General features: G+C 40.6%; 4 protein-coding genes across 9 annotated transcripts in view; 3 read left to right on the top strand and 1 right to left on the bottom strand.

Annotated features, from left to right (window-relative positions):
* The first annotated feature begins 8,598 nt into the window (after positions 1-8,598).
* On the top strand, positions 8,599-42,552 carry stk11ip (serine/threonine kinase 11 interacting protein). 4 transcript variants are annotated; one of them, XR_014090619.1, is made up of 26 exons: positions 8,599-8,793; positions 9,049-9,116; positions 9,915-10,117; positions 10,827-10,901; positions 12,802-12,897; positions 12,970-13,077; positions 13,164-13,235; positions 13,311-13,440; positions 13,633-13,736; positions 13,812-13,901; positions 13,976-14,017; positions 14,565-14,735; positions 14,810-14,891; positions 14,970-15,407; positions 16,418-16,629; positions 17,238-17,348; positions 17,541-17,772; positions 19,212-19,369; positions 19,438-19,693; positions 24,677-24,786; positions 25,344-25,441; positions 27,692-27,891; positions 35,402-35,486; positions 36,483-36,565; positions 38,496-38,795; positions 38,940-39,048. XR_014090619.1 is itself a non-coding variant. In XM_081614804.1 (26 exons), the coding sequence occupies exons 2-26, from the start codon at positions 9,050-9,052 to the stop codon at positions 39,078-39,080; spliced, it is 3,585 nt and encodes a 1,194-aa protein (XP_081470930.1). In that variant the 5' UTR covers positions 8,600-8,793; position 9,049; the 3' UTR covers positions 39,081-42,552. The 4 variants fall into 4 exon arrangements, 3 of the variants coding, with proteins under 3 accessions (XP_081470930.1, XP_081470937.1, XP_081470934.1); XM_081614804.1 differs by having other exon boundaries at positions 8,600-8,793; positions 38,496-38,716; positions 38,940-42,552; XM_081614811.1 differs by having other exon boundaries at positions 8,601-8,793; positions 27,713-27,891; positions 38,496-38,716; positions 38,940-42,552.
* A 5,789-nt stretch (positions 42,553-48,341) lies between these two features.
* On the top strand, positions 48,342-56,515 carry LOC103473316 (gap junction gamma-1 protein-like). 3 transcript variants are annotated; one of them, XM_008423440.3, is made up of 5 exons: positions 48,342-48,674; positions 53,699-53,970; positions 54,039-54,261; positions 54,534-55,211; positions 55,435-56,515. In XM_008423440.3, exons 2-5 carry the CDS (start codon positions 53,731-53,733, stop codon positions 55,446-55,448), a joined length of 1,155 nt encoding a protein of 384 aa, XP_008421662.1. In that variant the 5' UTR covers positions 48,342-48,674; positions 53,699-53,730; the 3' UTR covers positions 55,449-56,515. The 3 variants fall into 3 exon arrangements, with proteins under 3 accessions (XP_008421662.1, XP_008421672.1, XP_008421680.1); XM_008423450.2 differs by lacking the exon at positions 48,342-48,674 and adding an exon at positions 48,681-48,866; XM_008423458.3 differs by lacking the exon at positions 48,342-48,674 and adding an exon at positions 49,224-49,682.
* A 1,205-nt stretch (positions 56,516-57,720) lies between these two features.
* On the bottom strand, positions 57,721-60,835 carry inha (inhibin subunit alpha). Its single transcript, XM_008423426.3, has 2 exons — positions 60,520-60,835; positions 57,721-59,228 (listed from the first exon to the last, which is right to left on the bottom strand). The coding sequence occupies exons 1-2, from the start codon at positions 60,818-60,820 to the stop codon at positions 58,492-58,494; spliced, it is 1,038 nt and encodes a 345-aa protein (XP_008421648.2). The 5' UTR covers positions 60,821-60,835; the 3' UTR covers positions 57,721-58,491.
* A 3,798-nt stretch (positions 60,836-64,633) lies between these two features.
* The window catches only part of LOC145554615 (striated muscle-specific serine/threonine-protein kinase-like), a 27,502-nt gene continuing 23,290 nt past the window's right edge, over positions 64,634-68,845 (top strand). The window contains exons 1-2 of the mRNA XM_081614787.1: positions 64,634-65,043; positions 66,259-66,804. Of these exons, the coding sequence (XP_081470913.1) occupies positions 66,423-66,804 (382 nt within the window). The 5' untranslated portion in view covers positions 64,634-65,043; positions 66,259-66,422. The remainder of the gene's footprint in view (positions 65,044-66,258; positions 66,805-68,845) is intronic.

Here is a 68,845-nt window from a genome sequence, read left to right as displayed (position 1 = left end):
CCCATGACTTACCAGCTTTAACAGCATGATGCTGCTACTTCCACAAAGCTTAGGGGAAACTGTAAATATGACTTTCTTTCAATTCTATTTGCCGCAGATTTGTTGGTTAAATGATACCACCTCTACTGTGTTCGTCTCATCTGGTCATTTGTTAGCTGTATTCCCTACATATTAACACACCACACATTTCAGATTTTTATTTGTAAAAAGTTGCAAATTTTCTTTCCTTTCAGTTCCTATTTTTGCTTCATGAATAGCTTGACTAGAGTAAAAATAACAATAATTGTAAAAAAGAAAATCAACAACAACAAACAAAAGTATTATACATAACAGTAAGTATCTAGTGACATTTTATTTGGTGAAAGATATGAATTTTCTGGCACTGTTGTAAATATCCTAGGATTCCTTCCTGCAAATTTTGCACTGCCACTACTGATTTGATAAAAAAAGAGGTGCAAAGTTGCTCTGGGACAGCCTGAAACTAAAACTGTGCAGCTTGCACAGTGCAGCCTGTTTGTTTCAATCAGCACTGCCTGCCTGCGCCAGCGTTGAGAATATATAAGCAAACTAACAAACTAAACAAAAAGACTGTGTCTGGAGCATTCCCTGCATGGAAAGAACCCAAGGAGGCTCAAATATCCATTCACATTCAATTAAAAGTTGCCAGCTTCCGCACACTTTTGTACAGTGACGCTACTGTGGACACCCACAGTCACTTTTCCTATTGATCGGTGGGGCCAAGCCTCAAGGTGTCGTGCCTGGCCACAAAACAAGCCCATGTTAACCCCGTCCAGTGCTGCACACTAATAGGTGTTTATCCATGGGACCCAGGAATAGCTCTGGTATGTGAAACCTAACACCACAGGTATAAATGCTGATTATTTTGTGTCATGGCTGCAGCCTGAGTTAACGTTATTTGGCCCATCTCACATCTGCAGCTCACCTTGGGGTCTTGGAGAGGGAGAAAGGTGTGAGTCAGGAGGAAGTCTAGAGGGCTGTTTGCTCAGAGAACCTCATATGTCATTTTGTGAAACCATGGATGGAAAAGATGCAGGAGAGAAGGCCTGCTGTTTTATAAGTATGAGCTGGGGGCTGAGGATTTGTGTCCAGGTTGGTCACTGGCTAATTAGACCCAACAGGCTGCGAGGTCTGCCAGTGTGTGCAGAGTAATACCCACCAAGGTCATTTACTTAAATTCCTCCCAGTGGAATTGTTGAACAAACACAAACTCTGGATAAACTCTGCATTGTTAGAGAAAGACCGAAGGATCAGTGATGAATGGGGAACAGTCATGGCATGTTTCCCTCATCCTTCATAAAGGAAGCTTTTTATATGTAAGACATCTTCAGTCTTCAAGATCACAATGTATCATTTATGCGATGGATACAAATAGTGGTAACATTTTTTAATGCTTGTCAATGGTAAGGTATAGACAAAAGGTCGTTCTATCTGTTCCCCTTCTTGGAGTGGTTGCCACTGATGGAGGAGAATCTTCTTAAGATGGATGTTTTTTGGTAGATATGTTTTTTTTTTTACGTTTTTGAATAAAATCAATGTCCAGATCTAAGAATTTAAAAAAATTACCCTTGCAATATATATATGTATATATGCTCAAACCAGTAGGTGGCAGAAAACTAAATAATAGCTACATTTAAATTCAATTAAGCTTGGCTAAAGTGCTAGCCTAAACATCTGTAGTTCACAGTTTACCCTTTTTACACATGAGCAAAGTTGACTTCTTTTCTTGTTGATTTTAGTCATTAGACATGTAGTCCACAAGACAGAACTAAAGAAAAAATTATTTTTGAAAATTATTAAATCTAGGCATCCGTCCATCCATCGATCCATTTTCTTCCGCTTATCTGGGGTCGGGTCGCGGGGGCAGCAGCTTCAGAAGGGAGGCCCAGACTTCCATCTCTCAGCCACTTCTTCCAGCTCCTCCGGGGGAACCCCAACGCGTTCCCAGGTCAGCCGAGAGACATAGTCCCTCCAGCGTGTCCTGGGTCTTCCCCGAGGCCTCCTCCCGGTGGGACATGCCCGGAACACCTCACCAGGAAGGCCGTCCAGGAGGCATCCTTACCAGATGCCCGAGCCGCCTCAACTGGCTCCTCTCGACATGGAGGAGCAGCGGTTCTACTCTGAGTCCCTCCCGGATGACCGAGCTTCTCACCCTATCTCTAAGGGAGAGCCCAGCCACCCTGCAGAGGAAACCCATTTCGGCCTCTTGTATTGGTGATCTCGTTCTTTCGGTCATGACCCAAAGCTCATGACCATAGATGAGGGTTGTTAACTTAGATCGACCGGTAAATCAAGAGCTTCGTTTTTTGACTCAGCTCTCTCTTCACCACGACGGACCGGTACAGCGCCCGCTTCACGGCAGACGCTGCCCCAATCCGCCTGTCGATCTCCCGTTCCCTTCTTCTCTCATTCGTGAACAAGATCCCCAGATACTTAAACTCCTCCACTTGAGGCAGGACGACCCCCCTGACCCGGAGAAGGCACTCTACCCTTTTCCGGCTCAAGACCATGGCCTCGGATTTGGAGGCACTGAACCTTATCCCGGCCGCTTCACACTTGGCCGCGAACCGCTCCAGCGAGAGCTGCAGATCATGGTCTGATGAAGCCAACAGGACCACATCATCCGCAAAAAGCAGAGAAGCGATGCCAAGGCCACCAAAACGGATCCCCTCAACACCTCGGCTGCGCCTAGAAATTCTGTCCATGAAGGTAATGAACAGAATCGGTGACAAAGGGCAGCCTTGGCAGAGTCCAACTCTCACCGGATATGAGCCCGACTTACTGCCAGCAATGCGGACCAGACTCTGACACCGGTCATACAGGGACCTGACAGCCTGTATCAAAGGGCCCGGTACCCCATACTCCCGGAGAAACCCCCACAAGGCTCCCCGAGGGACACAGTCGAACACCTTCTCCAAGTCCACAAAACACATGTAGACTGGTTGGGCGAACTCCCATGCACCCTCCAGGACCCTGATGAGAGTGTAGAGCTGGTCCAGTGTTCCACGACCAGCATGAAAACCACACTGCTCTTCCTGAATCCAAGGTTCGACTATCCGACGGACCCTCCTCTCCAGGACCCCTGAATAGAGTGTGACCCCCCTGTAATTGGAGCACACCCTCCGGTCCCCCTTTTTAAACAGTGGGACCACCACCCCAGTCTGCCAATCCAGGGGAACTGCCCCCGATGTCCATGCGATATTGCAGAGTTGGGTGAGCCAACACAATCCTACAACATCTCTGGATGTTGTAGGATGCCCACTCCTGCCCGGCGCCTCTCACCGTGGGCAACTCCAGAGTGGAAGTACGTCCAGCCCCTCTCAAGGAGACTGGTTCCAGAACCAGAGCCAGCATTTTTTTTTTATTATTGTTTTTAATCAAAAAAGGCTGGTTGAACTTTGTTAGGATGTAGAAACCAGGTTACTCCAATTGTCAAATATTCTTTTACAACTTTTACAACAATCCTACAACATCTCTGGATGTTGTAGGATTGTGTTGGCTGGGGCGGATCTCATCCACCCCCCGGGCCCTGCCACCGAGGAGCCTTTTTGACCACCTCGGCAACCTCGTCCCCAGAGACTGGAGAGCCCAACCCAGAGTCCCCAGGCTCATCTTTCTCAACAGAAGGCATGTTGGTGGGATTGAGGAGGTCTTCGAAGTGTTCCGCCCACCAGCCCACAACGTCCCGAGTTGAGGTCAACAGCACACCATCCGCACTATAAACAGTGTTGGTGCGGCACTGCTTCCCCCTCCTGAGACGCCGGATGGTGGACCAGAATCGCCTCAAAGCCATACGGAAGTCTTTCTCTTGGGTGAGTTTTTGCCTCAGCGACCACCCGAGCCGCATGCTGCTTCGCCCGCCGGTACCCATCAGCTGCTTCTGGAGTCCCACAGGCCAAAAAGGCCCGATAGGACTCCTTCTCCAGATTGACAGCATCCCTCACCGAAGGTGTCCACCAACAGGTTCGAGGGTTGCCGAACCTGTTGCCGAACCTGTTGCAGAACCTGCCGAACATGTACCAACAACCTTGCGGCCGCAGCTCCGTTAAGCCGCCTCGGCAATGTAGGCACGGAACATGGTCCACTCATACTCAGTGTCCCCAACCTCCCCCGGAACGTGTTCGAAGTTCTGCCGGAGATGGGAGCTAAAGCTCCGTCTCACAGAGGACTCCGCCAGACGTTCCCAGCAGACCCTCACTGCACGTTTGGGCCTGCCAGGTCTGACCAGCTTCCTCCCCCACCACCGGAGCCAACTCACCACCAGGTAGTAGTCAGTGGACAGCTACGCACCTCTCTTCACCCGAGTGTCCAAGACATACGGCTGCAGATCCGATGAAACGATGACAAAATCGATCATCGAACTGCGGCCTAGGGTGTCCTGGTGCCAAGTGCACATATGGACACCCTTATGCTTGAACATGGTGTTCGTGATGGACAATCCGTGATGAGCACAGAAGTCCAACAACAGAACACCACTCGAGTTCAGATCGGGGGGACTGTTCCTCCCAACCACACCCCTCCAGGTCTCACTGTCATTGCCCACGTGAGGGTTGAAGTCCCCCAGTAGAACAAGGGAGTCCCCAGGAGGGGTACTCTCCAGTACCCCCTGTAAGGACTCCAAGAAGGGTGGGTAATCTGAACTGTTGTTCGGCCCATAAGCACAGACAACAGTCAAAACCCGTCCCCCCACCTGTAGGCGGAGGGAGGCTACCCTCTCGTTCACCGGGGTAAACCCCAACGTACAGGCGCCGAGATGGGGGGCAACAAGTATGCCCACTCCTGCCCGGCGCCTCTCACCGTGGGCAACTCCAGAGTGGAAGTACGTCCAGCCCCTCTCAAGGAGACTTGTTCCAGAACCAGAGCCAGCATTTTTTTTTTATTATTGTTTTTAATCAAAAAAGGCTGGTTGAACTTTGTTAGGATGTAGAAACCAGGTTACTCCAATTGTCAAATATTCTTTTACAACTCGCATTTGAAACCTTCAATGCAAGTTGAAATTCACAGTACACCTAAAAAAACACAAATCTTTTTTACTTTTGCATTCACACAGGGCCTGTTGTCAAAAGTTGGAGTTCTCGTCTTTAGATTTTCTCACCGCTCTTTTTAGAAATGTCTGAGTCGCCTTAGAAACCCACAACTCTTTATTTGATGAGTATCTTCCTTGTTTTCCCATATTAATCCATCTTCAGTTGATGGCATGTTGTCAGCTAATTGCTAAATACTAACAGGGAGAACAGACTGACTCTGGTATTTGGTGTTGCCATAACATTTGTCTTTAATAGCACTACCAATGTCTTTATTAATGTTTTATTGAAATGCTACAATTATCATGTGTCTGAGAAAGATAAACCAGGTGGGATTTATGAACAATTCAAATGAGTTATAGCAGTTTTAACCGGCTGCTTTCTGTAACAGCTAGCTGTACTCCAACAGTAATGTTAGCTTATGTATTTATGAAATAGATGCTAAAACTCGATTTCAGTTGTATATTTACTTTTTTGAAGGTATTAAATTAGCATTTTTTCATTTGGTCAGCAACAGTACAGGTTAGTCTGAAGATTAAACATTTTTTATTTGAAAAGTGGACCACTGTCTATTATGGTTTCCATTGTGTGTATTAATCCATATTTGGGCATATAGAATAGGCATTTGCAAGCCTTTTTAGTGGGGGACTGCAGTATTAGCAGATTTTAGCTTACCCAAGCTTTGGTCCCTGTCATGTAAATACTAGGAGTCCACTGTGTAGAAGGTTTATATTATTATTATTTTTTTTTTTTAAAAACAAGAGTTTTTAGTTAAAACAAGAGTATTTCTAAATGACTATTTAATAAGTGCTTTATAAGAACTTATTACACCAACAACGCACTAATTAGCACATAATGAATGCTTTGCTATAAGGTAAAACAGCTATTTGACATAAATAAATTGCTTTTGACATTTCTCAGCCAAAAATATCCTCTCAGCTAAATTCCTCTGGGTGTGATCCAAACCATGGCAATTATTATTTGACTTTTTTTAGCCCTTGCCCTCTCAGCAGGCATTTCAAGGGTCAAAAATAGACTTTATTATCAGGAAAAATTGACATGGATTTGCTATGCTGCATGACATAGCAGCTTTGTTGTGCATATGAATCAATAAAATCAAATATAATACAAACATTGCTAGTTCTTATCAAATGAGCTTGGTTCCAACAAACACTCATGTGGTCAGCCTGTCAGAGACTGCCAAAGAATACATGTTGGGTTTTGTAGGCAGAGTCAAGGTTATGAATATTATTTGATTAGTGGGACATGATGAAACAAAGTTACAGACACAGCTGGACTGTCTGACTGTTTCGCGACTAAGTTGCTGTCAAAGCAAGTTTTCACATTTGCAAGCTGAACCGGCACAACCTGAGTCCCTTGAGTGACTTCATTGTGCTGCATCTCACTGAATGGAAATGTTTACCAAATTGCAGCGCATAAATCCTTACATGGAAATGTTCACTTCACAAGTCCCAAATGGAAACGCATGTGTATATACCCAAGTGTTTGTTTGCTGCCAAGCAACGGATGCATGCACAGAGCAGGAAACTTTATTTAGCTTTTTTCTTGCTGATGTTGATCACTGTGAGGTATCTGTTTTGAAACCACATTTTTACATTTCAACCAATAAAAGTGAATGAAGGCCTGTGGAAACAACTCTCTTAATGAGTTTGCTTAATGCATAAGTCTGCAGATTTGGACGGCAGACATTTGAAACATGGTGAATTCCAGATTTTATTCCCCCAATAACTATTACCCATGCTGAAAATGGTAGAGAACCCAAACTTCAATTTTTCACTCTAGGGAGGGGGGAAAAGGCCAGGAATGATCGTAAATTGTTAGAATAATTGTTTTAGCAGCAATTGATGACATCCCTCTGGAAAAAAGACCACACGTTACATTTTTGAAACCCTTAAATCAGTCATCATTAGCTTAAGTTGTTTGGATTTAAATCCTGGCATATGATTAATGATTAAGCTTCTATGCTCTTTGGATGGATGAGGACTGAGACTAAAGACAGGTATATGGTAAAGGAGAGGCTGTCCATTGTTAATAATGGTGGAGGATTTGTGATGCTGTTTGCCTGTTTCTCTTTGGGGGATTTTGTTTAAAACAATTATTCTTTCATAGGTGTTCTTTCCCCACAAAGTAAACAGTTTATTTTATTGTATTCATATTTTGGTGTGATGTTTTGCAATTAAAGATGACCACAGCCCACTGTCAGTAATTTATATAATTATTGGACAATAATTAGATACCAATGTATGTTTTTATGATGTAAACTTATTTAGCATCAACATTCAACTAGATTGTTGCTCTTCTTACATCTATACAAGACAAACCTTGGTTTACCTTTAGATTGTGTACTGAATGGCTGTAAAAAAAAGGACCATAGAGTTCTCGCTGTCGCTCCTCCCTGACACTCTGAGGGTACCACAATCCACTGACTGTTTTAAAAAAAGGTCTTAAGACATTTCTTTTTAGCAACATTTTTGGTTCAGTATCTACGGAAGAGGATTAGGGCCACTGGGGAAAAAAAATAAAACAGTTCTGACTTTAATCTCAGAATTCTGAGATTAAAGTCAAAATTCTGACTTTTTTCTCAGAACTTTTTTAAAAAAAATTTTCCAGTGGCCCTAATCCTCTTCCGTAAGTATCTTATATTGGTTTTAATCTCTTTTATTTGTTCATTTATCTAATTTTTATCCATTGCAACTGCTTGTTTTGTTTTTATTTTTGCCCTTTGAGATATAAAGACATAAAAGGGCATAATAAAAAATATATTATTGTATTATTACATTATATATTATTATAATTATATATATAGCCTATGTATATTATTATTATTATTATTATTATTATTATTATTATTATTATTATTATTATTATTATTATTATTATCTATAATAATAATAATGTAGCCTTGCTGCTTACCAAAGTGCGCCAAAGTGCGGTCAGTTTTGGAAAGCCTTTTCAAATTTGCCGGAAGAATATACTTTCATTTATGACATTAAAACTTTCATATTTATTTACCATAATTCTTTAAATCATTCAGAAGATTGTACACATTTATTTCATGCTTCATGTTCTCTGTTGACATTATCACATCGTGTCTAAGACTATTTCTGCATAGACGCTAGAGTGGCCATGACATAGATTATAAGAAGTGATCTTTATAAGAAATGTCTGTTTTTTTCTGTTTTTAAAAATATTTTTTGAACAATTACAACCATAATGCTTTGCAAAATTTGCAGAATCTGTTTTGTCGACTCAGAGTACTTTCAGATCGTCCAATATTATAATGAAGTTAATTAAATAATTAATAAACAGACATTTTTATGTACTTTTTGTTTTTTCCAAATTGTTAATTATCTTATTGAAAAGTTAAAATCATTTGTAAATAATAATCCAGAGCAAATGTGCTTTTGTCTTGGCCACGAAAACTGGCACCAAAAAACAACTTCCACAAGATTATCGCTTAAAATTGTTTAAATCGTGTTATTTAATAAATAAACGAAAATATATGGCGAGATTTTTGATACATCGGGGCCGCCGTAGAATCTGTCAGCCTCGTAGTCATGTGATGTAGGGAGAAAAATGTCAACATCACTGAGCTCTGTTTGTGAAACCAAGCATTAATCGCTGTAGCGTTGCTTTATGTGGCGTTTACGTGAAATATTATGAATTAGCGTCCACAACACTAAGTAAGAACCGGATGTTAGCTCTTTGTTTTTCCGCTGTCACTGCGCAGGTAAGCTATTTAGCTTATTTTCCGGAGAAAATAGATCAGCCGAGCTTAGACAGTGTTAGCTCCTTAAGAAGTATGAATTGTTGAACATAGAAGATTGAAGGTTACAATGTTTTAAAAAAAGAGAGGGAGACAGCGTTGTAAGTACGTATATTTACAGCTAAAACGTTATTATCAGCTAAAGGGAAACAAACAGCAGGCTTGTCCGTGTCTAGGATTTGTAGTCCTGATTTAAAATGTTTGTTTAACATTTTACAGGATGGCTGTGGCTCCCCCGGGCCAGTCCTCACTTGTGCATAGTTTGGCCACACTTCTTCGCAATAATGGTATGTTCAAATATTCAATAAAAAAAATTACAAATCAGAGATGAATATAATTTCACTTCAGCTCAAGCTACTTAAATCGACTCAATTCAGGCTATGAGTCCAATCAAAATCAGCTGTTATAAGAAACTTCCTGCCGTGACGAGCTCAGTTTAAAAGGGTTTCGAAGCTTTGTCGAAACTTTTTACTTTCTATGAGAAAGAATTCAAAGTTGGGAGCAAAACTAGCTCAGTCAGTGGCTTCGCCCAAGAAAAGGGCAGACAAACAAAAGCAAAGCAAAGAACCAGGAGGGGAAAAACAAAGACAGTTCAGACCAAAGTGCAGCAGTAGCTTCTCACCGACTAGAGAAGAGACGGCTAAACACAGCACTTGATAAGGGGTCCTTTCTGTGGAAAAGAACAAACAGAAAATAAACGTTTAACAGCTATTATAGCACCAGGACAACTTTCTATTGAAAAGCAAAACAGAGTAGACAATGTTAACAGCAACAATAAAAACACTGAGCTAAACTAAGAAGCTCTGGGTCAGGTGTACTTTCTACAGCGACGAAGAACAAGGAGAACATACTAAGTTCTTAACAGAACTAGCTGCCATCTATGACTCCATTCGGGAAAGAGACTCCACTGCAACTATAGAAGCCCTAGGACTGGGTGTACTTTCAGTCCTGAGCCCTACAGCTACAGAGATAGCTGAAGATTGATGATGCTGATCGTCGATTTCTTTACACTTTAGTCAACGCTTTTCATAGAGTTGTGATGATCTCTCTCTGTTTTCCTCATTTTAATCACTTTTCCTCTGCAGGTGACGGAGTCCTGGATGGCAGCAGCACGCTGACCCTCCCCGCCTGCACCTTGCAGCAGCTCACCAGGCTCTTTGAGCAGTATTTGTTGTCCAGGAGCCAGCAGCATGGCTTCCTGGCGCTTCCTTCCCATCCGGCCGACACGTCCTCTCTGTTACAGCTGCAGTTCCTGTTCGATGTTCTGCAGAAGACGCTCTCTCTCAAGGTGAAGCCCTGCTGCACAGTGGAGCATCTCTGAGACCACCCAGCTTCGATAAACTGTATATTTAACTTGGGCTTTGACTGGACCAGACAGGATGACTGGTGTGAATTTAAGGAGCAATATGAGTAAAAGCCCCAAATCTGCCACGCTGTGGGCCAGTTATATATTAATGGTGTTTAATGATATTTATGGGTTGAAATTAAATTTTGGAAATTTTATTGGACTTTTTAGAGTTGAAAATTTTCTTTTTATATCGTCTGCAAATTACTGTTTGCAGCTATTTGTCAGATAAAGGTGTTTTATCTCTTTTGAAGTAATGAAGTGAGTTAACCCTGACTAACATTACTTCATCTGGGTCAAAGCACAGTCTATCAATAGACATGAGTTTTGTCAGTGCTATGCTGCCCCCTGGTGTTGAGTAAAATGTGACGATTTCAAGTGTTTGCTTTATTGAAAGTATAAGAACATGAACAAGCAGATATTTTCTCAATTTTTTTCTGCAATTAAAGCAAACATTCACATCTTCTCTTGCTCATGTGGTTGAAGAAATAGTCTTAATTTTTGTCTAAATTCTGTCTCCCACATTATTAAAAAAATACCAAATTATTGCTTTGCACAGAACAGCATGTGTCCATCAACCTGCAAGAGTAAAAGTATAACATTAAGATGTAAATATTACCATGTTGCTCACATTATATTCATGTAATTGCAGCTCATCCATCCGCCTGAAGAGAGGCTGGAGTCGGCAGTGAAAATCTTCCCTTTCAAGTCTCTCAAGTGTTTAGAGGTAAAATCCAAGCATTATTTTTACACTTGTATGTAGTTCTTGCGAAAAGTTTGCACACACATAATATGAATATTAAAATCATTTTAGTCTTTCAATTAGTAGTCCATAAATATTTAAGATTGTGGTTTTGGCAGGAGCAGCATTCTTTTTCCTTGGTGTTGATTGGCTGAACTTGCAAGAGCATGTACAAGAAAGCTTCTGCTTTCTGAAAGCTTCTGAAAGAACTATGATGGTTTCTACTGTGTGTATTAATTAGGGCTGTGTAATAATATCGATTTTGCGATATCGATATTTTCTTTCCTAGAAAAAAATTGATATTCATCCGCAAGTATCTTAACATCCAACTGTCACCTGGCTCTCTCACTGCATGCTTCGCCGGGAGAGTGATTAGGTCATCAGGCTTAGAGTGATCCCTTCAGATGTTAAGAGCAGGGTACTTGGTGCACTTTATTTACTTTACAAATGCATGTAAGCTACAGTTTGTACTGTTCCAACTAAAAGAAACATGTTTTCTCACCACTTTGATTCATTTTGTCCAGCTGTCGACTTTAAGTCTGTGTCCATGTCCAACCAGAGCCAGGTATTGTGTAGTTGGTGTTTTTAATCAGTTTTCAGTTAAATTAATTCAGTCCAACTCTATAACAGTCACAAAATGTCACCAAAATCACTCTGTCCTTCTAAAATCTTTCAGAAAATCGCAAAAGTGTATTGAATTATATTGTCTGCTGAACATTGCAATATATATCGTATCGTGAGCAGAATGTCGTGTATCGTATCGTGAGATTATTGTATCACTACAGCCCTAGTATTAATGCATATTGAGGTATATTTGGTGTTTAAACTATTTAAAAAGGCAGTTATAAGTTTGTATATTAGAGTGGGTCTCAAGTATCCTCATATTTCAGCTATAAGCAGGTTGATACGGTTCCTAGCCGCTGTGAATACTTTGGGTTTACTGTATTCCTGATCCCAGACGTCGCCATCATAATATGCATAATGCATATCCCAATAACAGATCTTCTTTATACTATTCTATCCCTAGATGTGTTTTGGTTCCAAATGTCAACCCCAGAACTAAGGACAAATGTCCATTACAAAGTCAGTCTTACATGTACATGTCCTGAATAACCGCTCAGAGAGAATGAATCTGCTTCTAACCATAAGCAAACAAAAAATATCCAGATTGCAGTTTGTAACTCAGGGAGAAAGACCTTCAATTTTGGATACATGAAGTAAAAGTTGGAAGAGTTTATTAAATTACCACTTTCAGGTTTTGAAGTAGAAGAAAGGAGATTGAGCTTGAGAACATCATCCAACTGTGAGCTACGAGGGTGGCAGCATCATGTTGTGATAGTTCCCCATTGGTGATTGTTCAGCTTTACACAATAGACGGCAAGAGGAATGAACATTATGTGGAATTGTTCAAGTTAGTTTAAAGCTTCCAGACTTACAGTGACTTTCATTAAACAGCCAAATAAATCAGGGGTGCCCAAAGTCGGTCCTTGAGGGCCAGCATCCTGCACGTTTTAGTTCTCTCCCTGATGGTAGTAACAACTTTTTCAGCTTGTCAATTTTTTTCTTAGGCCTTCTAATGAGTCATCATTTGATCCAAGTGAGTTAAACCAGGGAGAGAACTAAAACATGTAGGATGCCGTCCCTCGAGGATTGACTTTGGCCACCCCTGAAATAAATTATAAAGTACCTTAAAGGCAACTTAAGTTTTAGAACCAGTTCTGTCAGGAGGAATAGAACAGAATTCCAGCAAACTGTTGTTTATAGAAGGAGGCAACTGACCCAATTTAATATGTAGTCTGATGTATAAACCCTAAGAATTTAAGTAGAACTCTTAAATTCTACTTAATTTAAGTTGTAGATGTATTTTCTCCTTGTTCTCCTCCAGCTGAAGAGAATCCCAGCACACCTCCTTGAGGGACTCCGAGGAGTTTATTCCCAGCTTGAGGTCTTCATCTGCTCAAAGAGCCTTCACTCCCTGGAGGTACATGTAGTTTGGATCCTCAGCTTCCCATGTCCGTCTCCATAGTAACTGTGTGTTTTTGCCTTTTCCCAGGAGCTGCTCTCTGTGTGTGGAGGTGACCTCAGCTCTGCGCTGACCTGGCTGGAGCTCCACACCCTGAACTTCAGCTACAACTCCATCGTCTGCCTCGACCAGTCACTAGTGAGAGCAAGCCACCCTCACGTCTCAATTCTTACTACTGTCAGCATCCTCTGTCACACTCCAACTGTTCCCACTTTTTCTCGTAGAGTTTACTAAACGTCCTGAAATCCTTGGATCTGAGCCATAACAAGATTCAAGAGTGTGGAGAATTCCTAAAGGTAGAATTTTTTTTCATTTGAGCTTTTCTCCATTACTTTTTAGAAGCTAATATATAGTTTTGTTGTATTTTTTAGCCTCTGAGTGAATTGGAACACTTAAACTTGGGATACAACTGCCTCCAGAGGGCACCAACACTCAGCCCCAGCGCCAGAGCCAAGCTGCACATGCTCATTCTCAGGAACAACGAACTGGAAACCATTAACGGTAAAGAGTGCTGGCGTTACTCGTGCAGTCTCTTATCTAGCCCTGAAACGCAGGTAGCTCTGGCCAGACTGAGAGGCTGGCTGATGAGAGGCCCCCCATTCAGGGGGGTGATGTCATAAGAGAAATAAAAATAAACCACCAGAACCAGTGTTCAGCTCTTAAGTTTTGTTTCTGTTCCCCTTTTTCATGCAGGTGTGGAGCAGTTGTCCTCGCTCCAGCATTTAGACCTGGCCTACAACCTGCTGCTGGAACACACCCAGCTCGCCCCTCTCTCCCTGCTGCACGGCCTCACCAGCGTAAGGTGCTGCTACTCTTATCCCCACAGCCTCATCTAGCCCCATGTCAGATCATGTGATAATGTGTTGTTGCAGCTAAACCTGGAGGGAAACCCGCTGTATTTCCAGAAAAGCCACCGGACCTGCACCGTGCCACACCTGTCCCCGAAGGCTGCCAGCCTCAGAGTGAGACGCTGCCTGAAACTGAACCATTTTTATTTTGCTCCCTCACAAAAACTCATTGTTGTGTCTATTTCTAGATGAGACTGGATGGAACCCCGCTGTCCTCTTCTGAATTATCAGTAAGTCTAAGTGTTTGGCTGCAGCCGCAACATGTGAGCTTCTCCCTGGGGATCAGGGAAGGATTCTGATTCTGAAGTCGGTGTTCATGTGTCAGAGACAGGCTAGGGTCAGTTCATTCTTCAATCCAATTATCTGTCCAGCCATCCATTTATCTTGGAAAGAAATATCTGTAAAAATCTGATATAATCATCATGAAGTTTCACATTTATAGTTAACCGTTGGCCAAAAAGGACTCTAGGAGCTTTGATCGGAAAAATGCATAGGTTCTGTTGAACTGCAGAGTTTCTCCGATGACATCGTGATTTTTCTTGAAAGTTCAGAGAACATGACGGAGCGTGTAAAGATTTGGAGATTTTCTCTGGAGAACAGTGGAATGAAAGACATTAGAGACGAGACAGAATAGATATGTCCAAATGAACGGAAAACAGGTGGAGTTGTGGAGGTTTTAAAGTTGGTGTGGTCAGTCATCCAGAGCAGAGGGCATTGTGTAGAAGAGAGTCAGTTAGAGTTCAGTGTGTTTATGAGCAAAGTTTCTCTGTTCTCCAGGTTCTACCCAAAGCAGGTCAGCTGATCATCCAGGTTCAGACGTCTGTGGCTCCAACCAGTGATCCACCTGAATGCAACAACCAAGAGCCGTCAAGTGGGGTGGGGGATTTGAGTGACAGCCTGACCGCTGCCGAAGTTGGGATGTCCCGGTTTAGGAAGAAGAAGTCCAGAGTAAGAGTGAATCCAGGAGCCATTTCGTAAAGAAACAAACCCAACAACGGTTGAAACTGTGTTTGGTTTTTCAGAGTAAGGTCAAAGTTCGGAGAGCCAGCATATCAGAACCAAGTGATACTGATCACGAGCCCAGACCCTTCTCCTCTGCACAGGGTTGGTAACTACCATCTTTTCAGCGGCTACTGGAGAAATATCTAACGCACTCACTGTTCTCCAATGTCTCTCCACCAGACATTGTTCTTCCTCACCAACAGGAGATTGAGCGCATGTCCAGCTTCAGAGATCAGCTGGGGGAAGACTGGCTGAGATACCAGCACCATCTAGATGGAGGGGCTCCCACCACCATTAGCAGCCCACCCATCCCTCAGACTCTAACCAACGGCGTCAGCACCTCCATAACACCCAGTCATCCTGGGCCTGCTGTGGAAGTCCCAGAGGTTCTCCCACCGCTGCTGTACCTGGAGCCAAACGATCCAGAGACGAACTCCACGCTGCAGTGGCTGAGTCCGAGCGCCGAGCAAACTGATTCCACTCTGGAGGCCAGCACCTTGGAAGGCCCAGTGGAGAAGCAGGAGGCCGCCGACTCTCAGCAGTCCAGCCCCGACTCCCAAAGGTCTGCCAGGGCGTCAAGCGGCGGGACCAACCCAGAAGAAGAAGATGAACTCGGAGGTAGGGAGAGAAACTCATCCGGAATCCCTTCCACTTTCCACTGGGGTTTGTCTCAAACTCCATTGTACTTTTTGAGACTAAGGCCCTGTTTACATGACAACAATTTCGGGTGAAAATGGAAGAGTTTTGTTGTGTTTGTAGTGTACATTTACATGAAACCACCGAATGTTTTCTCTGACAACGGCACAGATTGAAAACGGGTTCCAGAGTGCAATGTTTCTGAAATGTGCCGCTGTCCGTTGTCTTGTAAACAGAGTAAATGGATCTTTTCTGTCAGTGAATCCCTAGCTCATGCATAGTATGATGGAAAACATAGCTGCTTCCTAAAATCCTCAGAAGAAGAAGAAACTACTCACAATGCTGGTGTTACTACAATTCGTGTTTCCCCATCAGATACGGTTCCCCCAGTGTCTCTTCACCGCTCAGCACAGCCCAGGTGGCAAAATACACGTGTGCTTGTTCAGCGCTCATAACAAGCACTTGCTTGTTAAGCGCTCTTATCCAGAGAACTATGGACACAGTAAAATCTCAAACGTGTTTCAGCAAAGTTATCCTACTTTTTTCCAACTGCGCCCTAATCAGACACTTAGGGCAGGTTTTCCCCCAGTATCTGGGGGAACTGTACCTGATGGTGAAACGCGGATTGATGTGCTTTCAAGTAGAACTTTTTTTTTAAACACATGCGCACTTAGTTTCAATAAACCTAGCACCAAATAGTGGTGTGGCAAGAGCATTACACGTTTTCGATGTGTACCGTTACTGTGTAAAAAAAGATGGTAGTTAGAACGTCTTCATGTAAATGTAATAACAGAAATGAAACAAAAATTCCATTTTTGTTGGATCATTGTCGTGTAAACGGGGCCTAAAAGTCTTCGTCCAGCAGTGGCCTGTACACCTTCCCCAATGTTGGAGAACAGCATTCTTCCAGCTTTATTGTACTTTGACAGAAAATCTAATATTCAACCGCTGTGCTGTCTCTTTAAGTCTGGTTCTTTCCATCGTCTCTCCAGTTGACCTGTGTCGCCCCCTGTTGGTCGGCATCCTGCCCAACGGAGAGGAGACTGACGGTGAAGGTCAGGAGGGGAAGAGGATGGAAGTGTTTCTGCGGGTGAAGCAGGGCGTCCTGGTGGAGGTGGACCCACAGCGTGGCATGGAGACATCCCGACTGGAGTTGGTCAGCCTGGCCCGGGTCCAGACCACACAGGCCATCTGGACCCCACAGGTGAGTCCACCACCTGTCCCACTCTACTAATCCATCCTGATCCTCTGCTTCCCTCCAACACCGTGCCATCCCAGAGGTTCTCCCTCTGGGAGTTGTCTCTGTTGATGATGATCTGGGAATGTCATCCCAGATCATTGTTACTTTCTACATGTGGAGAAACATAAAAAAATAAAACAGAAGAACATTTGATTCTACATACTTTCCTGATAACCAAATGTTATGTTAAAGCTGTCGGTTTCCTTATTTTTATTTTGTTTTTTTTATTTCCTCTTTTGTCTTTTATTGCTTTCTGTAGGTCTTCTATACTTCTTCTTTCCTTGATTCTTCCTAGTTTCTTTGTTTCCTTCCTTCCTTTAGTCATTCCTTTTTTCTTTTCTTTCTATCTCCCTTCATATTTTCCTTTTCTCTTCCCTCTCTCTTCAGGGAACCCTCACCTTTAGAAATACCTGATAGTTAATATTTGTGTGTAATATTCAACGAATCAAGATATTTAACTGAAACATCCAACCTTCAGAGTGATGTCCAACCATACTCCACCATGTCTGCAAACTTCTGTTGTCTTTCCTACCCAGCCTGGTCCCAACACGGCTCTGCTTTCTCCTCTTCAGGACGCTGCGGAGCCGCTTCCTGCTGTGGAGCTTCACTTTGACTACATTGCCAAGTCCAAACAGAGGCGGTCCTACGTCCTGCTAGATGACGACCCCCATCAGGCAGCGCAGGTTAACTCTCCTTACTCACATGATCTGGATTTGTTTCTTTGACTCATGTTTATGACCACATGTTCCAGAAGAGAAAATATGAGCCATTTAAAACTTAAAAGTAGCTCAGGACTTGCGTTCCAGCATGCAGTTACTCTGTGTACAGGCTGGAGTTTTGGACCGAGTCCACCATGATGAATCATGTCTCTGCAGGTTCTGAGCGACATCCTGTCCACTGTGCTGGTGGAAAACCAGCGGCGGGACTTTAAATCCGGTTCCTCCTCCTCGCACCTGCAGTGCCTCCGCTGCAGGTCAGAGTTCAGCTCTCACCTGGCAGCTGGTGAAGAGGACGGTGGGAGTAGAGTGGGAGTGATGCTGCAGGATGGTGAGGAAGGACGGAACAGGGAGGAGCAAATTGAGGCAGATTATAACAATGGCAATTCAGGTGAGGGTTGTAGAGATCGGCTCTGGAACGTCAAGTCACACCACATGATCTGAGCAAAATCTGGACTTTGACTAGGCCCAAATTCTCTTTTATAAAGGTTGTGTGATGATTCTTTTAGCATCGTATGATCTGTCCAGCCCATTTCGATTTTAGCCAAATCCGATTTTTTTTTGTATCTTTATTTATAAATCTTGACATACAGTTTGACATGTCAGGTTCCACAGATACAAGAGGTATGAAAAAGAAGCAACAAATGAGCACAATTTGAGCGATTAGTTTGAAATCATAACCTATAGACAGTCCCTATCCTGAGGTCAAACAGGAAAAAAACAAACAAAACACATGACACTTCTATTTAAACTGGCGTAAAAGTCTTCAAGATATTAAAGTAGTTGATAAAAGGTTGCCAGGTCTGAGAAAAAACTTATCAGGAACTTGTTGTCCAAGTTCATGCTGGATCTGGACATGGCAACTGTTGCTCTTGAACGTCTCTAAATCTGTCAGAAACAGTCGGGTTTTAATGTTTCCCCACTGGCCCAGAAGCATAATGGGAAACCGTGTTGGGCTCTTCTCTCGCTTCAGCTTTCTGTCTGTTTAAATCCCTGACAGCAGGCTTTGTGGTTCCAACTAGAGATAAAGCTGGAGTTAAGGTCAGCACATGGCAGCTGACCTGTCAGCAAAGTTCCGCTCAACAAAAAGCGTTGGAGTGGAGAATCCGCAGCAAAAAAACCAGACTGCTTTATAAGACACGTCAAGAAAGAGAATGTTGATAGTATCATTAAAAATAAAGCAACAAGCAGGTGTCGTCACAGAAAGTATTGGGAAAGGTGAAAAGCAACAGCAGCTCTGTTAGTGACTCCATCTAAGAGAGACACAAGCTATGAGCTGGGAGTACTTTCTATATAACATAAAACTAAAGAGTTACAACAGTTTTTTTTGTTTGTTTTCAGAGAGTTTTTTGACCCCAGAGGCCTGTTTTTGAAAGTTCTAAGACATGAAAGTAGGTAAAGAGAGAGAGGGAAGACATGCAGAAAATTTCACCAGACCAGGAATAGTCGCGAGGACTAATGCCTCCTTATGAGGGTCGTGCTTAAACCTCCTACAGCTGTTTTTTATGAGAAGCCTTCTACTGGCTGAATTTTATGTTTCTCTTACAAAAGCTGGATTCTTACTGTTGAATAATATTTTATTCAAACTAATGGGCAAAAACACTGCAAACAAATCTACTGAACTACAACCGGTGCACCGGTTGTAGTTTTCTGGCCGATCGCTGATTATCGACCTTTAAAAAACCCGACCTGCTAGTTGTGATTTTGGCTGATACCAATTTTGTCTGAAATGTTGTTCAATATACATTGCAGTTCCACTTCTCAGTGGGACGCTGCTGGTTTTTCGTGTTTGCCATGTCTCCAACAGGTTGCTCTGCTGTGTGTGTGCAGGAGCAGTGTGTGTTTGTCCAGAGTGTGGCAGTGACCATGTGGTCCAGGTGGCCCATCAGGCGGCGCCCTGCAGCAGCACGCCCATCAGCGGCTCGCCGCGGCTCCGACATGAACTACAGCCTCTGGATTTCCCACCGAGTACCAGCAGTGCAGAGCAGGTCCCCCTCTCTAACACGCTTCTGTCCTGTTCCAGTTCCTGCTCTGATCTCAGTTTTTGTTTCTGCAGCTTGATGAAGTGCAGCATGTCGGCAGCAGCCTCCTCCTGCAGTCTGCCATCGCCTCGCCGGAGCAGAGCTTCGTCACAGCCCAGGAAACCTCCTTTTCCATCGGTGATGCCCCGGACCTCACCGCCAGCCTCTGCTGCCACCCTGACAGCCAGGGAAAGGAGGAGCTGGCAGGAAGTTACCACTACTCCGTCAGTGGCGCTACGCCCCCACAAACACAATCTCCGGCCAAACCTGCGCCTCCATCCATCCCAAAGGGTTAGCACTGATTTCACCTTTTAATCCCTGTGCAGATAAGGAACCCTGCTTTCTCCATTACGCTTCAAAAATGAAATGCTTTTGCAGGAAGTTATGGTGTTTTTTTTTTTTTTCATTTGTTAAACATGGAATCACTTTGATGTTGAAGAAAACATCTGGAATCATGAGTTAGTATGTTTCTAATGGAACAAATTCTTTAAGAAATAATCTCTGCCTGATGAACAAACGGACTTAAAAAATAATATATTTTTTATTTTTTTACTTTCATATTTTTCCTTTAAATTCAGTAATTTAAAGGAATTACTGAATTCCTTTAAATTCAGTAAATAGAACAATATTTCGTTCTCATCATTGACTCCCATTAGTTTTAGGTAATTCCATATTTGTGTTTCTTTCACATTAAGTATCTATAACACTTTTGTCTTCATCCCGTTATTCTATATTCTTTTTTCAAAACTTTCAGAATTGACTTTTAAAAAACTGTTTTATAAAATCAAAACCCATTATTTAATTTCTGAAAATAAGTTGAATAAGGATTCAGCTTATTCTGAAGCATCCATCATAACTTCAGTATATGTACTTATCAAAACTGCAGACATAAAAATTGGTATCAGCCAGAGAACTGCAATAGGCACAACTCTTAATATTTTCTCAATATCTTCTAAATATGAAGTTTTTTTTGTCCTTTCAGATTAGGTGATACCTGAACGTGAAGTGATTCTGTAACATTTTTTTCCAATATTAAGCTATTCCAAGTTCTCTTCATTAATGACTCCTAATATTTTTTGTAATATTTTCTGATTCAAGAATATTTTTTTCCGGAAAATTCTGTGACTCCAAATTTTCTTCAATATCAAATAGAGGTGTGCCGATCGATTGGCCACCGATCATAATCGGCCGATTTCCGTGAAAAAGTGTATGATCGGTGATCGCTGATCACGGTCTCTTGTTGCCGATCACACAAAACGATCACCTGCATCTCATTTCGCAGCCTGCCTGTGCAGCTGGTCTCCTCTTTTCTTCACACTGCGCAAATGCGCAGCAACAAATCCTAAGCGATGTGGAACTGTAACGCCCTGAGTGAATGGGGAAGTTTACGTGTTGCGGCGGAAAATTGAAGCACGTCATAATGCATCAACACGACGAATCTAATATGACATATAAACAATGCCATACTTGAGGAGTTTGGCTATATCGAGACTCATTGCAGTAAAAAAAACATATGGAGGATCAGACAACAGGTAAAGCAGCGCACAGCTACAAACACTCACCCGGATTAGCATGACGGTCAGAAAGCTAAACAAATAATCCGCAAAATTATTTAAGTCTTCGAGCTGCGATGTAAGACGCTGGTTCTGCTCTCGCTGTTGAACCACTGCTCCGCGCTACAGGTAGTAATATTTCACAGACGGAGCGCCGCTTCTGCTCCACCTGGTAGTGACTCTCACACCGAACCTCTGTTTAAAGCTGCAGCATCTAACCTAAAAAAATACATTTTACATACGTATTAAAACTTTCGCTGTCCTAACATGAGACAGATAATCTCTGAAAAAATAATCGATCTCCTCTGCCTCCTCCCTTTTCTGCATAATTAATCCGCTCAGTCAGAAACAGCCAATCAGAACTAGTAGTAATCAGCTAGCCGCAGTGCTATCAGGAAGTTTTTATTCAGTAACTCAGGATTGTTTATTGTAATGGAACCTGTATTTGCCTTTGAATGTTACGTTTTATACTTGAATTTTTTGGCAATGTTGAGAGGTTTTATTTTGACTCTTTGCATTATTTAGCCTCTTCAGAGCCTTCATATGTTTTCAGTCTGTTAAAGATGGTATTACCAATAGCAGTACAATTTGCACAATGCCTGTGTTTTTTTCTTGGAAAAAGGTATTAAAAACTCATTTTTGTCTAAATTAAGGAATTCATGGTTCCTTTTTCCACATAATGTAACAGGTAGTGCTTTTGATTAAAAAAAATAAACAATTATGTGATCGGTATCGGTATTGGCAGGAAAAAACCTGATCGGCACATCTCTAATATTAAATGATTCCATATTTTCCTCAACAATATATATTTTAATGATTTCATTTTTTTTACGCTATTACAGATTTTTTACTTTTAATTTACATTTTTTTGTTCCCTAGACATTACATGATTTCATATTCTGTTCTCAGTATTACTCTTTTTACAACTTTATATTTTTTCTTAAGAAACGGCAGTATGATGGTTATTTAGGTGTTTATTTGGGGATTTAGAGAACCAGAATGTCCAGCTGTAGTTCGGTTGTTTTATTGCGGCTCTCAGCGCTGTTAGAGCTGTTAAGGAAGCTGTGTAAGCTTTGCCAACTTTAATTATCCCAATAAAAAAAAGCAATTAAAGCTGTAAATTAAACGCGATAAAGCCAAAGTGCCAGACTCCTGGAGCAGTCCGTCTTATCTCGCAAAACAAACACGGTGGGAAAGGCAATTAGACTTCAGACAGAGAAGTGTCTCGACAAGAAAATGGCTTCCATGAGGAACGACACAGATGTAAAAATCCCCACATTTGTGAGTCTTGGAGAAACAAACAAAGCACGTAATCGTTGCTTTGTGGATCAAATTCCTGCGAGATGTTCCAGGCGTTTTTATTGGGGGTAAGGGGAAGCGATGCTGTTCCTCCTGAACCCTGGAGGACGGGCTCCTACCTGCTCACCTCAGCTTTTTGTTATGGATCCAAACGACACTGGAGGCAAGCGGGGCTGCATAGGAATCCTCAGAGGGTTCCTACGCATCGCACTCCCTGACATCTGTCTGCCATTTCTGGGATGAACCACATGGTAAATTCGCAATAAGACAGATTGGAGTCATTACTGAAAGTGATGGGGGAGGGATGAAAGCCGCAGAGTCCTAATGATGGCTTTCTTTATCTTTTTTTGTTTTTAATTTGTAGTGCTGTAGTACAGGCAGTACCATATAATCTGTCCTTGTGAAGCCGCAGAGTCACTCTGAAGACGACTCATCCCGCAGCCTGAATGAACTGTTTTTTGTGACTCAGAAAAGCCAGATTTTTTTCTTTTTCTTTTTCATGCTCTTTATCGAATGCAGGTTTGCTCCTCCACCTTCAGAGGAACAGTTCTCTCCAGGTTCAAAGACCTTTAAAATCTGATCTTTCTGTACTGTTTAAATCAAAGACTGCTGGTTTATTTTGGCCTCTGTGGTCCCTGCCCTGTCATTTCTGATCAGCTGGAATCATTCATCACAGCTCAGATAACTTCTGTTGCCGATTTATTGCCCTTATATGCCTCTGGCTAGTGCGGCGGCTAATCTAGCTACAGTTTCACACACAAAAAAATGAAATATGCAAGTGTTCCCACACTGCAGCCCCAAATCTCTGCCTCAACTATTAATGGAAGATATAATTTGAGGAATTGAAGGAAAAGAGGAAAAAATCTGCTCATTCATTAGTCTTCTAGTTTATTTTTGGCTAAAATACGGACCAGACAGCAGTTTTTAATAAAAATTCCATGATTTCTTCTGTATTTTTGATGGAAATTGAAGATGATTATAAAAACAGAAGGTCTATTTTTTTTGGCAAGAAGCAAAAATAATGCAACTGGATCTTAGAAAACTGAAACTATGCCTAGTTTGCTTTAGAAATAAAACATTTTGACCAGTATCACTATGGAATTGGATGTTGGGAATCTGCGTGGTTTAAATGGTGTCAACACATTCTGTGCTGCTGGAACAGATTCTTCTAAGATTTTCAACAAGGTTTAAATCTAAGTGTGCACTGATGAATTGGGCCCAATTTCCTTAATTTTGGGAGATCAGTGATCAGCCGATACTTCTATGTGAAGCCGATCTTATGTACCTCAGCCAAGGTCTAGAAATCAAAATGTCTTCTATTGCTCTGCTGTAGGAGAGCACCCATATTTAGATCAATTTTTTCAGATGTTCATTTGTGAGGTTAGAGACTGATGTGAGACAAACTGAGCTAGTTTGCAGTTTCAGGTCTAATTCATCCCAAAGGGGTTAAATTAGGTTGAGATCAGGACTCTGTGGAGGCCAGTTAAGTTTTACCAAACCAAATTCACAGAGAGCAACCCATTCCCGTCAGGTGTGATCATGTTTTGAGGGTAGCAGTGAGAGGTATTTAACACAACAGAAAATGACCAAATTTTACTACAGCTTACACCAGTCTAATTAGTTTTTTATGTCTCTCAGATAAGCCTATATTTTAGGTATGCAATTAACTTTTTGATTTGTTGGTAAAGAACAAAGCAATTGTGCATAGGAAGAAAAAAATGACTGGGCCTAGCCCAGAACCCTGTGGAATTCCATCCTTCCATTTAACCATTAATTAGAAGAATTTGACATTAATTTCATTGGTAGGAACAGCTAGCTAAAAAGTTAGTTGTGGTAAACCTAAAGCGCTAACCATAAGCATTAGCATTAGTTCAACTAATGCTAAAGCGCAAAATTTTATCGTTGACATCCACCATGTGTCAGTGACACATTATGTGCAGTATGTTGCCGTCAGCTGGACCAGATTTATTATTGCGCTCCGTCCTGTACAGTCACATTGTAGGCAGTGGTTCTTTGGAACAAACCTCTCTGTCTTGGTTTCAGTTTACAGTTGAGTTTTCCTGCTCTATTGGTGATTTTGCCTGATTATTGACCACAGTATAAGTTCACTTAGAAATAAGATAGGATAATAAATAAGTCTAAGAAAGCACACAGGACATCAGTAGATGTTAAACTTTAAACTGCACAAATGTAAAATGTCATTGAACTGAAACTTAAAAAAAGAAAGAAAATTAGTGCTCTGAAATTTAGCTGGAAAATTGAATGTAGGGTAAGCCAAGAATAAAAAGCTAAGTGAAAAAATGATATGATTAGCAGTTTAGCCAAAGTGTGCCCACCACTGATGAGTCTATTATGTGTTTATTGGGAGTAAATACAAATAAAATATCATCAGAAATGTACTTATCTCCTGTCGTGTCTGTAGATGACTTGGATTTGTTGTCCGAGGACTACGAGTCCGTGGACCATCGGCTGAAGCTTTTCTTGGATGTGGAGGTCTTTGAAGAGGAAGAGGAGCTTCACTCTTTTCTCAAGGTCTGTGAGAGAACGCACAGATGGGGAGGTTTCCTCTTTGAAAAGACGTTTGCGTGAAAAAGAAGAGTTGTAAGACATTGTCCCAAAGATTTTTAAATTCTCGCCACAGAAACCAAATTACTTCCAGACATCTGAAGCAGAAATATGGCAGCTCTGACTTTGAAAAGTCCTATTAATTGTCTTTCAAATAGCTCAAAGGTTCAATTATAAAGCATGGTGGCAATTTCCTAAAGTTCAGCTGTGGTTTGGTCTGCCAGTCAGACAGCCTCTTTAAAGCGACAAGGAACAAATCAGCAGATTTGGCCTCTAACAGCAACTGCGGTTTGCGTTATTTGGGGGAAACGGATGAGATTGTTTTTTAAACCCCCAATGAGAAAGTGGTGTCATCCGAAAATACAGATGTTAATAGTTTAGTGTTGAAATTATGGCTCAATGAGCCTTATGATGATGCTATCAGAAAAACAATATTCACCCAAGAAAACAGCTGTCACTTATTTCCTTTTTTTCTCAAATATCCAATAACATCATGTTCCTCTTTAATTTCTTTGGATCCACAGATGTCGGCTGTAAAATATGGGGAACCAGGGGAGGTTCCCTCGCTGTTGGTTGTTTCCAACAAGCGGTTATACTTTCTGGAAATGACATCAGATGTGCAGTAAGTAAAGCAAAGTTTCTGCTTTATTCTTTTTAAAACATGAAATGATTAGAGCTCTGTTATTCAAAATATGCACCCCACTGGGAATTTTCATCCTTGTTTTGCTGATTCAAATTTATATGTTTTGGAGATTTATGTTCTGTACAAAATATTCCAAACTAGTGTCTAAAAAGTCAGGAGAAACTAGTAATAACTTCTCACTAGTATGAACCATACCTTAAAACCAAAAGAATTGCAAACATGAAAGAATCTGTTGGTGGCACTGAAGCATATTTAAAAAAAACAAAACAAATGCATTCCAAAGATTTTGAAGGACATTTGCATTTCAGATAAAAACAGCTATAAGAAACACTGTAAACATCGATACAGAAAAGCATGGTGGTGGCATCATATGGTGGACATTTAGGGGATCATCATGTGAAAACTAGAAGATTGTTCAGGATTAAAGGAATAATGTCAAATATGGAAAATGTTCCAACAAAACCGAGACAAAAAATGAGATCCTCTGGAAATAAGTCCAATATAGAGCTTTGTGAATTAGATCAAACCTTTCACTAGGAATGAAACATTCTCTTCAACGGCATACCTCATATTCATGTGTGTTAGGAACCACAACCACCCAACAGTAGCTGTTGGGTGGTTGAATATGCTTAGAACTGCCTATTTTAATAGTTCAAGTACCAATATACCTTAATGTGCATTAATACCCACAGGAGAAACTATCTTAGTGCTACCACAGAAGCTAACGTTTACAATTTGTCTTATCTCTGCTCTTGCTAATGCCAGCCAATAGCGTTTTAAGTAGCATTGCATCTAGGTATTACAGCTTCCCGTGTTCATTTTCTTTCAAATATCATAAATGTGCTCTATGTAAAAAACCCAAATAGGTGTTGGAGTTGCGCTCCACAGAGAAATGTAACCATGAAAAGGCAGGGTTCACTGTATTTGTACTTTCTGAAGTTAAAAACATGCAAATACATTTTCAAAAAGCCCCAAAATCTTTGCTGCAAGCTGTTCTTTCATTAGATTGCTTTTATGTCTTCGATTTTCAGACTTTTGTCACAAAATAAAGCTATTTGACAACAACAAGAAGCATCTACCAATCAGGCATGCTCCGCCCTTTTTTGGAGGCGGTCCCACAGGATCAGAAACTCTCAAGACCAAAGCAAAACAATTCTCCTATTTGCCATCCAAGTTCTTGTGTCACTGGCTACAAATTTACAACAAACAAAACGGTCTCTGTCAACAAAAATGAACTTCCTGACCTTATCAGTTTATAGTTGAATATATTGCAAGAGATATGCACTGGAATAATGAGAAATATTATTCCAGTGAATACTTCTGTGACGGTAAGAGCACTGGAGGCGTTAGCTTTTGCCTCAAGAGTCCCTAACATTGACTAAAAGCAAAAACTATTGACATTTTTGTTATTAGTTGGGGGGGAAAAGCAGATTATACACACAATGCCACCATAGCAGGAAGTCACATATTTTTGGGCTCTGTTGCAAAGGTTGTGAAACTTTCTTTATGCCCACTAATATTTGGGTAAATATTTGATATCGATAAATTGGCTCAACTTCCTTAATATTGAGAAATCAGCTATCAGTTGATTCTTAAATGAGAAACAGATCTTATCTACCAATCTTATCTACTTCTACAGCTGTCTGAAAATTAGTAAAAACGGTTTTGGCCAAAATCGAAATCGGCAAGTTGAGTTTTCCAAATATTGGTGATTGCCCACAAAAGTGCAATTGGTGCACCCCTAATGAAAAGAGGCACATTTTTTACAGGTGGTATCAAGTATTCACATTTGTCGCTAACCTGAACCCCTGTGAGAATAAGGGATCCAAGTTTAAAGATGATTTTGTCTCATAAAGACCAAATTTATTGAAAAATGACCAATCATGCAAAAGGGGGCGCCACACTGCAGTTTACTTCAGTGACTTTCACAGGGGAGAATCTTCTCACCTTCCATTCAGGATGAACACAGCACAGTCTGGCCAGGTTTCTGGGTCACATCTTGAAAACACGCTGATCTCAAACTGTCTCTCTCCTGTCTTTTCTTTTCCTCTGCATCATAACAATAAGAAATTAATCCCTTAGATTTAAACACTTGTTCTGATGCTTTTTCATGATTTTCTCAGAATTACCCTTCCGTGTTCTTTAACAACAAATTCACACCTTAAAGTGTCAGATATTACATAAGGCTCTTTAATCTGCTCATCGGTTTGTTTTTTGCCCTTTCTGAAGCGTGGTGTTTCCTCCCAGCAGAGGCCCGCTCACCGATTGGCTGCAGAAGAAGGACAGCTACCCAATAGTGGAGCTTGGCTACCTGGAGGTGGGCCTGGGCTCCCAGAGCATCCACATGGAGTTTGCAGATGGAGGCGTGGCCTATACTCTCCTCGTCAGGGACAGCGTGCGCTGCAAGCGCTTCTTTGGTCTCCTAACAGGTAAAAGCAAACGCTAATTCCAGAACCTGTGTTCTGGTTAGGATGGAATGCTGCCATCAGGTGTTGGAACAGCTTGTTCCCGCTGCAGAAACCTAACCTGCTCCGATGGCAGACTACCGCTGCAACATATGTGCTTTATGACGCAGACTTCTGCCCCCAACCCCTCGGGAGCAGTGGCTTCACGCAGACTGAGCACATCCTGCCCAGACCAGATTGTCTGGAGAGGGAGGAAAACTTTTTATTAGACAGTTGGGGGGAAGGACTCAGGCTTGGAATGTCTGTGGAAATATGGAAAATTAATGTGAAGGTTGGGAACAAAACAGGAAATCTCTGGAATGTATGAAAAACTAATCTGATGTTTCTGAACGAAACAAACATTGAAAACACAAATATACCATGGGTTTCAAAAGTATACACACCCTTGAATGTCAGCATTCTTCTAGAATCTTTTTCACCTTAAATGTAAAAAAAATAAAATAAGTTCTGTCCAAGAATGAAAAACATTTCTAAGAAAAAATGTGTCACCAAATGTAAAACTCATGTTAAATAGGAGTCAGTAAACTTAAGTTGAGTTGCACAGGTTAGAGGTCACTTTCAGGTCAACCACATCAGTATTGATACAATCTTATACAGTATTTTTACCAACTTGATTGCTCTCCTTGAAAAGTTGCTGTATAGAGTACAAAAACTTGCAAAACATATTTTACACATTCTTTCTAAAAAATGTAAAATGCATTTGGGGGGGGGAAATCTCTTTAATAATTATGATTACATTACCCTGAAACTTAATATATCAAAGATGCAAAAAATGAAGAAAACCAATTACAGTAATTACATTTTTTTTAAATCTACATTTTTTGGCAACCTTTTTTTTACATTCAAGTGAACAATGTATTTAAATTAAACCTTTTTAATTAAATACAATTCAAAAAACTGAATGTTAATCTTTTTATATTAATGCACTGAAAAGTGATTTAATTCCAGGTAAACATCAAGCAGTCACTTTATTAGGCTATTTAAGTGGTTTTATGTATTGATAAATATGGGGGTGTTGAAATATATTCTTCACCAGAAACTAAATAATTAGGGGAACATTGTAATATGTCTTAATTTGTATTGTTGATTTCTATTGGGCTACTTTAATCAATGTTGGACATACTTCTCCTAATCATCTAATCTGTTATTTTGTGATAATTTTTCACTTAGCACTTTAGCTTTGGAAATCTCTAGTGCACTTAGCTTCCCCTAAGATAAATTCTAAACCACTAACTTACTTGGCTGTTTTATAATATTTTAGTTGAATGAAGTTCAACATCTGTATTGTAGCTTTGCCTAATGAATTCTTCAAGTAGTTAGTCGTTTATGTTCAGGGTCTTATTTTGAAGTGGGTGAAGACGATTTACACAGCAATTCAGTTTTCTCTTGTATTCTAAAGGATTACTTCCTGAAGCGCAGGTAAGTATGCAATAACAAACCTGACCCTGTTGAAGGCGATAAACTATGTTGTAACCATGATGAATCACTGGGACATGGTGGGTATCAACATGGTTACAGTATATTTTGCGCTTTAGCATTACCTTCTACTAAATACCATGTTGGTATCGCAGTTTAGTGTTGGCACAACTAATGTTCATGATTAGTGCTTTTGGGTAAGTGCAACTTTTCAGTTTGCGGTTCCCACCTCTCATTTTAAAACAGCGCACTTGATTCTACATCAGGCTATAACTCAGAAATAACAACCACTGTAGCTTTTTTAGTCCAGCTGTTGCTATCAGTTTATGGCATTGTTTTCAGTGCAGGGGTCTGTCTGTTTGAAAGCTTTTTAATATGCTGCCTCTCTGCCCGAGCAGAGACCAGAAGTCTCTGTCACTGAGGTTGATTACTAGCAGGCTGAACGTGATGAATCTCACTGAGGAGGTAGAGCATGGCTTAAATGAAGGGAACATTAAGTCTGCAAGCCTATCCAGTTTTGCTTCCCACTTCCAACAATACTAACTTTTCTTTTCTTCCCCTCCCTCTTTGTGTAAGCTCCCTCTCTGCTGTGAGAGTCTAAATCCATAAACAGCTCATTTAGTTTCTTGTATTTCATTGTGGCTGAAAATGCTTCCAGATTGCCTTCAACAAGACCACAGAGGCTCTTGTTGAATTCTTGGTTAAAAAAAAAAATCCCTAAGAGATTCACAAAAAAATCAGATGTTTCCGATTCAAACGTCAGCTATATGTTGGTTTCTGAGATAGCCGAGTTGTTACAGCAACGACTCTCTTTCAGCCAAACGGACCCAAAATACAGCTGGTGAAAGATTTTGCCAGAGGAAGTACAGAAATGCTTAACCAAAACAAGCCCCCGTCCTGTCGCCTAAATCAGCGGGCAGAGTTTGAAACCGCAACTGGAATGACGGTGGACTCGCTGGCTAGAGAGGACGGAAAGGATGTGGTTGCAACCAGGACGGCTTTCTGGATCTGGCAGCTCTGACGCAGCTTCAGCTGAAACCTGAGAGATAACACGTGGCAGATGGGAGCCATTGCCCAAAGAGCGGTTCATTATCGTTTATTTTTCTCTCATTTGAGACAGTTTATTGCTTTTCAGTTGAGTTTGTCTTGAGAGATTTGATGGATTTGTCCCATCAAAAATGGGCTTTTGGAGACCAGCTGACGTACAGAGTGGTGGTGTGATGTTTACTTTCATGTGAAAACCATCAGGGGTGTTGGTGTTGATGCTGGAGGCAGCGAGGGAGTCTGCAGCATGACGCTCACCAGAGCCCCATCCAGACTCCAGTTGTTGCCAGCTTGCTTCTAAACACTTTGTCCGCCTGTCGCCTTTGCTTATGCGTGATCCAAGTCTTGGATGGCACCTCGCTGTCACTGAACATGTTATTTAATCTTCTAGTCGGTCCATCACTCGCTGCTTCATGTCAGCAGTGTGGGAGACTCTTCCAAGTTAGAATTTTTTCAGTAAAATACTTTACTTTATTGGTTAGTTTTATGTTTTTTTTGTTTGTTTATCTAACCTACCAAGCTACCATATTTGGTTCAAGGTGAATACTTACTATGGAGCATCTGTTTCTAGGGCCCATCACAGGGGGTTCGTTTATGACTGAAGTGTTGCTGGAGTTACTAACCACTCATACCTGTCATAGTGAACTAATTACTGAACCTGGGATACTTTCTACGCACTCTTTATCTGCATGTCCTAGTCTTTTATGTAGGATTAAACATCTTACTAGATGAGTTTTTGGGGGTAGTTTCATTCTTAAATGACAGATTTATTACTGTGTCTGTAAAAACAGCTATCAGATAATGTTGTGAGGTAAGGGACTGGTAGTAATCAGCCTCAGTGACAATTTCTGGTTGGTTTCTATTTTTTTAAAAACCCACAAATAATTATATTTAGCCTGTCCACTGCCTTCCCTGTGAGATTCCTCTTGAAAAAAAGTTATTTCTTGCAGCAGAGTCTGGTCTTTCTCCCCTTGATTCGGATTGTTTCCTGTTAATTTTGACCTGGCCAATCAGCGAACAGAAAAAGTAGTTGTGAACGATGGCGTTGATCTTCTGCGCTGTTTTTAGAGTTGTAGTAGCTCTAGTTTTAGAAAATGCACTGGAGGAAGTGAAGTCCCTGTTCGCTAAGCTTTCAAATTTTGAATTTACATTATCAGCCTCCTCGTTTGGATCAGCTCTCCTTTTTTCTCTTCTTGATTTTCATTTTTACAATCATAAAATGTAAAAACAATAGTACGCTATACCAGACCATAAAAACACATGTAAATATGTGATATAAAATAGAACATGATATAGCATCTATGCTATATTATAATACAATATAATATTACATAATAGTACAGTATGATATAGTATTATACAACACAACAGAATTATGCAACATATTATTGTGGTACAATACAATACAGTAAGATAAATTATACTAATATACAAAAGTAGCATCTTTCTGTGATTCAATATATGGTACCTTTCAGTATAATAAAATTGATGAGTATTGGACAGTGTGCTACAGTATCATGTTGTCTGATACATTTTGACAGCATGATCAATATACTGTTTAGTATAATGTTGTATAGTACAGTATGTTGCAATGTTATACAGTATTATTCCAAACAATATGGTGCAAAGTGATACTGCATGGTACACATGACATAATTAGATGTTATGGTTACAGTTAGATGGTACAAAATGTTATGGTTTTATAAAGTACACTGCAGTACAATATAAAACAGTAATTTAATAGTATTGCAAAATACAAGCACATTTTAAGAGGCAGCTATTTGAAATTCAATTCAAGCAATACCAGAATCACCGTAGCCTTAATTTTAAGATCCAAGCCAATCAAAGAGTCAGTTTCCTGGGAATTAACTCTACCTTTCTTAACCACATTTAAATGTCCTTTTCTACTACAAAAATGACTCTTTCCTTCAGATCGTCATTGAAAGATTAAAGCAGACCATAGACGGGGAGTGGGGCCACTGCCCCTCCTTCGTGTTATACATTCCTTTTAAAATCTCATCCATTCAGCCTCTCTGCTGGAGATATCTCCTCCACCCCGTATTGTTGTCACCCTTAATCTCACACCAACATTTGACGCTTGCTTGGCGTGACCCAGCAGATCCTATTCGCCACCACATTTTTTCCCACCCACGAACTCAATGGAGCTGAAACCCTACACCTGCAACTGGAGTTGACTTTCTTGTTGGAGTTACAATAGCAGAAGGTCTGTCAGTCGGAGTGCTGCTTCTGTCTGCGGGCTTCCCCCACCCTGTGAATGATGGGGTATGACGTTCCTTGATCTGCTTTCACACTCTGGTTTCATGTTCTTTTCTCGTTCCTTCTTGCCGGGTTGGTGAATGTAAACAGCGCTGAAATGTCTCACCTTAACTCGAATGTCTCGTGAAAATTAGTAGAGGGGTGTGTGTGATGTCTCTTGTTTGAACTGCTCACTTTCCTGGCAAATCCATGAACCTTTAGATGTTTTCCAAAAGGAATGTGGGGCATTTTCTTTAAATTTCCTGTGGTTATTTAATAAATCTTTTGGTTTCTAGATACGTCCTCGGAGATCTCATACTTCAGGCCTCCCATTCTTTGGTTTTGGAATTGTTTTGGAATATTTGGTTGAGTGATGAATGCTCCATTGAGGACAAAAAAGCACACACTCCGCTTTTCCACAATATTTAGAGAAGAATGTAAGTTTGATTTAGGGCTGCAGTTCATTACAGAGGATGGAAAATGAAATGAGGTCCAGATAGTGGCTGATCGCACAACAACAAACCCGATTGGCTTCAGAAGGCTACCAAATCCGGACATCTGAGTATAGGCAGCTGAATGAGTTGGAAAGGAAAATCTGGGATTTCTTTGGAATTCTGGACAGAAAATGATGTCACAGAAATGCAAATATTATACATGTCTACTAGGGCTGTATAAATAAATCGATTCTGCGATACATATCGATATTTTCCGCCCTCGCAAAGTATCGATTTTTCATATGCGAGTATCGATCCGTTAAACCATAGGGGTACATAGCTTTATAGCTCTTTTTAACGTCTAGTTTGTTACGGCGTAGCAGTAAGACTCCGCCTCCCTTAGTCTCACTTTCAACTTGAGCTGAAAGTGCACATTATAAACTACACACCAGTTTTTAAATTGTATTAATAGGCCAAGTATAACCGGAGTTATGCTAAAATTAGTAAATCATATTTTTCCGAATGTCAAGAGAAATGTCAAAAGCGCCGCCATTCCCCGGCTTTTCCGGTTATGTGAGAGGGAATGAGCTTCCAAACGTACAAAACGAAACGAAACATTAGATTCCTGTGTTTTTGGAAATGTAAAATCTTCAATAAATAACGATGGGTTGTATTTTGTTGCTGAGAAACAAAGTAAAGTTGCGCACGTAACCGTAAAAGAGAAGCGGAACCCCCAGCCGGAAACCGCGGCGCAGTGAAGATTTCCATGATAACAATGGCTGATCGATCATTCTTATTAGCAACAGACAAAGAGTATCAGAGACTGAGAGTACTATGAGATCCTGGCAGTCTGAGAGGCAGCTACTCAGAGATCCAAGCAGGGGAATAGTGGCGCTGCGTAGCTGCAGGGAGTCGATCACTATGGGGTGAGGCGGAGCCACTACTTGAGCAGTTAGAAGAAAGCAGCTTACAGCCACGGCTAACTCCAGGAACCAAGGTAGAAAAGCCTTTTTCCCCATAGTCCAAAAGACTGCATTTGCAGCCACAATGTCCAAAAGAAAAAAACATAAATGCAATCATTTGCATATTGAGAGTCAACAGAGGTTGATAATCTCCCCACTCTGCTCCTGGATTACCGTTTAAACTTTAGAGTTTTATGTCAAATCCACATGAATTAAATGACAGAAACTAATTCTCTCACTGCATCTTTGATTCATTTTGTCCAGCGGCAGACTGTTAGACTGTCCAATCAGAGTCAGGTATTGTGTAGTTGGTGCTTTTAATCAGTTTTCAGTTAACTAAATTCAAGTCTATGGAACACAAAATGTCACTGAAATCACTGTCCTTCTAAAATCTTTCAGAAAATCATAAAAATGCACTGAATTGTATCAAATTGTATCGCTCAACAAATATCGTGATCCATATCGTATTGTGACCAGAATATCGTATATTGTATCGTATCATGAAATTATTGTATCACTACACCCCTAATGTCTGCACATCTCTGAAACAAAACTTTATGTCATGATTTTTGCACACAATAACTAGATGTACTGTATATTCGAATGTATGACCTTTGGTTGGTGACCTCTGTTGCTTTGTTTTCTCAAAATGTCAAATCCTCAGAAGCTTGTGTTTTTTAAGCATAATATGCAAACAGTAAAAGAATAGATTTAAGGATAATATTTCTTCATGGAATATTCCACTGATCCTTTGAGCCTAAAAAGCATCATAATGATGAAACATATTTTGATTAATAGAGAAGGTTGGTTGTTTGGGATGAATGGGTGGTCTGTGTAGTCTGTGTGTTGGTAGATCAGGTGTTACACTTAAATTAAGATTAATTATGGTGAATCTAAACAGGAGGTATTGCAGATACAAGTTCATAAGTTGCTTTGAGGCAGAAAGTTCTGAATGTGAATCTTGGTCTGGGGTCAAACATGGTTAGGGTTAGAGAACGCATGTTGTCGTTCTCTCTGGGTACTCCCATATCCTCCCATCCTCCAACAGGAAAGGGGGGCTAGTCTGGGCAGAGACTTCTTGACAACTACTGGTCCTGTCAGGACACCAGTAGTCTAACACTCCATAAATCTGTCCTCTGAAGAAAGCCGTTGTGACAATAAGTGAAATCTGGCACGTGGTTTTCCACAAGCCAAGTCACTGTCATGATGCTTTTCTTCAATGGGAAAATGGGAAGAAGACATCCCAGGACAAGACCAGGAGGAATGTTTTCAATTTTACATGAACTGATTAAAATAGTCATGGTCAAGAAAAGTTGACTTTTTTTCAGGACCGTAACAATTTTTTCTTGTTCTTTCCTCCAGGAATGGTCCGTGAGATGGCCCACAAATCTGATAGCAGGCTCCAGTCCATTTCCACCACGAGGCTGTCTGCCCAGCACCACCTCTGGCATGTTTCCCAGCACCGCCTGCCACACCAACGTCTCTTGACTTTTATTTGTGTCAACGCTGAAAGATGTGGTGTGAACAGTGTCGCGCACATTTGTATGCGGTCAAGCCATGAAGGTTAAGGGGAGAAGTTCCAAAGCTGCACATTTCTGACACATCTTTACTTGATTACAATCAGCTTTTTTTAGACTCCGTTTGGTGAAACAGGCTCACTAAATTAGCTGGTAAACCGCATCTTAATTGGTAACATGTGCCTCCCCTTGCAAATTGCGCAGCATTTGCGTCCCCACCCACCCCCCGAGTAGTTTGTAATCGCCACCAATAATTTTTTTACACCTTTAAATTGTGGGGTTTTTTCCCCTCTGAAGCAAAGGGTTGCAGCTTTTCTTGTCTTTCCTGTTTTTCTGAGAGAGGGAAAAAAATTGATTTTTAATCATAAAAGTATGATTTCAGGGAAGAAAAGTTCAACATCTCGTGACAATCGAAGGTTTTATTCCTGCTGACAGATTGTGTATACTCACAAAGCAGGCTTGACGGAAAGGTGTTTCATTTGATTTGAACACCCCCCTGGCCTCCCTAGAGTTTCTGACAGACGAGTTCCGGCCCCCGTCCCAAGGAGCCCATTCTAGCGGCCACGTACAAACACACAACGGATGCCGGAGATTTTTTCAGCTTCTCATCTGGTTTTAGCTCCTCGACTCGATAATCAAAAGGCGAAAAAACAAAAAAAGCCCAACCCAAGCGGCTCCTTCATGTGTTCCCGAGGCAGCAAACCACAGTCTCAAAACACACTTCCCAGTGTTTGCGCAACACACGTCCCGTCAGCCGTTATTATGTCAATTATCCCCTCTGTTCTGCAGTTAATGCGGAATTCATGCCGCACCGCTTTGGTGCTGACATCTTTTTGACGTAGCAGCACCTGCCAGCTCCTCATCTTAGAACAGGAATCTGTGGGATGTGTCTGTATATTTATGATGCCCTTCTTTTGATCTGTCAGGCCTCTGGTGTGCGAAGACATCCAGGCAGATGTGGAGGACGGACAGCTGCAGTTCTTCTACATCCTGGCTTTCGTCCGCCGAGGTGACTTTTTTTTTTTCCCCCCTTCAAACCTTTAACGATCTTCAGACAAAGCGCTCTGTCTCTGCCAGATATCTCCTCTGTTATCACTCAGGAAAATCTGCTTTCATCAGTGGCTTTTTTTTACTTTCTCTGTTTCTGAGGCCCATTTGCAAGATGTTGGTTTGTTATGGGAACAGTGAGATTTCAGGACGCACGTCAAGTGCATCGACATGCAAGGTTTGCCTCTGGGTAAACCCCGTTGAATTAACTGCAGACGAGTACACAGTTCTGGCCAGTAGTCAGGTTTACGCCCAATCATCACGGGCACACATATATACATATAAACATACATATATACATTTTAGGCTCTTAATTATTTATTTGAACTGTTCTTTTTCCACATTGCAAAAATTATATGACATAAAACTGAAATTATTGCTGATTTCAATCAAATGGAAGCAAAATTGTATGTACAGGCTGACAGTGAAGTCACACACCATTAACTTAATGTTAAAGTTTGTGTGTTTTTAATACTTTTATATTTAGTATCCATTTAAATAGTACTGAGAACTTCAAATGATGTAAAGTATATGGATGGATGGATGGATGGATGGATGGATGGATGGATGGATGGATGGATGGATGGATGGATGGATGGATGGATGGATGGATGGATGGATGGATGGATGGATGGATGGATGGATGGATGGATGGATGGATGGATGGATGGATGGATGGATGGATGGATGGATGGATGGATGGATGGATGGAGATTTGTTGGATGCAGGATGGATGGATGGATAGTTGGTAGGATGATGGATGGGTGAATGGATGGTTGGTTGGTAGAATAATAGATGAATGGTTTTGTTGGATGGTTTGATGGATGATGTGTGGGTGTGATGGATCCATCCAACCATCCAGCTGCCCACCAACACACCCCTCTCATCCCTCCATCATTCTCCCTCCTTCCAGACTCCAGTTTTTCCAGGTTCCATATTTAAATCCTGACCACTGCAGAAATTCCTACCATAAACTCATAGTGAACTTTTCTATTTAATGTTTTGAACTTGGCATCAAAACTCAGAACTCTGGAAATTTGAGAGTGGAAACGTGTGGAACTATGTCATGAAAATGCGTGGGAACCCAAAGGAACACAGAAAAAAGACCAGCTGGATGGACCCTGCGGTGATCCTTTGTAATCCTAAAATTGACTCAATAAAGAGGCTTACGAACAAAAAAAGGGTGCATTATTTTATTTCCCTCCAACTTATGGCAGACAGAGCCAAAAAATATGGAAAACAGGAGGTGATTTGTGGCCAGCCGCTGACGTGAGCCGCCGACGTGAGCCGCCTGTCAGCAAGCCCCGCTGACCTTTGCCAATAAATGAGGCAGAAATATACTGTTTAGACTCAGCGGCTTGACAGATGACTGTATTTGCATGCGTGTGGTTAGGGACCAAATGTGTCGGGGCGGTAGGGTGCACGGCAGCCCAGCGCACTCTGTCTGTCCGTGGAATTTCAGCTGGCTCCCAACAAAACCCGACCTGCCTTTTACCTCCACCTCTTCCCAGTTCTGACATGCAGCGCTAAAACTACGAGAGGAAGCGCTTAACGTCATCGACCCATAACTGTTACTTCTAAGAGATTCAGATATTCTAACTTAAATTTCTTTTGCATCTTGAGGCTCAAAATATGACAGCAAGTCGAAGGGTTGTTGGGTTTTACAGTAAGATTAATGACTCAAACCGGAGGGAAAAAAATTATAGATTTACACATTTACTTTAATAAATATGCATGACTAGATGCTCTAATTCCTACTTAAGAATAAAGCACAATTTATTAGAATTAAAAATGGTAAATTGTTCAAATTTTCCATTGGCCATTTTGCCATTTTGATTAGAAAGAAACCCTCAAAGCATCACTCCTACTTTGTTTAAAACTGTTTTCCGTAGAGGAGCTGTGGCTGCCTCAGACGGTGCTGGCCACCAGAGAAACTCTCTACCTGCTGGACGAAGATCACCAATGGAGGAAAAGCGTCTCGGCGGTGCCTGAGGACAGCCAGGAGTGCAGTGGGAGCGTCGCCATCCTGGAAACTCTTCCGATCAGCTGCATGAGCTCGGTTCTGCTGTGGGCCTCGGACCCGCTCAGGATGGACTTTAAGCTTTACGACGAGGTTAGTTCATCCTGAGAAGACGACGGCCGCCACTCAGACTTTTCCACTTGAGCAGAAAGAAACAATGAAGAGGTTGCAGGTGCATCCTCACCTTCACTCTCAATTCTTTCACTTGATGTTTTTTTTTTTTTGGTCGTCTTTCCAATTTGGTTGGTAATTTTCTTGAGTTCTGGATGTTATGAAAGCTCAAAATCTGTGTTGTGTTCTCACGTGTTTTCTGCAGACTGTGAAACAGGAGAAGACGTGGTGCGTGCGCACGGAGAGCGCTGAGCTCCTCCAGGGTCTGCTGTCCTGGGTCAGGGCACAGTGGGAAGCCATGTTTGGAGTCAAGCTGTACATGGGTCTGCAAGACGAGCCGTCGTAATGGATCCAAACAAACAAAACAACAAAAGCTGGACTTTTAGGCTTTAGTCCTGTGCAGGTTATTGAGCGAGTCTGCATCTTTTGTTTTCTCTGCACTCAGTCTGCTCCCATTACGCTTGTTGCTTCAAGCCAAGAGCTTGGAAATGATTGCACTCATTCATGTGGTACACAAGCCTGTAAAATAGCTCTGCTTGCATAATTTTTCCTCCAGGAAAAAAAAAACATCTCCAGTGAATTTTTCTACAGCTGAAATGAAGTGTGCCTTGTTTCTTTGTGAAGATGAGACGTCCTCGTTTGGCGATGCACCTAAATGCACGTCGTGTTTTCTGGATCACCTGTAGCGCTTTGCCAATGTAGGGCAGGTTCCTCCGGCTGGGATGAATGGCAGTAAAGCTTTAAATGCATCCAGCCGTCATGCGCTCAACACGAGGAACGGCTAAGGCTCTCAAGGGAAACCTTTGACCCCAATTAGGGTCTCATAGTTGGTCTAAGTTTAAATGGTCTTGTATACTGTTTAAAATGTAATCCACAGGTGTCCCAGATGTGTGAATTAAGAATTTATAGATTATCAGGAAAAATCTAACTTAGCTAAAATCTAATTTAAGTTATGTTGTTGATGCAGAATGCTCACTCTTATTTTTGTATAAATGTGTCATAAATGTGTTTGCTTGGATATAAAAAAAAGAAAAAAGTTGTCTTTGTTCGTATCGTTGCATGTCCTTGAACAATTTTGCTGAGTTCCTGCTGCAAATTTACAAAACAGACGCATTTTATTTATTGATGATCCTGCTGATGGACTCATGATGGTGAGATTGGAAAAATAAAAAGATACCCGAAGCTGAAATTTCTCAGAGGCAGACTAAGATTAAGTTCCTTTTATCCTCTTTCAACTGCAGATAAATCATCACATGTTTTACATTTTAATAGTTTTAATCTTCGTTATTTGCATGTCTGCTCTTGCTTGTTGCGGTGTCTCAAAATATTAAGGAAGCCAAATTCCAAACTGGAATTTTTGTCTTCACCTGATAAAACTTGTGAAGGTGGAGTTACTTTTTCCTAGTTGATGAAGCTAAAACGTTGAAGAGAGACCTAGACAAGGACTTATATTTAGCCATTTTCCTCATGTTTGATTCAGCCTTATTTGTTGCGTTTCCGCTAAGGTGTGGGATAAATTAGGGATAGTAAGACTACGTTACTAAGACAGCAGGCCTTGATGTGAACGATTTATGACCCCTAACTGACCCAGAGGTGATGAACAACAACATGGACATCGCACTGTCTAAAGAAGAGATAACAGCTGTCGTCTATGGATGTTTGACACTTGTCACGTGATCATAAGACGAAGAAAGTTTAGAAAACGAAAGTACAGCTAACAGCAATGGTATTTTGCAGACCACTGACTGGACCCTTTGTCTAGAAGTCTGGGTGTGTAGTTTGAGTCGTGAGATGTGATGTGCTTCAGTGACAGACTTTCTAAAGACTTTAGAAATAACAATTAGAAATAATTATAGCGCATATATTATGTCAATGATGTAAAAATCGGACAAAAGCGACATGACCATTCTGACTGCTGTAATCCAATATGCGTTACAGCATATTTGATTTAGTACATGTGGAAGTGGCACAAATCCGATTTTTTTTTGAGGGGGGGTGAAAACATCGTAATTGGGCTGTTCATACTCCCATGAAAATGTCTGACACTGGTGACTTCAGGCAAAAAATAAATTGGACTTCGATTGCATTTGCCTTCTGTGTGAATGTACAACCCCTGGCAAAAAGTATGGAATCACCAGTCTAGGATGAGCACTCATTCAGACATTTCATCCTGTAAAACAGACTCGGATCAAAAACATGATACAATAATAAGGTCATTCCAAAGTGCAACTTGTTGGCTTTCAGGAATACTCAAAGAAATGAAGAGAAAACATTGTGGAAGTCAGTGAATGATACTTTTATTGACCAAGCACAGGGAAATAAATATGGAGTCACACAATTCTGAGGAAAAAAGTGTGGAATCATGATAAACACAAACGAAAGACCATTCAAAATACATCACTAGTATTTAGTTGCACCACCTTTGGCTTTTATAACGGCTTTCAGTCTCTGAGGCATGGACTTAATGAGTGACAAACGGTATTCTGCATCAATTTGGTGCCAGCTCTCTTTGATAGCAGTTGCCAGATCAGCTTTGCAGGTTGGATCCTTCTTGTGGACCATTTTTTTTCAATCTCTACCACAGGTTTTCAATTGGGTTGGGATCTGGACTGTTTGCAGACCATGACATCGACTGAATGCGTCTTTCTTCAAGAAATGCCTTCACTGTTTTGCCCTTGTTCTTTTATGTTTAGGTGTCAATGCTGGTTTTCGTTTAGCTTTCCTGTATTGAAATCCCATGTCCTTTAGGCGATTTCTTACGGTTCAGTCACATACATTGACTCCAGCTTCCTCCCATTTATGCTTCATCTGTTTAGTTGTAATTTTTCGGCTTTCAAGACAAATGACCTTAAGTTGTTTGTCTTGACGCTTTGATTTCTTTCTTGGTCTACCAGTACACTTGGCTTTAACAACCATTCCATGCTGTTTGTATTTGGTCCATATCTGGGATACAGCTGACTGTGAACAGCCCACATCTTTAGCAACCATGCTTGAAGGGTTACCTTCTTCAAGAAGTTTCACAATCCTCTCTTTTGTTTCAAGGGACATTTCTCTTGTTGGAGCCATGGTTCTCGCCACTCCACTTTGTCCAGCAGCCCTCCAAGGTGCCATGACTGCAGGTGTTTTTAACTGCAGACTAACGGGCACATCTAATCTGGGGCAGGTGCCAATTTAGGGAAAGGAAATAGACTGGGTGTATCCTTTTTTTCTACCTCCAATTTGAGTGATTTCACGCTTTTTTCCTCAGAATTGAGTGACTCCTGTTAAGAAAATATATTTAAAATAAGCTAGTTTTGAAATTTAACATGACTTGATTGAAATAGCCTAACTATAGTTTTAAAATTTATAACTTATTCTGGCCTATTGACCTTTATTTTACCTGTAGTCAAAGCAGATTATTTGCCAAGATCTCTGATCTGCCCTTTGTCTGTCTGGAAAACAATCAGTAGGAAGTTCTAGCTCTTCACACTGATCTGTGAAAGCCATAAACCAGCAGGAGTTCAGAGAAGCTCTCCTTAGACAATGGGAGCAAATAGCTTCAGAGAGAGGGTCAGAGACAGGTCCTGGTTGGATGAGCAAAAATACGCCTTATTTGAATAAATTAAAGAAAGGGAGATAAAACTTTCCACACAGAGTAACAAATCAGATTTGCGCTTGCAATACTCCAAAGACGTCTTTGCTGTCTGTTTGTCTTTTTTGTTTTTCTCAGGTAAATTCATGTGTTGTTTGTGCTCTGAGGTTTCTGATGCTTTTGATGTGATTTTCTGGTGATAGTATGCGTCTGTCTTGAATAAATGCTGATTATTATGACGCTGTCATCTCTGTGTGGTCTCAGTCCTTGCGCGCAGCATTTTCTGAATCCGGGCATAGAGAGGATATAACGAGTCAAAAGGTTTTTAAATTTTTAGAATAACTTTTCCTCTCTTAATACTCCATATTTATTTCCCTGTGCTTGATCAATAAAAGTATTATTTGCTGACTTCCACAATGTTTTCTCTTCATTTCTTTGAGTATTCCTGAAAGCCAACAAGTTGCACTTTGAAATGACCTTATTATTGTATCATGTTTTTGATCTGAGTTTGTTTTACAGCATGAAATGTCTGAATGAGTGCTCATCCTAGACTGGTGATTCCATACTTTTTGCCAGGGGTTGTAGCAAGTTGCATGTGATGCTAAGGCTTCAAGCTTTGGATAGGAAGTTAATAAAACTGAATGTATTCAAAATTCTCTTAAATTTTCTACTAGCTGAACAACAGGAATAATTATTGTTTGAGAAAGTGACATTGAAACCTGGTTATTGCTAAAACTCAAGTCGTTCAACTCAGATCTTTTTTCAGGCACATTATCACCACCAACTGTGTATGAGTTTATATGGTTTTGTGATTTTTTTTATTTTAATTTTAATTTTTTTTGCTTTCCTCTGCTAAACAAACAAAAAAAATCCTAAACCCTAAAAGTTTTGGGTGACCTTCTACAGAGGAAACGGTGAGTAAATAAAAGATCCACAAAACGGATCCTGGTTCCTGAGGTCAAAACACAACAAAGATGTTCTCTTTGGTCATTTAGTACCAAATGTTTTTCTTTTTACCGGGTTCAGTCCAGGCTCAGCTGTTTGAAAGCCATATTTGCCCAGTCTGTCGGTGTAAATATTTCTTAGGCTGAGCATATGCTGCACACATGTTTCAGTAGACCAGGATCACCTTCAGTTCCAACCACGTGGTCGAGGACTCCTCGCTCCCACTCTCGCCGTCCCTCCACAAACCAGTGAGCAGCAACACACAAATGACTGGTCGTTACTTACCCGCGACCGGTCTGGTTTCAAAGTTCCCGGAGGTTTGATGCACACAATTAACAAGCGGCTAATTTTGCGGTTGATTTTTATCTCTACGCAGGACTGAAGGTCGTCCACAGTTGAAGAACGCCGCTCTTCCATCAGATGTGGATGTGCGCAGAAGACCAGCACATTTCACACCACAGATGTTCTTCCAGGTTTCGCAATGGTTTCTTTCACACCAGCACTTTCATTTAAAATTTCATATTTTTCCGTAATATTGGTCCATGTTATGATGTACCAAACAGGAAATGGAGGAAACTGACAGGCTGTTACTGAGATCTCTATATTGTAATTGTTGGGAACATTTTTGTGTTATAATGTTTTGATTTTAACATTTAATTTTAACATTTTAATTTTTAGACTTGAATTAGTTCCCATGGTTTTTGCAATGTTCTTCTTAGTCTCCTTCTTGAAGGCTAGCCTTTGTGCATAAATTAGCCTGTGTCCATTGTTAACTAGTCTTAGTTCGGTTTGCCTTACTTGACATTTTCTTTTCAGGACTTTTTTCTAGATTTATTATTATTATTATTATTATTATTATTATTATTATTATTATTATTATTATTGCAGAGTATTAGGACCAGACTATTGCGAGAATAAAGTTGTAAAATTAAGACAAAATGTCACTAATGAGAAAAAAGCTCTAATAGTTAGCCAGCTAAGTGAGTCCATGGTGGTTCTTGCTTCAAAATAGACACACAATTGTTTTAAAGTCCTTCTTCTGATAATAATTAGAAAAAAATTACCTTGAATTATAACTTCACAAAATGCTGGACATCCCTCATTTTACTTTTTTATTGCTGTGCGTAGCGTTTCTCATAAAATTACTACTTCATTCTCCTATTATTACTACCTTGTTCAGGTAATATTATGACTTTATTCTCAAAGTAGTACATCTTCTTTCTCAAATTATGACTATTCTCATTTTATGAGTTAATAGTAGTACAACAACTTTATTCTCGTATTATTATGACTTTGTTCTCGTAGTCATAATAATGCATTGTTGTACAGCATTCTTGTACGTAAGATTACAACTGGTAATATGATTTTATTGTCAAATTATTATTTTATTTCTATTTTGCTATGACTTCATTGTCATGCATTAATATTGCAATATTGTGACTTTATTCTTGTATAGTTATACCTACATTGTCAACATTTTTGTAATACATGGTAACATGACCTTAATCTCATAATGTTATGACTTTATTCTCGTACAACTTTTTGTCATAATATGGCTATATTAAAGTGATTTGCTTGTCCCAATACGCCGTTATAAGTTTTCCTCGGTTTCTCTTTGCCAGCATTTTCTTTTGGGCCCTTGTTGCCAGGTTTTTGAGATATTTGCTTTTTGATGTATTTAAAAATTTTTTTAACTATTTCTGGACAAAATAGTATTTTTTTTCTTTGCACCTTTGTTCTTGTGTCTCACTGTTCGACACACCAATTGAGAAGTAGACTGAGAACTCAAAGCATCACATCAGTTTGCAATCACTAAACAGTCTGCGTTGATTTATAGTGTCTTCCTAATCAACATTGCAGAGTTCGTGCAAGCTTTTGTGAAAAACATCAGACACAGCAATGATCATTTTCCTTCTTTGTTGAGAAGGTGTCTGAAGAGTGGAAATTACAGCAGTCTAAATGTGTTATTTTCCTCCCTGAAAGAGAAAAAATAGCTCTCATTGAAGGCACATAAAACCAAGTTAATGGTGAAGCATACTGTACATCATTAATTCTGCTTTATGGCTCTGATCTGGCACCATTTTGTTCTCCCACATACCCACACTAAGCCATGCATTTCACAGTTTTATTGTCTTTCTCCATGTGGTAAGTGTTTCTTTTGTGTTTTCTGCCTTTTTATTGTTTTTGATTATCTAAATAACCGTTCCCGGGCCTCCGTCATCCGCCCAGGAACAAAGTGCAAGTGAGGAAATGCTTCATGTTTTTTTTTTCTTTTGATTTGGCTGGCTCTGGTGGAATTAATGATCCTAAAAACTCAGCATTGAAAAATCCATGAGTCAGACTGATTGTATGCTCCGAATTTGTCATTCACTTTTATGTTTTTAGGAGGAAATAAGCAATCCGGGTTGATACTAAAACATTACCGCAACGTGTGTTTGCTGTAAGGAGAGGCCGCAGACTACACAGGTGGGCAAAAATCAAAAGTACCTCATATCAGTCAGTCCTGCCCTTAATGATGCAGCTAATATTCTCTCTGCAGGGGTGTAAGGAGGAATTTTTAAGCCCTTACAGAGCCTCGCACGACCCTGTCAAGATCCCACAACAAATTTGTGGGTCTGTCGACTCACAATTTCCCTTTTTTTTTCTTCCATACCTCCCAGCATACTGATCTAAAGCCAATGTCTGCAAACACAAAAGAGATGCAGGTGAATAAGTTTATGTTTCACTCGGACCTTATCACAGAACAGAAGGATTGATTGTCCAACAGGAAGCAGGGCTGCTTGGCCCGGTGCAGACATCTGGCCTGGTTTGACTCCTCGACGCCTCCTGCAAACATTTCAGGTTCTCTTTCTCAGTCTGGAGCGCTACAGCTGCGCCGTGCATGACAGCAAGAAATCTGTTGTTTTTGCTGAATGCCAGAGTCAACCAGATTGTTGGACGGTAGGGCCTCCGCGTGTAAAAGCTGCAGTCACGCAGTCCTCCGTCAGACCGGTGGGCTGCCAAGCTGTGGTCCAGGGCATAACATCAGCTCCTCCACATACAGACGGATCGAATGTTACAGTACGCAGCTCTTTTCTGTGGAAAATTTTCTTATATGATGACTTTGGTTATTAATAGAACCAACCTGGCTGACCTTGATTAAAGTTTGTCTGTAGGAATTCTTACCCACTCTGCTGTTCAATTTGGCATGTTAAAGTTCATCTGACAGGATTGGACTTAAGTCTGGACTTTGACTGGGCTGATTTCTTTATTGATCATTGTCCAACTTGATACTTTTTCACAGCCCTGTATTATGATCCATCAAGATGGATGTAGGAACTGTAAAGTTTTGATTTGTAAAACTTTAATGGGAGGTCCTGAACTCTACACTTTGTTGCTCAGCCGGCATTGCACCATCACCGTTGCCTCATACAAGTCCCTGAATGAACTATCAAAGGTTATGATATTTACGTTTTGAGTCAACTACCCGAGCAATTTGGAAGCTGCAGTTTATTGAATATATTGTGCAGGCCATTAAAGCTAGAGGACAGACTGAATATTATATACAACTTTCACTGTGTGTAACTCTTTAAAGACAGCAAGCAACTCAACAGCCTCCACAGTTGTTATAAAGTTGAATCATAAATCCAAAAGTGAACATTACAAACTTCATAAAACCTGGATTTATTGCAGGGCTATTGTAGCCTGTGGATCCCCGATGATGGCAATTAAGTGTATATATTCGGACATGTTGTAAATAATCAAGCATAACAGCAGTCTGTTCGGCCTGTGCAGTGTTTCATTGAACAATTACTGTTGAGCTCACGAAGAAAAGAACAAATAAACAATGTGACAAAGCAGACATAAAAATGATCACGGGGGGAAATGGAGGATTGTTAGTGAGAATTAGAAGTGATGTTAAAAATATGCCAAATTGCTATGAAATTAAAGGAATTTAAAAAAAAACATGAGAGACTCAAACTTCAAACATGTATTTACCAAAGTCAAAAATGAACAAATACACATAAAACCACCACAAATAAAACTTTTACAAAGAGATGGGCAGGAACAATAAATCAAGAAAAACGAATTAACTGAGACAACTGAACATCAATAAAAAAAAACAAATTACATGTAGTATTCTTTTAAGGACACTTGATATGAATAACTAAAACAAGACATCAACAATATGTCTGTATTCTCTTTTCAAACAACATGAAACAGAAATATTTGTGAAATCAATGCAACAACAAGGAATCTAATGCAGTACAACGTTGCAGGACAGAAAAATGAGATTGACATAATTACAAAATTATTCAGCAATAATGAGATGATTGCTAAAAGAAAATAAAGTTGCTGGTTGCATTTCTATAAAGAAATGCATATAGGTAAACAAGCTAAGGTGTAGTTACCTGTTTGTAGCAGTGATGCTAGGAAAATTCTTATTAGCTGTAGTGCAACATGCACTACAGCTAATAAGAATTCTAATAAGAATTTTAGCTAACTAAATCCCAACTTCTTATCTATTTACTTACAAGCTAGCATTAGGACTGCACCGCAGCTAGCAGCTATAGGAAGTCAGAAGAGGTAAAACGCTATTGGGTGACTGATTCAAGTAAAAAAAAGCATAGGAAGTTCTAAATAAAAATAATACAGCTGAAATAGCTTTTATTTTTTATTTACTTTATCATATCAATATCTTCCATCTTTAAGTTACACAGCTAGTTGCTACAGAAAAAAAGTGGCTGTTTAAAACTAAAATTAACTGTTGCTTTAAAACACAATCCATTTACTGAAATTTGCATTATGGCAAACATTTTGAAAAATAATTAATACACTGTAGTTTGTTAACAGTTTTTTTTATTTGGTCTTTTCCACATATGTTCTAATTATAATAAAAATTATATGTGTGGTTTAATTGTTAACCTTCAAAGATTTTAATTAATAAAATTGTCTTAAATGCCTGTTTGTGGTGGTTTGGAAGCAAAAATGTTTTGTCCTACAGTTTGAAGCTTCTCAAATCCTCCACTGTCCCAGATTGGAGACCTAAAATTACACGGTGACACTTGCACTGCATCTTATGAAACATGTAATGGGATTCTCATGGTCCTTTTGTCGCGAGGGCAGAACGGTAGTCAGTGTCGCGGATCTCATGTTTCACTGGAGGGGCCTCCTTCTTCTTGAATGGGGCCGAGTTAGGTGGAGGAGGGAGAAGGAGGGCAGCGAGGAGTCTCGAGGAATCAAAGATCTCCTTTTTGTCCACTCGTTCGGGACCCCGACACATGGGGTCAGCGCGGGCCGCATGCGTTCTTAGCGTAGGCTGGCTCAGACGTCAATGAGAGAGAGAAAAAGAGAGGGGGGGCGCGCAAGCGAGCGTTAATTAGAAAAACCTGGTGAGGCAATTAAGTGAGAGGAGAGAAGTCGCGCGGAGCTGGGGCGCACACGGTGAGTATTTGGCACCAACAAACTGTTTAGTTTTCTGCACTGTTCAAGTTAAAGCTCGCTGTGGCGTTTTAATGTGTAGAAAGTTACTTTTCACAGTTTGGGTTGTTTTTAGTGGAACCGTATCACGTTTTTAGGGGTTTTATTTATTTATTTTTTCTCGTGGCGAGTTCTGGGGCTGCGCGTGTCAGAGCGGTGAGTGTTTTCCAGTCTCAATGAAAAAAACTTACTGAATATTTTTCTTAGGTGGCTGCGCATCTAATTGGGGTGTATAATTACAAAAAACAGCAATATTTCTAACTAGTGGCTTAAGCTAGTCTGGTACTTATGGTTGACTTTCCTTTTTAAGAGTGATTTTTTTTTGTGTGTGTGTTTTTTTTTTGTTTGTTTCTCCCACTAAAGCTTGGCAGCACTTTGTTTTCCTCATGGAATGCCACAATTTCCAAAACATCTAAGTCTGACTCAGCAAAGCGTGTTCATGCTTCTTGGAAGTTTTCTTTTTTTTTCTCTTTTGTACTTTTCAACTATTTTTCATCGTGGCGTCTTTAAAACAGAGCAGTCACGAGGATCTTAAAAAGCTGCCTTTAGGATGAGTTTTGTGGATTTTAACCTTATGGCTGACGCCCCAGGGGGAAGGCATGATGGCCAAAGATTCCTGGGTTGCTGCTCAGACTGCATGAAAGGGATTTCAAGTGTCCTCTCTCTGCTCTGTGAACCCTAAGAATTCAAGCTTTCTGGTTTTGGTTAAGCAGGAATGTTTACTCGCCTTTTGCTTTGTCCAGATCTTTTGCCCAAATTTCTCCAGTCTACCCCCACCCTTCTTACATACCCACAATATCCTGGAGCAGAGAGACTCCTCAAGCAGAAAAGCCATTAAATCGCTGCCTACACTGGCAAATGAGCCACTCTGAGAAGTTTTGTTTGTAATGGTGGGAGGTGGCGGCGTTTGCATTTACTCTAGACTTTTAGTCCTATACATTGGTGGATGGTGAGCTGTCGCCGCTTCTGGAGGTAAGGGGCTTTTTGCTCTTTTGGATGGTAAACATTAAGTTTGAGACTTCTAAACAGACAAATATTTTTATACATCCAAAGATTCTTCAGATGCAAGATGAAACTTCCAATTGTTCCCAATGTTTTGCTTGATGGAACCGAGGTGAAAACTTCTGTTTAAGAAGGGTCATCGGCGTTGCTGAGATCCTCTGAAATCAACTTAAGTCTGAATATATTCATGCCCATGGTGTTGGACTTCTTGGACTGTTTTTAAGAGGTCGAGTAAACCTAGATTTTGAATTAGTCTTGAGGTTTTGTGAGATATCTAAACTCAAATCATTGTTCTCCTATAAACGGCTGCCTTTGGCATGTCTTTTTGTGTTTTATTGGAGGTGATTTGTGGGAAAGGTCACTGAGCTCCTGTCCTGTCGGAAGCTTCTGTTCTTTGGAAGTCTTGATGTGAGATTTAACCAACCATTAGCTTGTTCGTTTTTCATATTTTTCTCTAAATCAGAAAACTACTTTTCTGTGTAATCTACATCTCCAACTTTTTTTAGGTTCAGTAAGTTTAAATTCTTCAGGTTCTCTTGAGTCTTTTGCCTGACGGAAATAAAGTGGAAGCCTCTTGGCACTCATTTGTCACCTTTTAGCTCTTGTATTTGGCATGCTTTCCCATTTTAATTGCATGGGTCAATAGTGGTGAAAGGCTTTGGGGCTGTTCAAAACTTTTAAAAAAAGAAAAGATGCTTTTGGTCGACATATTCTCCAAATAAAAATAGGCTTAATATCTGAGGTGTTTTTTCTTAAATGGAGGTTTAAAGAGAGGAGCTGCTTTGGTTTCTGCCAGAAAGGCTTTTAAATTTTATCCCTTACTAGCTGTACGTAACCCAGCCATCCACAGAGAGTCAGATCAGGTCATTTGAGGCTAAATGCATGAACCACATGATTTAAAAAAATTTTTTTTTTTTACATTTTTAGGACAAGACATATGAAGGATATAATCATAGTCTGGGGACCAGAGCAGATGGTGCTGTGCTTGTTTCTGTCTCCAAATTTTCTTTCAAGGTCACCAAGGTGCTGTTTGGTCAAATATCTTTGCATGTTCCCACAAGCAAGAACCGGCATTTACTGGGGCTTGTTTGATTTAATGACACGATGTCTCTGCAAGTAGGAGGCTTGTAGGTCTGTGATTCAAAAGCCATAATTTCCACAGACTGTTTTCATTGCTTTAGTCTCCTTGAAGCTCCAGATATTTCCAGCTGGCACCTCGGGTTCAGACAAGTCGGTTTGGTCAATTCGTCATCTGAAGGTGGGAGTTTGTTACAGGGTGAACTTGACGAAGGAAGCCATTGTAGCTTGGCTTTTTTTGTAGTGACTCATTGAAACATGGATGTTTTTTTTTTCCCTTCTGAAAGGAAATCTTCACCCATGTTGGTGCCATTCATCTTGCATGGGAAGAGACTTTCAATGAACATTGTACAAACTTTCAAAGTTTACTTTGAGAAGTTGTCTTCCACTAAACACAAATCACTCTTTCTGTAAAGTGAAGTATGAAAGTCCAAGCTCTGTTCTGTTGTAGATCCTGGCCATGTTTAGGGTAATTTAATGACATCATTACAGGGCTGTGAGGTGGTAAATAAATTCCTGAGTGTTCATTGCTTCAGTACAATAATTCCTGCCGTCCAAAGCCACAGCAGGTCTCCTGGCTGCAGTTTACTGGTGGGCTCTTGGATTTCTTTTAGGATTAAGTTTTTTATGCCAGTTAGTAGTGAGACTGTGGGTTTACTAAACTGCTACCAGAAGTTTTTATGTCCTAACTGACAAGATAAATATGTTCAGTTTTGTAGAACTTTGAGGAAAACAAAGCACTTGGCTTAATCTCTTATCAGTCATCGTTGTTCACTCCGTGTACATTTCTCTTAAAAAAAACAAAACGTACAGACGTGTAAGCTTAAAGTTTGATGTTGTTTGGGGTATTTTATAACCCCAATTAAGGGTGTTTGAGTAATAGCATTGCTTATAAATCTAGCTGAGTAATGGTTGGGAACAAATTCTTTGCTCTGTTATTCATGTGGTCTATAAAGTGTTAGAAAATGGGGAGGGAAAACAACAATTTGTTTCCAAGTACTTCTGTTGTCCAACAAGACGATTAAAACCCCCAAATATTCAGATTTAAGTTTTATAGGCTGGCAAAACAAAGCCAGAATTCTCAGTTAAGGATCTTAAAAAATGTGTAGACAAATGGATTTTATTAGAATAATTTTCCAAGGCGTAATTTAGAAAAGCAACTTAAAACCAAAGAACTGGGTGAAAATAACTCTCTCATAAACTTCAGGGGTTTCTCAATCTGAAAACTATCTGGAAACCTTCTGAAGCCAAGTTTTAGAATCTAACAATCCAAGAATAAATCTATGGTGACTAGAATCAAAAGAACAAGGTGTTTTTTCTTCAAAAACAAAAAGAATAAACTAACGTATCAAAGCTATGTACATATTTCTAATTTTAGGTTTAGATTTGGAGTCTGGTCAGAATTTGAAATTGAGACTAAATTTGACCAACTGGATTTGGTCACTTGCAATTGAACCCCTTTTGATTCCAAGTAACTGGTGTCATAGGGCATGTGTAATGCTTAAAACCCCAATACTAATTGGCAGAATTTTTTTTTTGAGAGTTAAACTATTCAATGGCTTTAAACTTTTAAAACAAAATTCCTTGTTTTCTTTGCACAATTCATACTTTAGTCTTGGCTCTTTTTCAAAATCTAAGTGGTGAAATTTTGGTAGAGAATGCATGGGTGGGATGAGGAGTTAATTATGTAACTGAAAGGTTGTCATTGTCTTATTTACTCAAACTTCAATTATCCAATCGTACAAACTGCAGACTTGTATAACTGTGGTCACCATTTTATTCTTTAACCAGAAAGTTAAAGAAACGCTTTCAAACTGAACTCCAAATTATATTAATTGGGTTGAGAGGTCAGGGCTATAAACTGGTCATCAGGTTCTCTGTTGGAACCCTATTCTGTGGGAATAGGCATTGTCCTCTTGGAGGCCAGAATTCAGTCCTTAAGATATGAGATTGTCATATTGGGGAAATGTATCTTGTTCTTGCTTCAGTGAGTTCCTTGAATGATGAGCCTTGTGGTGTTTCCCACTGAAGGGGATGCTCCAGATCATCATCCAGCCTATCAGCAAAAGTGGCAAGTTTTACATGGCTGGAAACCACAAGTGTTTAGCTCCAATTATGGTGCAATTGTAGTAGAAATAAACAGTGGTTCCAATGTTCTGAAATTTATTTTTCAATGGCTGTTACAAATAGTCTACAATAACAAAATTTTCCTCTTTTCAATTCATAGATACGTAATCTTAATGTGAAATTGGGTACTGGCAACAAATTCACTGTAGTGGTAGCTCTACATACTGGGCTAAAGGATACTTGAGTCTTGTGGTCAGTTTCTCTACAACAGGCTGCTTTCATTAACGCTACTAAACTGCTTTATTAAGCCACTGGTGTCAGTAGTCTCACTTCCTTTGTGCTTAACAAATCTGGGACATGAAGATTGGCTGCTTAACTCTGTCTTGGAATTTCCAGTTTTATTTGAATGTGAGCAGTTTTCAGAATTTATCCAGTTCTTTTGCCAAGTAGACAAGTAGTATCAGGTCTGTTGAAATCATAGCAATCAATTATTGTAGTATAGAGGGGGCGGGGGAAGACCAATCGCATGCTTTTTACTTGGCGAGAGCCTCTGTATAAGTTCCCCTCACTTTTTTGCGTGGAAGTATATCAGGTCGGTGAACATCTGTTAGACATGTTAAATCTTGAGGTCTTGATACAAAAGGGTTGACATCAGAAGGAACAGTAGGTATTAAATGCAGAAAGCATGTTGCATTAGCTCTAAATAGGGTCGTACTCTGTTCTCTCTTGCAATGTTATACACCTAAAGAAGGAAGCAGAACCTGCACAAAGCATGCTAAACATAGTTTGTTTTGTTAAAAAAAGACCTTGATATTTACATTAAAGCATTATTTCTCCCTCAGATCCGACTTAGTGCTTTGGTTTCCTCGGCACCATGAGTTGGAGCTTCCTGACGCGTCTGCTGGATGAAATCTCCAACCACTCCACCTTTGTGGGGAAGATCTGGCTGACTGTACTGATCATTTTCCGCATCGTGCTGACAGCCGTTGGTGGGGAAACCATCTACTATGATGAACAGAGCAAATTTGTTTGCAACACCCAACAGCCTGGATGTGAGAATGTGTGCTATGACGCCTTTGCTCCGCTCTCACATGTCAGATTCTGGATCTTTCAGGTAGCCTGTCCAAAGTAGCGAGGAGTTTACTCGCTGCTTCCCCCCCTGACCTGTGCCTTTTCTTTCAGGTGATAATGATCACCACTCCCACAATCATGTACCTTGGCTTTGCCATGCACAAAATTGCTCGCATGGATGACACGGAGTACCGTCCCATTCGGAACAAGAAGAGGATACCTATAGTCAGCCGTGGAGCGGTGCGGGACTATGAAGAAGCAGAGGACAACGGAGAGGAGGATCCGATGATTGCTGAGGAGATTGAACCGGACAAGCCAGAAAAAAAAGAAAAAGGCAAGTCAAGAATGCATTTAAGGAGACTGAATACCTTCTTGATGGGAAGGAAGGTTCTGGGTAACTGGTTTGGCTGGTATAGGTGCCTTGCAATCCAAATGTTGGTTAAATTTTGATTTCCTCCTGCCAGAGGAGTCAATGTGCTCCTGGGCAACATCTTTGCAAATGTTTGAAGTTGGCTCCAGTGTAAAATCCTTGGCGTTAACTAGAAAAGCATCAAATAAATTCAGTCTATTTACCATTTCTCTGCTTTTTTTCCTGTTGCTGTGCAGAAACGAAGCATGATGGTCGACGACAAATTCTGCGTGATGGACTTATGAAAGTCTACGTATGCCAGCTGCTGTGGCGTTCTGCCTTTGAGATTGCATTCCTCTTTGGCCAGTACTTCCTCTATGGCTTTGAGGTGATCCCCTCCTACATCTGCACCCGCTCCCCATGTCCACACACGGTGGACTGCTTCGTGTCCCGACCTACTGAGAAAACCATCTTTCTCCTGGTTATGTACGTCGTGTCCTTCCTCTGCCTTTTCCTCACTGTCCTGGAAATCCTCCATTTGGGCGTCGGTGGCATCCGTGACACGTTCCGTAGACGTGCCATTCTTAATTCCCGGCGCACTCCACGTCCGCCTTCGTCCCGTTCCTTACCCACGGCCCCGCCAGGATACCATGCCACCATGAAGAAGGAGAAGCTAAAAGGAGAGCTGAGGGACTTGCCAATGGGCGACTCGGGCCGAGAGAGCTTTGGAGATGAGGGTCCATCATCGAGGGAACTAGAGCGGCTGAGGAGGCATCTGAAGATGGCGCAGCAGCATCTGGATCTTGCATACCAGGCAGATGAAGGAAGCCCCTCACGCAGCAGCAGCCCGGAGGTGAATACAGCTGTACAGACAGCTGCTGAGCAGAACCGTCTGAACTTCGCACAAGAAAAGCAAGGAGAATCAAGCGAGAAAGGTAATGATCACACGTTGAGCTGGACGAGTTGGACCAAGATCAGTTCTAAGACTGAGCACAATTGGCAAATATATCAGAATAATTGGAAGACATTTTTATGTGCATAATTTATATTGATGAAGTGAACACTGATTCAGAGAAGGTAGCTTAGAACAGCCAACTCCGAGTCCAGATTTGATGAAACTTAGTTGCTGACCGTTTCTGTTTTTGTTCCTTCTCCCAGGAATACATGCCTGAGCGTGCTTCCTGCCTCAGATGTCTTGTCCTCCCATTCCTACTGGCCTTAAATGTTGGAACGGGAGGGAAGCACACATGAGGAAAGCAGTCGTACCACTGAGGGAGACCTAAGTGTGCGTTTGTGTGTGAATGTGTTTGTGTGGATGAACGATTTGTGCCTTTCAGTATTGGTGGTCAGTGCAAAGCAAAGGAACTGCTGACAGAATCTGTGTGACAGTAAACTTGAAAGCCTGCCACATGTGGAGTTTTTCTGCTTGCCAAACCTAGACTGTGCCTTCAGTTAAGCCCTGATCTTTACACATATCCTGTTTATTTGTAGCCATGCAATAATCCTCATCCAGCTAAGACCTTAAAGCTCCAAACTCCTCTGGCTGAGCCAATAGTTTGTGCTTTTTTTTTTCTCGTTAACTGCCACTGAATGTTGAGGCTTGTTGTTATTGGATTCCTAAACGGCACAGCCTCAGGCTATGTCAATTGGACTCTGCAGTATCTTTTTTTCTCTTTGCAAGATTTTCTTAACCCATCCTGGCCAAGTCAACAGAACTGGTACATAGATGTGTTTGAAAGTCCAGTTGGCCAAAATGTATACCTGGGCAATGCTTGAATCCTTAATTAATGGGAAATGTTTTTCATCTAAACTTTCATTTTAACAGCTTTCAGCTTAACAAGTAGAATGTAGAAGAGTTACTCCAGTGTGTTCAGAGAAGATGGACATTTTTCTTTAAAGCTGCCTAACGGTCATCCTGATGAGGAAACCGCTCTGAACGGACTGGAGCCATTTAACATGTTCAGTTCAATAGATTTCTCATCTGTAGCTTTAAGACTTCAAACCTTTCCATAGCTTCATAGTTACCTTTACAATCCTTGGCTGCAGACTGATCGTTCCTGTATGATATCACTTCTCGCTGTTGCAAGAGACGACATTCCAGTTTTGAATATGGTACTCCTTCAATGATTTATACTTTGACTTTTTTCCTATTGCAAGTTTTGTAGTTTTTTTTTTGTTGTTGTTGTTGTTGTAACTGTAGAGATTATTTTGTCAGAGTAAATAAATATATTTGAGTCAACTCTCTGGTCCCATATGTCCGTATCTCTCTGAATAAAAGTCCAAATGAGTAAGTGGACCAGCTCACTTGTGTTGAGTACCGTAGTTAAGTGAACTTTGGCCGACACATTTTTTTTGACAGTTTTAATTTGAAATGAAGCAAATTATGACCTACAGTGACATCTAGTGGCAGATGGGAGGAAAGCGACACCATTCTATTTGAATCAGTCGATATCCACAACCAAACTTGAGTAGAAATCACCAATTTGAAAACGACATGTCATAAGCTATAAATGTGCCTGACAATTTTACTGTCCATGGAAACAAAGTGGAAGTTATCCCTTTAAAATGTAAACATTTGTAACCTGTGACTATACTGTTTCATTTTCAAGGATTTCTGTTGGCTATGTCTCAACTCCTCATCCTGAGCTGAAAGGAAGCAGAAAAAAATGCAGACATTGACACTGTGCTGTGAATCTGTCTAAATGCCTGCTTCTGACCTCCAGAAATGAATCAGTCCAGTTATCACCAAAATCTGAGGCCTTTCTGAAGGTCTGAGATGGCCTTCAGAAAGGCCATCTCAGACCCACGATGTAGGTCTGTGGGAGAATTATTGCAGTCACATTTTACATTAGCTTTTTAGCCTTTTGATATTACATTTTATGTATAGAATCAATATTCATGTTGGAATAGTTTTAGAAGGTTAAGTTAAATTTTAACTTTAAAAGTTGATCTTTGAAGAGAACAATCTAAATTGTTCTTCCTTGTGGTCAAAACACGTTATCTAATAAGGATGTAGTTATGAAGTTTGCTTTACTTGTGTTTTTCCTCAGAAAATTGCAGTATTGTATTAAACTTCATCCATTTGTTTTATAAATTTGATTTTTAAAATTGAGCTCAGAATGACTCGAATTTTTGACCAGGACTGTCCGTATGGACAAAACTTTAAATTATGCAGCTCTATGCTTTAACGTCCAGTCTTTAATGAGGTTCTACTCGGCTAATTATCAGATGAATCCTCTGCTATACTTAACCTGCAATTTATATAAAATACTTATCTTGCAAGATGTAATTTATGTGTAACCAGGTAGCTGTGTGTTTACGATTTTATGCATAGGTCCCTCTTTAAAAGAGATCTGGATCATACATGTTGGATGCAACATTGAGGAAAAAACTAAACATGGCATACGATTTTTTTTAACACCCATAAAAACAGAAACCTAAATATTTTGTTTATAAAGTATTTTAATATCCTGTTCTGTCCAACGACTTTCCCCTTATAAAGAGACCGGCCAGACAAACCCCCATTCAGCCTCTCCTTCCAGCTGTGTGAAGCTGACACCCCACCCACGTCAAAAAAATCCAGCAAATAGTCTGGTTAGTGCTTCGTTTGGGCAGGTTTGTGCCGTTAAAATTTTTGTTTGTGCAGCTTTCGTTTCTGAGATATTAAAAGTTCTAATTTTGGCCGATGATGTCATCAGCCGTCCCATTTAGTGAATTTTATTATAACTGTAATGATTATGCCACAACTTATACTGTAGTCCCTTTTCTACAAAAATATAGCAACCTCAATTGCATAAAAACGACACCGAAAACAAGTCTTACGTGACAGGAATGTGCTGGAAGACAACCAACGAAGAACTAAAACAGTACAGCCTACAGCAGGTGAAATTAATTGTCCCCTAATTGGGTGAATGTGATCGGCTGAATCTTAAACTCTGAAAGCACCAAATAAAGTAAAATCAGATTTAGTCATTTGTATAATACTATAATCCTTGGGTGACATTGTGGTGGCGGCGACGTAACAGCGGCAAAGCAAAAATGTTGATGTTTGGAGCAAAATGGATGCGACTGATGACGTCATCGGCAAAAATTATAACTTTTAATATCTCAAAAACCAAAGCTGCACAAACGGAGCACTAACCATTCAGACTATTTGCTGGATTTTTTTGACGTGCGTGGGGTGTCAGCTTCACACAGCTTCTCCTTCCCTCATGTTCAGAAACAGGTACACTCCTCAGGCATGATGTTGGGCAGGGTCTCGTATTTGAACGAGTATCCGCCGTCAGATGTAGTGGTGATCCTTAGGGACATCATAGTCCCCGGAACCGGAGCGCAGCAATGCGCCATGCCCAGCAGGGCGGCCGTCCGGCCCCGGGCCGAGCAGTTCCCGCGGCAGTAGAAGAAGGTGAGTACCTTGGGGTGAACAATCCAGCTGTCCCAGCCCAGCTCCTGGAAACTAATCTCCACCTGCTCCCTGCGGCAATCCCCGAGCTGGAGCCCTTCATGGGAGGGCCGCTGGAGGAGGCGGAGGGCAGCGGGGCACCAGGGGATGTTGACTGGGGCAGCTCTGGGGGAACGGACAGGCACTCTGGGCTGAACGTGGAGGTGGAGAAAAGGCGTTTTATCTGGGTTCGTCGGACTGTGCTGACCTGAGCTCTGGAGCTGAAGTAAAAAGGGGCCCTCTGCCACAGGGGCCAGTACGCTCTCATCCAGGTCATAGGTGGTCCAGCCGTCGGGGCTGAACGCTGCGGGAGCCCGGGCCGCCTGGAGTCGCCGCTGCGCCGAGGTGAGCATGAACAGCGGCGCGGCGTTCACTGCTGGGCCGGCGAAGAACCAGAAGTGAGCAGACGATACTACGGTGTCCTGGAAGTAAATGGACGGCTGGAAGCGATACGACGGTGTACTGCTGCAGTTTCCTCTCCCTTCTGCATCAGCCAGGACCCAGGAGGCATCTGTTGGAGGAACGGAGGGAAGAAATGAAATTGATAACATGCTTTTACTGACATCTGGTGGCCTGGTGTGGCATAAAAGGTCTAAATGCAAATCAGGCCTGTCTGAAAGGTTAATTCTGTCTACAAACATGGGAATATATCTGCTTTTCTGCTGAGACTTGATAGAAATTAACATAATTAACATAATTAACATAAAGTCGCTGGATACATGCAGCTGCAACACATGAACAACCTCAAAGCCTTCTGGGAAAAGGAAAAACGGATCACTAAACACCAAGTGATATGAATTTATGCCCAATGTCTATATCTGATGCACAACCATGACATCACAGAAAATCTGTAAAGTTAGCTAATATATGTATTGACGGGGGCTGTGTGGGTAGAGTAGTTGTCTCGTGATCGGAAGGTTGTATGTTTGATTCCAGCTTCCTTCTGCCACATGTTGATGTGCTCTTGGGCAAGGCATTTAACCCCAAATTGCAGACAGATGTATAAATGTGTGAGCGTTTGTGAGTGCGAATGGGTGAATGTGACTTTAGTGTAAAACGCTATCCATCCATCCATCCATCCATCCATCCATCCATCCATCCATCCATCCATCCATCCATCCATCCATCCATCCATCCATCCATTTTCTGCCGCTTATCCGGGGTTGGGTCGCGGGGACAGCAGCTTCAGAAGGGAGGCCCAGACTTCCCTCTCCCCAGCCCCTTCTTCCAGCTCCTCCGGGGGAATCCCAAGGCGTTCCCCAGCCAGCCGAGGCACATAGTCCCTCCAGCGCCTCCTCCAGCGGCCCTCCCATGAGAGCGTACTGGCCCCTGACATGTGCAGACAGATGTATAAATGTGTGAGCGTTTGTGAGTGCGAATGGGTGAATGTGACTTTAGTGTAAAACGCTATCCATCCATCCATCCATCCATCCATCCATTTTCTGCCGCTTATCCGGGGTTGGGTCGCGGGGACAGCAGCTTCAGAAGGGAGGCCCAGACTTCCCTCTCCCCAGCCCCTTCTTCCAGCTCCTCCGGGGGAATCCCAAGGCGTTCCCCAGCCAGCCGAGGCACATAGTCCCTCCAGCGTGTCCTGGGTCTTCCCCGAGGCCTCCTCCCGGTGGGATGTGCCCGGAACACCTCACCAGGGAGGCGTCCAGGAGGCATCCTTACCAGATGCCCAAGCCACCTCAACTGGCTATTTAACATTATTTTCTTCTGTGTCTTAAAACTTCTAGTGTTTAACTCTAAACTCAACATTTGAGCTGGTAAATTCATTCTAATAGAACATAAAGAATTATCACCTGGACTTGGAAACAGAATCACTTCGGATCTGTCTTGACCCGGGCTGGGTTGCTGCCTGACCCGGACCGCCCTGCTAATCCTCGGGACCCTCGCCTGAAACTGCCTTGCCTCTGGCTTCGCTCCTTCCCGATTTGCTCTCTGTGAAGCAAGTACCGGAGGCTCCAACAGGCCCAGACCTTCCAGAACCTGCTCCCTGAACCAGGACACCACCACCCCTCTGGGCAGCTTCTCCGTGCTACAGACCTGGAGCAGACCTTGGATCCAGAGAGTCCCCAGAATGAGGACAGACCAAGACACCATGTTGAATCTGTAAGACCGTCTCTGTTCACACGCTGTTGTTTGGGCTCTGCTGCTATCTGTCTGCAGGCAGGAGCTTTCTGTCGCTAAACAATAGCAAAGAGTGGCCTTGAGCGATGAGAGGTTACACTATATTTGCTTTTCAGCTGAGTTATTTTTTAGATGCCTTCATCATATTTTTACTATATAATAGTATGATTGATCACTTTTTAAAAGGTAAAAAAGAGATCCTATATAGGTATTGTACAAAGGTTTTTCATTTTATTATCAGCTTTTTGAAATTCAGATTTCTTGCAATCTGGTTCAGGAAACAATCTGCTGATAGAACATATTTTGTTTTTTGAACGTGAAATTATTATTGCATAACTTGCATCAGAATTACAAAAACTATCTGAGACAAAGTTCAAATATATGGAAATACCGGAAATAAGAGCTGTGAGTAAAAATGCCTTTTGATATGAGAATTAGCTAATGTTGCTGAACAGCGACCTTTGTGGTCATATTTGACCATACTCTTCCATATATATATACTGTATATAGACCAAAGACTAACTACCTGATAAGGTGACATGTTTTTGTTTTATACTCTACATTTACTTAATTTTGTGAGAGGGTTTTTTTTGTTTGTTTTTTTTTTGGTGACGTTTCAACCAAGCGCAAACTGTCATTGGAGGATGGGAACCAAATGAAGGTAATGCACATTTGAAGTTTTGAAATATGTTATATTACATATTGACACCCGCAACCTACTTTGTTTTGTGTAACAAAATTGCGGTAATTTTCTGATAGATTTTACAGCTTATTTTAAATGTTTGGCGGAAGGGACTGATAAATGTGAGCAGCATGCCTGTGGAACCTTTGTTTGTGGACGAGTATAGTGATGTATTCCATCCATCATATCCACGCTCAACTGGATGACAAACACTCCAGGCTGTGTTCACTGGTGCTGCACCTTTTCTGTATTTTTACAGGTTAGTGGTCAACCAAACACTCAAAAATGTTACTTCAAAATGTAGTTAAACTGTGCGAATGCTAAAAAAAAGAATCATAATAGGATTTATAAACAGTTTTTTTTACGCTAAAAAGAGTCTGTTTCAATCCGCCGCTCTCCGCAGCGTAATGCACGCTCATGGGTCCGCCGGTAGAGGTGGGTCATTTGCCCTGTGTATTATCTTGAAGGCAGGTCGTCAGGTTAAACTGTGGAACACAGGGCTCCCCAAACTTTTTCCTGTGAGGACCACTGAACTTTTCCTTTCTCTGGGGGGCGGCCGGAGTCAGTTTGTAACAGAAAAAGTGTGACGGTTGCAGGAGTGCCTAAATGTAAAAATGTATTGTTTTCCAGAAAGCATAATCAAATAACATTCTCTGGGTTCTTCAGAGAACAAAAGTCAGGAAATAAATAATAACACTATTAATGAAATAAATAATAACCAAATAACCCTCCTGGGTTCTTCACAGAAAAAAATTAAGAAAGGATTATAGTCCGTATTTTCCGGACTATAAACCGCACCGGACAAGCCACAACCCCAAAGTTATAAAAATAAAAAATAAAAAAAAAAACAGTAAACATACACATATAAGCCACAGATATCTCTGCCGCTCCATGTTTTCCACAACGATGCAGCAGCAGCAGTGGGGGGCGGACACCCAAAATCTGAGGAATAACAGGTCAATTGAATATCACATTTATTAGGGTTGAAAAAGAAAAAAGTTGCCAAGTTTAGATTTAACTGAACTGATTACGATAGTTTCCCTGGAGGCGGGCCGAATCCGGCCCGCGGGCCGTAGTTTGGGGACCACCGGTGGAACAGATTGGTTTCCCCCACACTTGCAGAAATTTGTGAAGCTATATGTTATGTGTTTTATTCAGTATGATAAATAATTGCAAAGGAATAAGTGTTAAGGAAAAGTATTTTTCCAAAGCATGTTAATTTGTCTAAGGTTAATTATTTAAAGTAAGGTTTGCAGATTATTTTATTTATTCCCAGAGTGAAAGTAAAACTCAGATTTAAGTCTTGAAGTACTTAAACATTACAATTTAGTAAATTGTTCATATTTAGTACAGGTTGAGTCTACTGTACTAATTGGAGCTCAGGGAATTGTTTGTATAAAATAAGTTTTTGTGAAATAAAGAGATGCAAACTTTATCACAAACGCTACACATTGACGTCCTTGGTGCTGCACCTTTTCTGTATTTTTACCAACTTTTTTACAAAAATTGTTGCAGTGGTACCGATCCTGGAACCCGAAACATAATACATCATCACACCAATCCCCCCCCCCCCCACCTCTCCCCCCCTCCGCTTGACAACTTCATAGAGGGGTCTGGGGGGGTGCCAAAAAGATAAAAAGATGGTTCACCCAGAGCACCAAATAGGCTAGGACTGGTTCTGAGTGGGTATGCTAATAGCTAAAATTACAGTAATTATTTGTTAAGGCCCAACAAATCTACATGGGTTTTGCCAAATAAAAAAATACATAGTACTCTAAAAACTACTAGTCCCCATAAACTCCAAAGACACATCATGTCATTGTGATTTTATTATTGTTATCAGTTATCGGGTGACTTTGGCTGTGGAAACTGAGCATAGTATAACTAACCAGAGGATATTTATTCTAAAAAAATGTCACATTGAAAACTATCGGAAATGCAATTTTTAACATAATTAAAACATTCCTTTATGTTGACATTTCATTTTGAACTTCAAGCCAACAATTATTTATTCTGTTTACCCACCAGATGGTGCTATTTGTTCCTGTTCAGAGTGTGCAATATTTCTCACAGTTTACTTTTCTGTAAAGGTTCTTTACTATTGCAATAATTGTGTAATGCTAAATAAAGCTGTGTGTGTGTATGTGTGCGCAAACTAAGGTTTTGGAAATTTTATTATTTTTTAGTTATTCACAAAAGTAGTGAGGATATGTTAGATACTTTTAAAGGGTTGAAATCACTTAAACAAATTTAATATTTGAATGTATTTTTCATGCTGATGTTGCTTTGAAAGACCGAACTGTATAAAGTGGGGAAAAAATACCTATAACACATTTACTGAGAAGGTGATGTTTTGTCTATAGACACTTACTGGTAAGTGTGATTTTCTTAATTTTAATATCTGATGATGGAAAAAAAATCCAACAAGATAACTAATAATAGTTCAAATACAAAATAAATATTGAATATCCATCCATCCATCCATCCATCCATCCATCCATCCATCCATCCATCCATCCATCCATCCATTTTCTTCCCCTTATCCGGGGTCGGGTCGCGGGGGCAGCAGCTTCAGAAGGGAGGCCCAGAATATATTGAAATATTGCTTGAAAAGTATTTCAAATTACATTATTAAAGTTTGTGGTTAGAATGCAATGAAGCGTGAAAAAGTTACAGTACCTGCTAATAATGGCTGTATCACACATTATTAAGTGTGATACAGTGTGATTAAGTGTGATACAGCCATTTCTAGTTTCAAACTGGAAATGACAATATCAATGGAAGGAGAGAAGAAACGATCTTAAGTTAAGTTATATCATTGTTCTACAGGATGAATCCCAAAGTCCTGTCTTTATTCTTAGTTTTTCTTTTTATAGAAACTCCAACTGTCCCACATTGACTGTCTCCTCCTTCCACACACACACAGACCCCACATGTACTGTACATTGCCTGATAGTATTATCTAAAGGGCTTGGAAGTGTGTGTTGTGCGGGTGTGTGTGTGTGTGTGGGCGTGTGTGGGAGTGTGCGTGCGTGTGTGTGTATGAGTGTGAGAATAGGTCATAAAAGGCAGTCCAAGAAATGTGACCTATATGTGCAGCTGTCGCCCCCAACCTGATGGAGGTTGGTGGGGATGAAGCTGTAACACTGGAGGTAGACGGTTAACCTGAGCTTATTTAACTACCTGGAAGCCTAAAAATATTAAAAGTGTCGCTTTCAGGAAGCACTCAAAGGCGGAACAACATAAAACAGAAGGTCTGAGCAGACTGACATTTAGGAAAATGATCTCACTCCTTTTCTGGGAGTTCGTCAGCAGGGTTAAAGCTGCTGAAGGGAACCATGGAAGTGGCTGCTAATGCTTCATGATCTAGGGTGGACTTACACCTAAAGTCTGGGCTTGCTGAAGGACAAATGGTTTGAGATGAAATATTTGGCTCCATAGATCTTGTTACCCTAACTTGGACTTTGTGGGGATGTCCAAAGGAATTTCTTACAGCCTTTGTAGCAAAACTAAGGTAAGATTACTTTTTGATTACTATATTAGTAGAATGAGCAGAGTAAAGAACTAAAATGGCATTATCTTTTAAACATGTCCCTATAATTTGCTGATAGCTCTTTATATAGCATATTCAGTTGTTTCCCTTCTGTTCTTCATTTTGACACATGGTTAATCTAAGGCTGCAAATAAAATATCAAGATATAATTGATGTAAACTATCACAGCAAAGACTAAATGGGTTTCCAGTTTCCTCTGACCAAACAAGTTTATGCTAAAGGTTAAAAGGTTGAAAATCCACCTGTCAGGAGCTTGGACACCAGTCAGGCAATGTCTATTTGCAGTTTGCTACAGATCCTGTGCTGAAAGCCTGGAGGATGTTTGGAAAATGCAAAATGAAGATTAAATCACAGGTTCAGTGAGATGAGCTTACTGTCCAGGGGTCTGTATTCATTTGTAGACCATTTCACAATTCCCTCTTTAGTTTGTGAGTTTACATTGTTACTGCTGTTGTAAAAGTAAGTTGGCTAACAGGAGCAAGTTGGCTAACAGTAGGGTTACCTATTAAAAAAAAATAGGTAACCCTTATTAAAATGTCAACATTATCTAACCTTTTTACATTAGCATGTTGGCTGAAGTAAGTTGGCTTGTATGTAAATACTCCATGTACAAGCTAAAAGCATCTTATATCCAAAAACTAGCAAAAATATCAACATTAGATATCTAACATTATCATGTTGGCTATCCATAGCAACTTGCTAAGTATTTACATATTACATTTCCAATGCTAATACCATTTTGTGGTATATTTCTATATTGACCAACACTAGCAAGTTGTCTATCTAGTTATTCAAACCTTGCTAAAAGTGATGCTAACATTATGTTGCATGCTAAAATTACCAAAAATGTCTACGTTAGCATGCTGGGTAAAATAAATATGTCCTCTTGAAATCAGGAAAAATTTTTAAAAAAGAGTAACAAAAAATGTATTTGTTAAAAAAAATAAAGTAAAGTATAATTGGGTTTCTCTTATTTCTAGGATACTAAGAAAGTTGAGTCAGACAAAAAAAATCTACCAAACACAAATTCCTTAGTTCACTTATAAGGAATTTTGATTGTCAGGACTCAGAAGGAAGCTCACTAATTTAGACTGCTTGAGTAACCAGACTTAGTTGATAAGTAATGTTGCTTTATTACACAGTAAATCCTGTGTATGTGTATTTTGGTCATTGCAGCTACCGGTGTGATGGTCCATGTTGAACACCTATAAAGACAAGCAGATGCCTAAAGCAGTGAAGTCTTTCAGAGGAGATGTTTAATAAATGCAGCTCACTTTGACACCTCTCTCAATAATCAGAGAAGTGGGAAAGTTTGGGAGGAAGTTCCAAGGGGAATCAAAATGGCAGCCTGCTCACAGTCGAGTCCCTGTCCTACCATCCCATCCAAGAAGGCCAAAAACAAAGGCGCACAAAATCTCCAGAATCATGAAGGTGAATCTCAAGAAACCTCAGCTCCGTTTTTCATCCGCAAGCTCCGTAAGGCTGCAGTGGGAACAGGTTGTGATATCCGTCTCAGGGTGTCAGTGTCAGGACATCCTAAACCTTCGATGGTATGGTACCACAACGATGAGCTGATCTCCCCCTCAGAAGCTCAGGATTCAGGAGGACTGTGGATCCGGGACTGCCACACCAACGATGCTGGCATGTACACCTGTGTGGCATCCAATAACCTGGGAGAGGCAAGCTGTAGTGCAGTGTTGGCTGTTATGGACCTAGGTGAAGGTAAATACTTTTTATTCTTAAGTAACAAATATTCCATAAAGATCTTTTTTATAACATAATCCCAGTTCTTGAAAGCAGACCTGGGTAAAGCAAAATATAATTTAAGAGTGGATTTTAAGCTTCTACATATGCAAACATTTCCAGTAAATGGTTCTGATTAGCTGGTTGTTGTTGTTCCTTCCCTTTACCTGCACAGCTGTAACTCTTTGGCCACTAACTATATGTTTGATTTCTACATACGGCAAATAGATTCCATAATATCTGCCTGATTCTTTAAAACACTTCAAAACTAGGAGTCTGCAGCTGGTTTAATGTTTCTGGAAATCAACACTTGCTCCTTGGTGGGTACTTTACCGGAAAACTTTTGACATTTCAGGTCAGATTCAATATTTCTCTGCCAATTTTTGCATCAGATGAAAACAAGCTCAAGGTAGCAGGTTGGTGGTTTCAAATTCCACATGTAAAACATAAACTCACAAAGTTTTCAGTGGATTGGAAAATTATTCATACACCTCCAGGGTGGATGAAGAGCAAAGTCTAAAGCTAAGAGTTTGGCAGATTTGCCATTGTGTGCATAATATGCAGTCATGATATCATTTTGGATTGTTAGTCACTTACAGATATTTGCTCATTTGAAAATGAGGAAAAGTCAAGTTCCATGTTTTTTGGAGGGTTTTTGTCTTAATTTAGCTGTGCCTCTGAAACTGGGTCTGATTTTGATGCTGGTCATGCAATGATATTCCTATTTCTGGCAACATTCAAAATTGTATGTAATTAAAACATCATCGACGACACTGATGTACTTTAGGAACCTATGTTTAATGAAGGATAATCCGGTATTTATTTTATAAATCCATACCGTTGACCGCCACCTATTTATGGTTAAGTTTTTGCAGATTTTTTTGTGGAACATAGCTATAAATTATATGTGTAAATTGTACTTATTCACAGATGCTGCTTGGGAAGCTCAGATACCAGAGGTGGAATTCTACTTGACACAGTGGGTGTTTGCAGAGCAGCCAATCCAGAAATGGCATTTATTTTCTTTGCCGCTGATTGGCTATACCCTCTTCAGTGGAGATATTATCTTCTATGGTAGTGCCAAGATAGTTTCCACTGTGTGTATTAATGCATACTAAGGTGTAGTTGATGATTGAACTATTAGGAGGTTATTAGCGTTCTTCGAGGACATCTCAAATACATGTGGATTTTACCTATTTGTGGATGGCTGTGGCTGTTGACCAGAATAAATAATGGGAGTCTACTGTAAATGTTAGAGGCTAAAGCATGATCTAAAAAAAAAAAAGTCAAATTGCTTCATGATTTGTGGAACATGTTGATAAAACCCAAATATTATTATAATATAAATATATAAATTAATATTGCAAAAACAACTAATGAAAAAAATCTTAAATTTTTTAAAGATTTCAGTCTGGAAAAGTGACAGTACACAAACAGTTATGAAGAAAGGATGATCTGGAACCTGACTGACTCACAGCCTCTTTGCATCATCATTTAGAGATCTATGTATTAAACATTGATCTTGATCTAGTTTCCTATGAGATCATGTTTTTATTGGACACACTGAGGAAGCCATATCATCTGTGGCTCTGCCAGTAAGAGCTGGCACACACGGTCCAACTGGTCCACCACTCAACACCTCCACCTCTTTCTCTGTCATTCAACTTATTTGGATTTGGTACTAATAATCACCCCTTACATTCTGTCTTTAGCTGCCATTTTTAAGTACAGTACAGTATTTAGACTTTTTATTTTGTCAAACAACAACTTCAAAGTATTTTATCGTAGAGACTTCAATAAGAGTCAGAATGCTCAAAGTATTTAGAGCATTTTGACAATCACAGATTGACAATCTGTGACAATCTTTGTCACAGATTGTCAATTAGGTTTATGCCTGGACTATGATTATATGAGATTTTCTTTCTGTATGATGCACATTCCATCTTCTCATTAACTCAAACCAGCTTTCTTATGCTGAAGAAAATCATCTCCACAGTATGAACCTGCCACCACCATGTTT

Source organism: Poecilia reticulata, chromosome 2, assembly GCF_904066995.2.
Source record: "Poecilia reticulata chromosome 2, P_reticulata-male-v2, whole genome shotgun sequence".
NCBI lineage: Eukaryota > Metazoa > Chordata > Actinopteri > Cyprinodontiformes > Poeciliidae > Poecilia > Poecilia reticulata.
The sequence above is the reverse complement of the archived record's forward strand: the minus strand, read 5'-3'. Positions and strand labels throughout refer to the sequence as shown.

Bases quoted from the DNA above. Each gene is read 5' to 3' on its own strand.
- inha (XM_008423426.3), bottom strand. From the start codon at position 60,820: ATGGTGTCTTGGTCTGTCCTCATTCTGGGGACTCTCTGGATCCAAGGT. The intron at 59,229-60,519 runs GTGATAATTCTT...TTCCTCCAACAG, and splicing joins GATTCTGTTTCCAAGTCCAG to ATGCCTCCTGGGTCCTGGCT.
- stk11ip (XM_081614804.1), top strand. From the start codon at position 9,050: ATGGCTGTGGCTCCCCCGGGCCAGTCCTCACTTGTGCATAGTTTGGCC. The intron at 14,736-14,809 runs GTAAGAGTGAAT...TTGGTTTTTCAG, and splicing joins TTAGGAAGAAGAAGTCCAGA to AGTAAGGTCAAAGTTCGGAG. The intron at 15,408-16,417 runs GTAGGGAGAGAA...TCGTCTCTCCAG, and splicing joins AGAAGAAGATGAACTCGGAG to TTGACCTGTGTCGCCCCCTG.
- LOC103473316 (XM_008423440.3), top strand. From the start codon at position 53,731: ATGAGTTGGAGCTTCCTGACGCGTCTGCTGGATGAAATCTCCAACCAC. The intron at 53,971-54,038 runs GTAGCCTGTCCA...CTTTTCTTTCAG, and splicing joins TCAGATTCTGGATCTTTCAG to GTGATAATGATCACCACTCC. The intron at 54,262-54,533 runs GCAAGTCAAGAA...GTTGCTGTGCAG, and splicing joins GCCAGAAAAAAAAGAAAAAG to AAACGAAGCATGATGGTCGA.